The sequence below is a fragment of the Adiantum capillus-veneris genome, chromosome 7 (assembly GCF_014529385.1).
Source record: "Adiantum capillus-veneris isolate H3 chromosome 7, ASM1452938v2, whole genome shotgun sequence".
Classification (NCBI taxonomy): Eukaryota; Viridiplantae; Streptophyta; class Polypodiopsida; order Polypodiales; family Pteridaceae; genus Adiantum; species Adiantum capillus-veneris.
Genome location: NC_140937.1, coordinates 22,449,866 through 22,521,954, shown reverse-complemented (window position 1 = coordinate 22,521,954; position 72,089 = coordinate 22,449,866).

Sequence of the window (72,089 nt, the reverse complement as noted above, 5' to 3'; positions counted from 1 at the left end):
GCTTACCTCAAACGCACCAAGCCACCATATGTTAGATTCTGATTGAACACTAAAATATAAAGGATCATCACTGGGACACTTTGAGAGGGCTCTATTCATTAAAGTAATAGTAACACGCTCTAGCTTTTTCTCTTTAACAAGCTCACACTCATCCAGTTTTAACACAAAATGTAATAGTCCACGTGACTCTTCAAATGTGATGTTGTAAAACTCCACCATTCTCTTCTGTAGTATCCGCAGGTCCATAAAAATATTGTTGAACTCATCATATGCCACAGTGTTGGCTCCATGGCCACTGTAAGTTGCTTTAATATGAAAGGGCTGTCCAAGATAGTCTCCCTGTGCCTCGTTAAGCTGAAGCCTCTCTTTCCAAACACTTGAGGCTGATGGTAGAAGTTTGGATTTTATACCCTTCCTAACAAAGATGGATGAGACAGACTTTTGGATAGCCGAATATCCTCTTTTGCTTACACCAAGTGAATCAAGTGTGCCTTGTATCTCTTTTGCAGGCACTGAGTTCTCTGAAATAAAGCGGTCCACTACATTTCTTTGTAGAACCTTAAACTTCTTGTCATGTACTATATCTGCTGCCAGGCTTCTACTTATAAGTGGCTTCAATCTCTTTCCTATATTGGCTTTGGGGTCAATGTTTTCCTTGTCAGGATAGATTGAGTCTCTACATGAAGACAATGCATAAGTAAATAACAGAAAATTTGCTTCACTAACACTATTTAGGCACATGAAAACAATGCATAACAAGAAAAAACAAAGAGATTACTTAACTAAGACAATGTAGCCAACCAAGAAGCATCACCTTAATGCTCGGATTCTTTTCTTGAGACCTCCTGATGCAACCTGCAATGTTTCAAGATTGCGCAATTTCTTCTTTCGGATACGACCACCCAAGATGGTGTCCTTCATTTGACAACTTCGCACCTTTTCTTTCAGTTCTTGTACCTCTGTTTTATGTTGCAAAATGGTAACCTGATCTGTAGAATGTAAATGTGAAAGGCGAACAATCTCACATTGTTGAGATTGGAAAATGCTCTTGTAAGTTCCAGCTTCTCTTGTAAGTGATTTACAATAACCCAGAAGGCCGTTTTCTCCATCACCAGCAAAGGTCAATAAGCTTGTAGGATTGACAAACGGTGGAGACGCATTAGTTATTGGATTCTTAGGGTAGAGAGAGCCTCTCGTCCAGATATCTATGTGTTTAGCTCCTTGAGCTCTGAGCGTGTCTATGGAGGTGGGAGGTATATGTGTGTTTGTTTTACTGCGCTTAATCAATGGTTGGTACTCATTGTCCAAATCAATGTGAAGGTGATATTTGGTTCGTTTGTGGGTAACATTTGTGCCATTTGAGGAGTGCGCCATTAGCCAAATGTGCAGGTTTAATGGAAAGTGAATAGCGGCTGCGGATTTGTCCCTCCATGTTAGCCTCATTCCCTCCATATTGACGTTGTTCATTCAATACAACTAAAAAGAGTATTATCCCTCAATCACTACGAACGAATGTTCAGAGGGGTAAGGAATCTACTTAAAGTACACTTTTTGAAGTTTTACTATGAAAGACCCAGCTCTTTTATTTGTCATTTTTTCTAGAGAGAGAGTGCAAAAAATACATTTTCTTAGAAGGCCCTCCAAATGACCTCCGAAATTTCCTAATGACCCATGGCATGCATGTCTTCGCTTGAGCTATCATGATTAGGCATTGGGAAACCCTCCATGACGTCGTAGTCAGAGGAAGAGTCACTAGCCGCTATGTTCGGGTCTTGGTTTGTACTACCTTGGGTCCCCGCCGAGGGCTCGAAACCTAAGGTAGGTGGATAATGAGAACTCGCGTAAGTCGAAATTCTCTCTAGTTGCTCCGTCTTTAGCACACGAACAGAGCACAGATGCATGTGCCTTTGGCACCCTACAAGCGTCGGTGAATAACCTCGAAGGTTAACTTCTTACTTTTTTAGGCGTCCGATTTCACTCGTTTTTTAATATTTTTGAATGATCGGTTTTTTGATTAAAGTGTGTGATAGCTCAAAACAAGCGTATCACTCAGAGGGTTGTGGTGTGCTTTACAGTGTTACCATATACATGTGGTAGTGATGTGTGTGAACACACTAGGACCGCCGGGGCATTTTTCCCCTCTTTAAGAGGATTTTTCCCCCGAGCATTGTATATAGGCCCATCACTCTAGGGCTATCTATCTTTCCATTGCACACTAAGTAACACACTCTCTATTGTGTGCCTTGAGCTTCCTTCGTCTTCTCCAAGCTGTGTGCGTTTCTCTGCAACCCTAATTCCAACAATTGGTATCAGAGTAGGTTATGTCCTCCTTGGCTTAGTCGCCAGCTGCTCCAGCACATGCCTGCTCACTTTCTCCGATTACAGTGAGGTTTGGCGAGCGTTCGCAGGTCAACAAATATTTTGGGTTAGCTCGGAGAGCTTAGTTAACTCAGATTTTTTATTCGGGCTCATTTCGGCCTCCGTTTCCACTACAGGCAGGTCTGCACAGGCAATTTCGTCATTTTGTGCAGAATTTTTGTCAGTGCCATTTTTTGCATAACAAGTGCCTTACAGTCTTCTACGATTTGTGTTATATAGCACGTGTTGTTCGTGCTTCGTTTCTCCTATTTTGGAGCAGTTTTCACATCAGGAAAAGCATTTACCATGGCTGACAACAACAACACAGATGTGTTCAAGATGTTTGCTACTGAGGACAGGTTGGATGGGGACAATTACCCTATGTGGGCTTATATGATGCAACATGTTCTTGTGTCAAAGGGCGTCTGGAATATTGAGCAGGGCATTGATGTACGTCCTGGTTCTGAGGATGTAGGCGATGTTGAGGATGTTGCAGGTCTTGCTGCAAGGATTGCTGCTGTTAGAGTTGTTTTGCCTACGGCAGAAGAAGCTCGTTGGGATGTAAAGGATGCACAGGCTCATGATTGTTATGCTTTGGCTGTGTCTAGCTTACATGATGTTGAGGAGCCTGTGTCTTTTGATGAAACACAAAATTCAAAAAATTGGATGGCTGCCATGCAATCAGAATATGATGCACTTATAGAAAATGACACATGGACTTTATGTGATTTGCCTCCTGGCAAAAAGGCCATTGGTACGAAGTGGGTTTACAAGTTGAAACGCAAGCCAGATGGTGAGATCGATCGCCATAAGGCTCGACTTGTTGCAAAGGGTTATGCACAACAAAAAGGCATAGATTATGAAGAGACTTTTGCTCCCACTTGTCGTATGACTACTGTGCGTTTTCTATGTGCATTGGCAGCTCATTTTGGTTGAGATGTACATCAATCAGACATTGTTACTACTTTTTTGAATGGTGACATATTTGAGGAAGTTTATGTAACGCAGCATTGGCAGGCCGTCAAAAGGATTTTCTGCTACCTTAGTCGCACTTTACATCTTGGCTTGTTTTATCCCAAGTGGGGATCATTGCCACCAGACTTACATGCTTTTTTGAACTCAGATTGGGTTGGTTGTTTTGACATGCGAGTGTCCACAAGTGGTTTTTGTTTCATGCTTGGCAGTTCATGTATATCATGGTTGAGCAAGAAGGAACCTATTGTGCCACTTCGAGTTGTGAGGCTGAGTACAGGGCAGTCTTCACAGCTACGGCTGAGTGTGTATGGCTCAGACGCCTTATGGCTGATTTGGGTGTTGGACAGGACACTGCCAACACTATCTACACTGACAGTCAGAGCACATTGGCAGTTGGGAGGAACCCAGTTTTTCATGCTCGCACAAAGCACATTGAGGTGCATTACCACTATGTTAGGGAGAGGCTCTCAACAGGAGAGATCAGCTTGGCGTATGTGCCAACACAGGACAACCTTGCAGATCTTTTCACAAAGGCATTGTCTCGTGAGAAGATTGAAGCTTTCCGCAAAGCTTTGGGCTTACTCCCCTTTGTGGACTGATCATGTCATCAGGGCATGGCACTTCCCTTTACTCATGTGCCAGCTCTCGTTCACCGCATCACTCCAGGGGGGATTTGTTACCATATACATGTGGTAGTGATGTGTGTGAACACATCACTACCACACTAGGACAGTCGGGGCATTTTTTTCCTCTTTAGGAGGTTTTTCCCCCCGAGCATTGTATATACGCCCATCACTCTAGGGCTATCTATCTGTCCATTGCACACTAAGTAACACACTCTCTATTGTGTGCCTTGAGCTTCCTTCGTCTTCTCCAGGCTGTGTGCGTTTCTCTTTAACCCTAATTCCAACATACATCACAACGTTTGGTCACTTGAAGCTCCGTTGGTTCTCAAAAAAGCCGATTTTTAGCTACATGTGAAGTTAAAATACGTAATTTTAACAGACGAGTGAGGCCTAATCCTGAGCGTGAGGGTCTGGGAGATATTCCCGATCCCGGTCCTACCTTTAAAATTTTAATTTTTTTAAAAATTATATATATATATATATATATACATATATATATACATATAGATATACATATATATATATATATACATATAGATATACATATATATATATATATACATATAGATATACATATATATATCTATATATATATATATATATATATATATATATATATATATATATATATATTATAAAGGATAAGGTCGTCGCGGCCTGCACACACACTCTACCTACCTACTTACAACTAATACACCTACTATTACACACTAACACACTTCATTAGCTCTCACAGATCTACTTCCTACTTACTGTACTTTGCATTACACAGAACTAACAACCTTAATACTAATTCCTTATGACAGAGAAAACACAATAACCTTTGAAAACTTCATTAACAAAGAAATACACAGTAGCAACACAAATCCTTCTTCTCAACACACACACCTTCCTTCCCTACCTTTCCTACAGTTGAAATTGCACCACAAAAGAAGCAGAGAGTGCCATTCAAGCTTAGTGTATGGCATTCCCCGATAGCGGCGCCACAAATATGCGCATATGTCACACGTGTCAATGCAAGGAACTTGCCGATACATTGTGTGCGAGCCACAAATGGCTCCAAGCACACAACAAGCCTAAACTAGTAAGCTCAAAGAAGGCGATGGTGTGTCACTCACCGCTCTACGCTTGCTGTTGTGGAGGATTCCTCACCGCGAAGAAGAGGGAGACGCCGCTACCCCGCGCTCAACCCCCTTGCCGTCGTCGTGCCGCCGCAATGCTCGATCGCACTCTCTCTCTCTCTCTCTCTCTCTCTCTCTCTCTCTCTCTCTCTCTCTCACGCATACAGACACACACAAGGAGATGAAGAAGAAGAAGATGGAGATGGACCAAGAGCACTCTTCAATTGCACAAATGAGAGAATGAGTGAATTTTTAGGTTTAGTTGAATTTTATATGAGCTCGCCCCATTCACACTTGGGCACCCATGCTTAGCCAACTAATCCCTTGAATGTTCCAGTTAGAGTGCGCCTCTCATCGGCGATCACTCTTATCCTTTTCCTATTGGACCGACAAGCCCGATACCTGACTCTACCAAGTAAATACTACAACGTCCGTCATAGGTGATATGGTGTCCGTGAGCCGTGAGGGTTAATAGTGAGCAGTCTTTGAGCATCAATAAAGCATAATGATAATAAAAAATAGCTTAGTGCATTAATTAGTTGTGCAGGATCTTTTTTGGCAAGGGCTAAGAGTTTTAACCAATCATTAAACAAAGCTGTTTTTAAAGCAGAAAGCTCTTGTTCTCGTATTGCCTTTTTCTCATAGTCGAGAAGACTTTTATGAAAGTCAATCCCTTTGAAGCAAGAGAGCAAGCATTGTGTACCAATCGGTGGGATATGAATCCTTTATCATGAGAGTATCCAAAACGTGTAAGAGATACAATCCAGCCAACATGAAGGATGTTTTTTTAAAAAAATTATACACAGTGTACAATGCATTCAAGTTCAATTTATGGTAGTTATTCGACCAAGGACCACTCGGGAAATAAAAAGAGAGAGATTAAATTTGATATATCCTCTTAGAGAACCATATATTGACACTTGACCAAAATATACTAGAAAAGACAGTAGAAAATAGACAAAAGAAAAAATTTCATTATTTTTTCTGGTACAATCGGTTCTGGTAGAGAACAATTGATCTTCAAAACCCATGAAAGAATAGACCTATACATGTCCCCATCCAACACAAGTAGCCAGTTAGAACATGGGCAACCTTGATGGAAAGACAGGTATCCAAACAGTCTATCTGCTTGTTATTGCTTTCCCATAGCCCTAAACCTTTTCACTCTCCTTATGTGCATTTCGAGGGAGTTTTTTCTTTGCTTCTCTATCGGGCATGATCCATATTTTAACGACGTTTTCTACAATGGGTTTGTTGGGTAGATTTTTCTCTACCACAGTTTGAAATGGTACAATAGTGTTTCTGGTTTGATGAGGAAGATCGTATTCGCATCCTTCTGGAAAATCACATATGGCGGAGGGACGTGGCTTTCCATTGGATAAGTAACATCTCTTGCGAGTTTTAGGGCTGGCATCCTCAAAGGATGGCATATCCCCCGGAGTTTGGCTTCCGATAGAAAGCATCATACCCTGTATTACAATTTCATAAACCAGATATTATCTATTAGTGGTCTATGCTCGATGATATCTTCTAAGAGTAGCTGTAGAACGCTAAGCCGCCTGAAAGCAACATTTTTTCGTATAGTGCTTATATGTGATTGTTTTTTATAAAACTTACCCCACAAGTGGATAGAGTGAGAGCCGGAGAGGATAAAGAGAGAGAGAGATAGAGATAAAAAGAGATTAAAAAACCCATTTTGGGGTTATGTCATTGATATAAGATATATACTACTTATAAATAAGAAGTAATGGATTTTGCCAAAATTTTGGCAGAGTTTCGTTTTGTAAGTAGACTCATTTTTCAAAAAGTAAGCCGGCCCTCCTTTATTAGGAGCCTCACATGAGGATTTTGTTTTCGATGATAATCCAGAATTACATGACAAAGTACGTACGCATTTTTAAGGACACGGTTATGTCAGACTTTTAACACCAAGAAACATCTTTTCTCTTTTGTCAAGATTTTGGCAGAGTTCTGTTTGCAATTAGAACTATTTTTCAAAATAAACATGCCCTTCTCTTTCAGGAGCCTCACATGAGGAAAAAACCATTTTGAAAAAATTTCCCAAAAGTTATATCAATAAGCCTAAAAACAACTTCCTTTCCAAGTAATTGGATCAAACTTTGAAGTATAAGGCCATCCCTTTTTTTTCCTTACCAATACCAATTACACATATTACTTTGCTTTATAAACTTAGTGTTTAAAAAACACCAATAAGATATTCTAAATTTTGGCTAGACATTCTCTCAGTAGACCAGAAGTCTACCTGAAAGCTTGAGGTTGTCATTTGCACAATTTGTGTTGACACTGCACCTTGTCTGTTACCCTGATGTATGGCTGCCAAAAAACATTCAATATGCCATTCCATGAGAGGATGTTCACCATTGTATGCCTTTCAAGTAAACAATGTTCTCTTTTGTGTCTACAAACATTTAAGAAAGCTACACGTTGTGTATATCCAATCGTTTAGAAGTTACCAATATAGTAGGTGCATGTTCCTAGACTCAATACATCGTATTACACATCGGTCTAGGTTATGCAAACAATTCTATATATATACTAAAAAAGCAGCATCTTTTTCTGATGCTATTATGAATAACCAACAAAAAAAAGCTTTGTATAACATGCTTATGCAAACCAAAAATCATACAATCTATCTCAAAGTATATGGATCAACAATAATGAAAAACAGTTAAGAATTCTTCTTACCATTTGTGTAGTATTGCCAACGCCGTAAAGGACAAAGTTTTTGGCTTGTGCATCGTCCGGATGATTACTGACCGTTTGTGTACTGGGGTAGCCTGCTGTAAAGGTTGTATGACTGTGTGTGTGTGTGTGTGTGTGTGTGTGTGTGTGTGTGTGTGTGTGTGTGTGTGTGTGTGTGTGTAGCTTGTGTATGAATGACCGGGGCAATACCTCCCTCAAGTGTGCGTGTGTGTGTATGAGACTAGATGCTTCTGTGCATAGTTGTTAATCAGGGAGACAACCGAGCAACGCTTCTCTCAAGTGTGTGTGTGTGTGTGTGTGTGTATGAGAATAACTGGACTCGTGTGCACTTGCAAAGTAGGGTACGCTACTCCAGGTTCTCATTGTTTTTTATACACGCGGCCCACCGCGTTTTTACGCTTACCATGTGTACAAGCCAACTGTTTGATCTATTTTAAGCTTTTTCCAAATCAGTGCAGTTACCGATTTTCAAAGAGTTAGGTTAAGTTACATGCAAGAGATAAAGAGAGAGAGAGAGAGAGAGAGAGAGAGAGAGAGAGAGAGAGAGAGAGAGAGAGAGAGAGAGAGAGAGAGAGAGAGAGAGAGAGAGAGAGAGAGAGAGAGAGAGAGAGAGAGAGAGAGAGAGAGAGAGAGACAGATACTCAAGAGGGCGGCAGCCTTACCATACAAGATTGTTTTTTTAGACATCTAGAATTGTTTTACCAGTTGCTTGAAACGGACCTCCTAGATAGAGAGATAGAATTTAGGAAAAAAGCGAGAGCGAGAACAATTTTATTAAAAAAACGGGTCACTAAACACATTGTCTTGTATATATATATATATATATATATATATATATATATATATATATATATAGAGAGAGAGAGAGAGAGAGAGAGAGAGAGAGAGAGAGAGAGAGAGAGAGTTTCGGCTAGAGAGAAATAGGTGGGTTAAAAAAGATGGTGCTGCTCTTAAAGCTAACTTGCGGGATTGAGAGAGAGAGAGAGAGAGAGAGAGAGAGAGAGAGAGAGAGAGAGAGAGAGAGAGAGAGAGAGAGAGAGAGAGAGAGAGAGAGAGAGAGTATACTTGTCAAGCAATACCACTCGATTTTTGGTCAGTAAGTTACAAATACTTGTGGATTTTTGGGCATACTTGCTCAACAAGGGTTGCAACATCCGGGATGGTGGATTAAATAAAGTTGGTGCTGCTCTTATTGCTAACATCCGGGATTCATAGAGATAGATAGATAGATAGATAGATAGATAGATAGATAGAGAGAGAGAGAGAGAGAGAGAGAGAGAGAGAGAGAGAGAGAGAGAGAGAGAGAGAGAGAGAGAGAGAGAAGCTCAGAGATTTCTACCGTGTTTCTGCCTGCTACGACCACTACAATAGCTTTTACTCCACCAGATTTGATATGTATGATCATTAACCCTACAAGAACATTTGTATATGCTCCACACTACACCAACAATCAGCAGATCATATTAAATCCAATACAAAAATTTTGCAAGTTGTTTGAGCTAACAGGGGAGTTCAAAACTTGTCCAAAACCAAAATCCTTTCTTCAATAGACACCTGACAGCTGCCAGAATCACCCCATGCAAAAACAGTTGCAAAAGGGGTTGGAACATGGATCGCAATCCATGTTCCCAAAACCCCAAAACCATTTCAAATTGGGCAGTGAGTTCCCCATAAGCCCAAGAGCAAACTCCACTACTTGGAATTGCGAAACCCTTCCCAACATGGATTGCGATCCATGTATCTTGATGGCAAAAACAAGGCAGAAGTTGATCACTAGCTGGAGGAGGCAAAAGGATAACTGACCATGCAAATTAGTCACAAAAAGGATCTTAAAACCATTAAAACCTAATAACCTAACGATTTGGTACTTTCAGTCTGCAAAGGGTCATTTTTTATTTAATCAAGGATAAAATGGTCGTATGTCCAAAAAAACACTATGGAACAGGGCTAGGAAAGGGAACCTAAAGCTAACCCACTGACCAGAGCAACATTTGTAGCTTCCAGTGGCTTTATTAAAAAGAAGTCCAAAACAAAAGGGAATCTCGAAGTGGGTAAAACCCAAAGATCAAGAAGAAGCAACACTAAAGGTCTAATTAGGGGCAAAGCAAAGCAAAGGGATACCTATAAAATAATGCAAATTGCCTTCATCAATTTCCCACTTTAGATGAATTCAAAAACTGATGAAATTTTGCGATGAGTTGGGCAAAACAGTGGTTTTCAGGCATAAATCATCCGGAGTCAATGAACTATCACATGTTAGTCAAGGGAAGTGCTCAAACTTGGATCCAAAAAACAGATATGGTCAAGACGGGACAAACATGACCATAAACTGGAAAATTGAGTAAACACAACAAAAACAAGTCCAGACTTGAAAAACTTCACCAGTGTGCTAGGGAGACCTATATGAACATGTGTGCAAAAGGGTGCCCCAATACCCTTCCAACATGGATCGCGATCCATGTACCTTTTTATCCAAACAGAGACAAAATCACATCATTTGACTCAAAACATCACACAAAGTCTAGCCATGAAGTATCAATTCATTTGGATCCCAAAATCCTAGTCGAAGTTTCCAAATTATCTAAGTTTGAAGAAATTACCAAGAATTGGCCTAAGTTCCTAAGTAGTGATCCAAATCTCAAATTTTTTGGACCAAGGCATCACTTGATGATCGTTACCAGATGGTATCATCAAACTTTCAAAATGTTTCCCAACATGGATCACAATCCATGTACCTCAAAGCCAAATTTCATATGTGACCTCATGCCTTTGTGACTATAGTAATACTAGATGCATTGGTGAAATTTGGTCAAATTTGGGGTAGTTTTGATAAAGTTATGCTCATTTTTCATTTTATGTCAAAGTTTGCATTTTTTCAACTTTGTGACAGTTTTTGGTCGTTGCTTAACCCTATTTTCAACCTGAAACTGGCCTCAAGATGCCCCGTAGAAAAGCACAAAAGGAGTGGGAGGTGGCTCCGTACGAGATCACTGATATCTCCTCAAATGAGAAAGATCACATCATAGAACAAGTATTAGAAACAAACTTGCAAAACATATTCATCGAGAAGTTCCAAGTAGCGGATGGAGTGATAGTAAAGGCGACCCTTTTTCCAAGGGAACTGTGGACATTACACCAAAGGTCCAAAGTGCTAGAAGCTACAATTGGACAATTTCTTAAGACTACCTCCATAGGGACAAATTTCAGAAGAGCCCATGAACTTATTAGCTCCATTCAGTAGTACAATGGGGAAGCCACTCTCACTGACAAACACGGAGCTACTGTCAAGGTCAAAATCACTGCAGAGATAATCAACGAAGCTCTTCACCTACAGCAAGAAAATCCAAAATTTACTGCAAAAAACCAAGGCAATAGATAATGACAAGGCATTTCTAAAGTAAAGAGGACACGAGTTAACCTATTAAGACCTGATCTACTCTGAGAGAGAGATGCCACTACAGCTAATATCGCAACACTTCAAAGTGCAAAAGCCACCGCGCTACACGCAACCAATTTTTCACATGGCAGTGGTGATGGCAATGGGGTTGGCAAAAAGAAGGGTGGTCAGCTATGATTTTGGCAACTACCTCATTGACAATATAGTGCAAGCAAACATCAAAGGAAGCCACAAGAGCAAGTCATATATGAATGTGGACCAAGGCTGACCAAAATTGCCTACCAAGCGTTAGGCATGATTGATGAATTACCACTACTGAAGCACAATTGGATTTGTGGATTTAATCCACAAATCCAAGAGAGCAATGAATTGAGTAGCAGGAACATCTACGAGGCCCCAACCAGAGATAAAACAAACAAGGCAAAGCTCAAGGAGTCAGGACACTGATAGCGAAGAGACATAATCATATGTGTCAAACAACGAAGAAGCTAAGTCAAAGGACAGAGAGACTCCCTCCAAGTATTAGTCTTTGGATGAGGGACAAGAAAGTGAATTTGCAACTAGATACACAAGACTAAAAAGGAGGTCAACCAGGGGGAAGAGGCAATTCCCATCACACAAGCATGAAGGACGATGGAAAAAGCACAAGCACAAAGGGAAAGACTTTGCCAACAAAATAATGATGAAAAGAGAAGTCTTGGAATGAAGGTAGACAATGAAAGAGAGGACGAGGAAGATATGCCCCTGCAACAGTGAAAATTTGAAGCTTTGGAAAGAATCAAATAGTGTAAGAGAAAGAGGCAGCGGAAAATTTGAACATTGCCAGCGAAATGCGGTAACGGATTCAAAATGAACTTAAATGAAAGATGGAACAAAGGGAACGAGATGAATAAAAATTCCCATCGTCGATGATCTTGAATCATCTGGACAAATCTACCAAGGCAAAGGAGAAGGACAACAGTAACAAAGCAAAAAGCCAAGAAGAGGAAGGTGATTTAGACAACATCAAAAATCAAATAGAAAACTTTCCATCACTGAAAGAGGAAAAAATACCTTTAGAGGCTGAGAAAGAAAGAAGAGAATGCACCATGGATCCTCCTAAACAAACAACAAACAAAGTGCTATCACCAAGCCAGACAGTTCAAGAAGAAGAGACAACCATACCAAACATCACCATAATTTTAGTTGCTCATGACGCACAACTAACAGAAGAAAAAATGACGATTGAGGCTGGTACTTCTGACCAAGGATGAAGAAGTCAAAAACAACCAAGGTCACCTCATTTGCAGACTATAGTTGATGAAGGAGCACAAATGATCAGGTCCTTTGACATCGATGCACATTTAGACCAGATCAAGCTCCAATTTCAATGCCAAAGAGCACTCTACAACCTACGTGAATTGGAGCTGGAGGACACAAAGGAGGAAGAAAAAGTGGCTGAAAACAAACTAGAACTACAAAACTAAAAAGAGGAGTTACAAAGAGTACAACTCCAACTCCAGTCCAGAGAGAACAAGAAAATGCTGCTTATTACTACAAAGAAGTCCAAGCATTCAATGAATCCAACACAAATCTATAGGTCAAGCACCAGAGACTAGAAGAAGAGCTAACCAAGGAGAAGGAACATAATGAAAAACTTCAAGAGTCTTATGCAGTGGTGAGCTAGACTCTTACACAGCTTTTAGCCTTGCAAGAAATGACAAGTTCAACAAGCACGTTAGGTAAACCAGCCCCGCTGACAAAAGAGATCTAGGATCTAAAGAATGCCCTTGCTCAAGAGCAGTACGACATGAAAATCATGACAGCCGGGCACAAAACTTTGCAAAAAGCTAAAGATGAAGAGATTGAAGAGCTGAAGAAGAAATTGGCCAAGGCAAAGGAAGAGCTGATTGCTCAGAGTGCGCAAATGACGCAAGCCCAAATAGTCCCTGTAGAAGTTACACAAACAGAAGGATCGGGACAGTTCACATTCAAAAGTCACCATGTAGATATGCCAAGTACAAGCACAAAAACAACAATGCACAAATTTGAAGATCTGACCACTACGTCAATCTCTGACACTGCAAAAGATGAAATTCAGTGGTGGATCTCAGAGGTCAAAGATCCTTCACACAAAGAGTATCTGGAATTCAAGCTCAAGGTGTTGGATTTAGATGCTCTCCTCATGATCACTTTTGACAAAGTGGTGAAGAATCTCGGGCATGAAATGATTGCACTCCCACTAATGAGCAAGAGGCTCTCTTATGGAAAATAAAGATGCTACCTACCCTCAAGCCCAACCAAAAAGGACATTACAGGGATGTTCCTATCACTATTATACAGGTCCAGACGATCATCAAGAATCAACCAACCTGGAAAAGGAAATGGTTTGAGCAACACCCAACCGATGAAACCCCTTTATAGAAATGCTCCTCAGCATCTCCAAATCAACCCAACCTATTGTCCCATTAATAGACAATGATCCTGGGATAGCTTTTATTCATGGCAAAGTAGGAGACCAGCAGTTTTAACTACCCAGTCATAACCAAGCCATACAATAACCTTCTCCCCTCAGAAAAGTATATGCTTCACACGCTCAAAGGAGTCATCAACATGATGAAGGAAATACTAGATCTTTCATGCTAGATGCTTGTAAAAATTGCAAAGATGTTAATCACTTGCATAACAACCTTCAATGATATAGAAGTAGCGGAGCATCCTTGACAGGTATTTGTGGAAGGCACAAGAGGACTATGCTAGAATATGGAAACATAGATTCCCAGCAAAAACATCATCATGGGATTGTATGCAAGATTCATGTTTTTGCCCTCACACTACATGCAAACCTTTGAGGAGGCATTCATGGCAAGATTATTTGAAGTTGACTCCTCCATCTTTAATCCCATGACCAAAGATTTACCAGCTCGGCATATCGCATACTAGAGCACTCTTATCAATAATTCTTTCAAAGAGCTAGAAACAAAGATGGAAATTGAGTCAAGGAATAGAAATTCAGGCGACACACAAGGACGCTGGAAAAGAGACTGATCAACTACTAAAGGCAACAGTCAAATGCAGATTGCATGAGGACGTGCAATGAATAGGATGGGAGAAATGTTTGGTGGATACATCGGAATGTCACCTAAAATCATGATACACACCAAACTTTGTTGTATTCAATCATTTTTTCAAAAGCTGTTGTGTAATTCTGCTGTTGATGATTTTCAAATTGTAATATAGTCTATCGTTCCCTATTATTCTCTCCAAGCCTACAAACCTTGTAAGTGGCCAATGGACGTGGGAAAGGGCCCCAAGTTTTAAATGCAAAACCCTTAGTTTTGAAAAGAACATTATCATTATCTTTGGGATTTATTGGACGTCACTGAGAGCTGCATTATGGCTACAAGTTGTAATCAATCTTTCTCCTTGTCTGGTAATCAGAATTCGATTCTGAATAGCACATTGTGCTCATTGTCTCTGGCTATTTAATTTAAGTGTAATCATTCTCAATTATGTTGTGATTCACAATATCTTGTCTGTGAGCTAAATGAATTGTCTTAAATGGTTATTGTGTGATGTTTTGACCTTGGAAGAGTGTTTCTAAGCTTGAAGGGAACCTTTCCGTGTAGTTCTTTTTCAGTTTTCTATACAATTTTTTGGATGGATCGTGATTTATGTACCTTCCTAGATGACTGCATAACTTGGTAGGAATATTCCCTAAGGTGTTGTAACACCTCTCCTTAAGTTTGTTGCATTTCAAATTTGTTTAGATGCCAAAAAGGCGTGATGACCTAGAGCGGTGAGATTGGACATAGAATGATTTTCTAACTAGCAAGTGGTTGATTTGCTATTGTAGATGTATGAACAGTCCTTTAGGTTCACTTCTTTGAGATTGACAATCTCATTGAGTCTTGCCCCATCTCGATTCACTTTCTTGCGTATTGACATTATGTTAGTACAAAATAGCTATGCTGTAGACTTCCGTCAGTCGCGACAACCCGCTAACAGGTGCCATTACCAAAGGGAAAAAATGGATGTAAGTGTGTCTATAAGGTAAAGCACAATTATGATAGTAGTGTGAGTAGGTGCAAAGCAAGGCTTGTGGCCAAGGGTTATGCATAGACATATGGGATTGATTATGAGGAGATGTTCATCCTTGTAGACAAGATGGCTACCGTTCATGTGTTTATTGCAGTGGCTTCAACTTGAGGATGGGTGTTGAAAAAAATGGATGTAAAAAATGCTTTCTTGAATGGCGACGTGGATGAGATTGTATTTATGGAGTAGCCACAAGGTTATGTGAATATGAGGCTATGTGACCTTATAAGAAAGTTAAAGAAAGCATTATATAGGCTAAGCAATAACCTATATGAGAGGATTCTGCCATTTCTTATCTCTTTAGGCTTTTGGACGTCTGATATTGATCTCTCTTTGCATGTGCAAAAGAATGATATAGGAATTATGATTATTTGAATCTGTGTGGATGGCTTGGAGATGGCTTGATTATTGGTGATATTAACGTGGTTTGATTAGAGGGTGTAAAAGCTCTACTTATGTTGAAATTTGAGATGAAAGATTTGGGAGATTTGCATTACTTTTTGGGCATTGAGATTATTCACACACAAGAGTGTGCATGGCTATCACACAGGCAATATGCTTTACAAAAGTTGAGAAAGTATGGTATGGCTTATTATAAGCCTATTGCAATGCACTTGGATCAAAATTTGAAGCTAGGGAATGGTGTAGGTCAGGTACTTGAGAATGCTACTATATTTTGGGTAGTTCGATATACCTGACTATCTCACCTCCAGACTTGAGTTACACAGTTGGATTGGTGAATCAATTTATGAAGTCTCTTAGGAAGTCACACTTGGATGCAGTGAGGTTCATATTGCACTACTACGTAAGTGCTACTTTGGATCATGCACTCTTTTATAGGTTTGATGTTGAGTTGCAACTCTATCGTTACACAGATGTGAGTTGGACTGGTAGCACATATACTTGTAGGTCTACCAATGGACTCATGTTTTCACTTGTGAGTGGTGCTATCGCATGGAGCAGCAAAAGGAAAATTCTGTTTTTTCTCTATTGAGCACAAATGCAAAATATAGGGGCTTTGCATTGGCAGCATGTGAGGTAGCATGGTTGGGAATGCTACTTTGAGACTTTGGAGTACATGAATAGATGCCAATTGTAATCTATTGTGACTACCTTAGAAACATACAGTTGGATCTTGGAGCCCAATGCTTCATGCAAGGATAAAGCACATTAAGATGCATTATCACTTCATCAAAGAGAGGATATTGGTAGGGGAAATCGGCCTTGAGTATGTGCCAACGTATGAGCAAGTTGCAGCTATCTATATGAAAGTCATTGGAGCATAGAAGTTGGGATGGTTTCAAGTGATGCTTGGCATACTATAGATGGTGTTGAGCATGAGGGAGAGTGTTGAGATGTCAACTACTCTTGGATGACTATCATGGGTAGTCATCATTATTGGCGTGCCTTGGTGGATGTGCATAACTTTGTCAGTGATATTACAACTAGACTACATCAACTTAGTCTACCTACCATAGTGATGACACACTTATCCATCAAGCTTACTCACTAGTAGGTCACACTAGACATTGTCCTAGTTTCTTGGGGGGGTCACTATGTGTAAAATCTTTATATTGTGTGCATTCAAGGACTATTTATAATACCTCTTAACTTTGAATTTTTCACCAAGAAAAGGGACCCTTTTCCTATTCTGTAATTTTTTTTCAAGACCATTTTTTAAAACACCCTTTTGTATACAAAAATTTGAAAACATATAGGAAAAAAATTCCCTACTAGTGAACCCATGTGATAGGCATTTATTTTATTGTAGTGACCCATTGATAATAGTTTCCCCTTATGTTGTATTTTTTCCTTTTATGCATTGTAGACTTCTTATCTTTAGTTAGTGAAGAAGAAGAAGAAAATAGGTTTGCCTCCATACGTGTGTGTGTGTATGATTGCAAGAGCTCAAGCTCTCTCCTCTATCTCTTAGCATAATTGCACCAAAATTCGACCTAAATTTATCAATTTAATTGTTTAGTCTTGATTTTCATTAATGGAATTAAAAAGAAATTGACTTTTGTGAAATTTGTGATTGTAGTTGGTTTCAACATTTATCTAAGTGTGTAAAATTTAAAAATATTTGGAAATGTTTTGTAAATCTTTTGGCAATGCTTCGCTAAGTATTGTAGTAGTGAGTCTTACCATACACAAAGCAAACTTTACGAAGCAAATGGTAAAACCGAGTGAGACCCACCACAAAGACTAAACACTTAAAGAATTGGACCCTAGTTTTAGAAAGGATATCCTCCCCTTTGTCCATGTTGAGGGTGTGGACCCATGTTTGTCACACATACATCCCTTATAGGTGCTTGATAGGTACATTTTTTAAATTGGATGACTTATTTTCAAACTCTACCATATGAGTTGATAATAGGTCATTCTAGATGGAGCATCTAAATCCTCTTAGCCCAAGTGTAGGCACACCACTTACCACCACTCCCTTGTCTTGATTTTTCAAAGAGCCCTCAAATCACTCCTATATTGGACAACCCTCCAAACAATGCTATCTATACAAAGATTCAAGAGAAGAAGTTATTGCTCAAACAAATGCAACCACCTTCTTTTAAGGAGAGGGTGTTGATATTGAGAAGGATACAGAAGTATGGATCAAAGCTATGGATGATTATTTCTTGACTGCAAAGACCGCACCTGCAAACCAAGCGATGTTAGGGATGTTTTGCCTCTCTGGTGAAGCAAAATTATTGTGGAAACAACATTGCCGTGACATGGGAGTATTGGACAACTCCCAAAGTTGGAGGGAGATTATCAATAAAAGAAATATACTTACCTGCTGCCCCCACAAAGCATTGAAGATGAATGGGTTCTTTAGCTTGAAACAATACAACTTATCCTAAGAGTACTACTCAAAGTTTGCAAGGCTTAGGTGTTATGCTCCATCAATGACTATAGAGCAACAGGTAGCCCATTTTTTTCAAGGTTTAAGAGAACCAATCAGCTCGTGATTGGAAGCCATGAAACCTACTACTGCGCAAGATGCTTTACTACGAGCTAAGCCCTTAATGAAGGAGCAAGGTATTAGGAGAAGAGTTGAACAAAATCAAAGTTTTAACAATGTCAGACAACCAATAAGGCTTCCCAATAATAGTGGACAACCACAAAGAGCTTATGATGCTAATGCTCAAAATCCTTCACACTTCGGCGTTTGATGCTTTGAATGTGGAGAGTTGGGACATTATTGGAAGAGATATCCACGTCTGACTAATAGAGAAGTAGCAACAATTGAAGAAAATCAAAGACACCGACCTTTTGGACATAACAGTGGACGAGGTAGAGGGCGAGGAAAAGCAGTCAGAGCTTTTGGAAGAGGTCAAGGTAGGAATGCCCATGCACATGCAGTCATAGGAGAACCTACCCTTGGTAAAGAAGGAGAGAGAGCAACAATTTATGCAGCTATTGACAACCCTGGAGCTCAAAGACAATTCGCTGTTATTCAAACACCAGCCACCCATCAAGGTAAACCTTTTGATCTTCATCAATTGTGGCAATACTCATTCTTTTATATCCGCGAAATGCTTACAAAAGTTGAACTTGAATCAACAACAAGCTAAACCCATGACAGTAGAATTGGCTAATGGGAAAACCATGGTATCATGACATTCTATGGGAACCCTTGACTTTGAACTAGGAGGACATGCTACTTTAGCTTTCTTTAGAACCCTACCAGTTGGGATGTATGATGGAATTCTTGGGATGGATTGCTTATCTAGAAATCACACTAGCATCCACTGTGGCCAAGGTAGTTTGAGCTTTGGAGATAGTCAAGCAAGGCAAGTTGAAGTACACGGAAAGAATGGGATTCTAAGGATTCAAGTAGTTAAAGCCAACCGTCTACTCAAAGGTATGAGGGATGGACAACAAATATTTGTGGTCAAGATGAACAAGATTGATACAAAATCAAGTGCTACAAAAACCTCTTGGCTTCATCAATATTCAGATGTCTTTCTTGAAGATCTCACCTCTCTTCCTCCCAATCAAGAGATTGATCATGAGACAGAGATTCTTCGAGAAAATGAGCCAGTGTCAAAGAGACCTTATAAAATGGCACTACCAGAGACCATTGAATTGAAAGAACATCTTTGTCAACTTATAGAGCAAGGATTTATTAGACCAAGTAAATCAAGTTGGGTAGCACCATTACTTTTTCAAGAGAAGAAAGGTGGGACACTACGAATCTACATTGATTACAGAGGACTAAACTAGGTAACAGTTAAGAACAACTATCCTATCCCATGAATTGATGAATTTTTGGATAGCCTAAATGGCTCTAAGGTCTTCTCAAAGATAGATATTTGATCTGGTTATTATCAAATCATAATAAAAGAATAAAATATTCCAAAGATAGATTTCAACTCCCGATATGGACATTTTGAGTTTATACTAATGTCATTTTGTCTAACTAATGCTTCGGCTACATTCAATAGATTGATGCAGGATATTCTCAAGCCGTACCTAGATGACTTTTTTCTTGTCTTCTTTGATGATATTTCAATCTACTTAAAGAATGAAGAAGAACATGAAGGCCACTTGAGAAAGGTGTTGGATATTCTTCGAGAACACAAACTATATGCAAAGATGAACAAATGTTCATTTTTCACTCCAAGGATTGAGTATTTGAGAATTATTGTTTTGCATGAAGAAATCTCAGTGGACCGTGCTAAAGTTCAAGACATTTTTGAATGGCCTCAGTCATCAAATGCAAGTGAGCTTATAGGATTCTTGGGAATCATAAGATGGTATGGGAATTGGGGCTCAAAATTTTGAGGACTCTAAAGTGTACTTAAAAACCATAGCTTCATATTTGGGTGAGCACAAAGACCAGTCATCACTAGTTTGCAAGACCACAAAAATGAACAAAGAAAAATAATCAGTAGATTCTTTTAGCTTGTGTGCTAGAATGTCCACACCAATTTTGGTGCATGTGTTGATGCTTGGAGAATTGCTAAAGCTTAGACCTTGTATATGGAGTGACCTTCATAGTAGTCTAGATAAAATGAAGATGAAAGGTCTAGCATAAGAGACTATTAAGGAGATGAAAAATAAAAATTCTCTAGAGAAATGTGTCAAATTTTTTTCAAGGGGAAGAAGGAAATGTGACTCTACCAGTTGAGTATGATGGAATTAAATCTCTAGCTATACTACACATTGGAGGAATAATTGTCATGGAGACAAAAAAGTACTAAAATCCTTGGGAAAACCAGCGATACAAAAAATAATCTTGAATCAAACTTCAACTTTCTATTGGGCATGTTGAAAGACCGATATGACTGTTAGAGGGAATTTGGTCAATTCTTGTGTTATCATCTATCAACATACCATTGCAAGAGTAGATGTTGGAGAGAAGTCCAACCATGAGATTGTATTAGGGAGACCTTTCATGAGGCAATTAAAAATGATTTTCAAATGATTCAAGACTAGGGATATGAATGTATATACCTCATGCAAGTTGGATCTACTACACATATAAACTTGAAGGATACCATTCTTGTAGGAATGTGTCTAGAACTCCAATCAAAATAATTTGACTCAGTGTTTATAGCACATACAAAAGTTCCTTCATGGTTGAATGCAAAAGCACACGTTTGGATGTGTGGAGCTTTGGAAAATGATTTTCTATAGAGAGAATATTGCATCATAGAAGGAGTTTAGTAAGGGCAAGGCCAGTTAGGATCCACATGTATGGCATGCATGGCAAGGGTTCCCTATGTTTGAGCCAAGGAGTTGTACCTAAGGAAATTGGATGGGAGGAGATGAGTATGTTGGTACCCAATACGATAAAATACACATGATGTGAGGTCCCCAACCCCAAGAATATTGGGGCAACTTGATAAATGGCCTTTCTTTATGCTCAAGTTCCGTTGACGACACCCCACTCCATTTCCACGAATCAGAGATATGAGAAACAAAAGAGAGGAAGTCCTCTATCCATAGTGATTGTGGTTGTAAGGGTCATACGTCACAGGCTAGGTCAATAAATCAAGGATTCTAATGGAAGCTATCTCCTATAACATAGAGATGAAATCCCATTGACATATGTAGAATCCATAAACAACGCCTTTTTCCTCATGTTTAAGAGGCACGATCGCCATTCATAAACCCTAAATATGATACGAGATATAGTGTAAACTAACTAGCAATCTTGTGAAAAGTACCCGACTAATCGGGTCTACCCATTTGTAGACCTAGATCTGTTAGGATACTAGTCTCCCACTTTCCACACCATACTCACCCGTTCTTCTTGTTTTTTAATTACTACCACACTGTTTTACATATACAAACAATGCTCCTTAATTAATTCCAAACAACCAGCACCAAAAATTGATTTTGGCCCTGAAAGTGTCAAATTAACTTCTTCAAGCCTAGATAAAATGGCATCACAATCAGCAATATGCTAGGCAACAAATTGTTGACACCCCCTCTAGTATTTTACCTCATCTTTGAACCCTTCTTCACATCCCTTGATCGAAAAATCATCAATGAAAGGCATAGTAACATGAGGAATAAAATACCTTAGTATCTTATTCATGCCATTCATCATGTGGGCTACAGAGTTTGTAGCACCCTGTGGTAGAGTGCACATCCTCACCAAATTGAGAGGTGTACGATCCCTACTCTCCAAAGCAAGATAAATTGATCATATCCTAAGTAAAGATCACCCATAGAGTAGATATATGTTCCTGCAAAAGCTTCAACAAACTCGTCCACTATTGGACCTGTACCCACATTACGGATTGTTACTTTGTTGACTGGTTGTAACAGCCTCTCAACTCCAATACCCACTTCTTCAGCAATCTCCCTTGGTTGCCTAGTTGCTTCATCTTCACTTACTATTTGATGGACTTCAAAACCCCTTAGCACTTTGTAATCCACATCACTTATTTTCTTTTTCACATGCAAAATATCGTAGAAATCATACCTTGAAGATGTTGACCCCGTCTCCCAAGTATCGTCGATGTCCAAAGAATTGTTAGAGCTTGACACACTTCCCGCTTCCACTTCAAAACATGTCCATTCTGGCATTTCCACCACCTTCTTCACAGCCTACTCTCAAACGCATGTTTCCTTTTCACAGCCTTGCATCGCTTCCCTCTGCAACTTTTGAGGTCCCACAGACACGTGTGACATCTCTTCCAATCCAGCATCAGTTTTCCTGCTTGCACAAAATGCACACAAGAACATTCATCTCTTGGATCCCTCCCATCCACCTTGAACTAGGTACATAGACCCCTAGTGCACGATGCAGCAAACCTGCCTCCTTCACTTTGCGACTTCTCACTTTGGCCACTTTAACAGCTTCATCATAGCTCATTGGGTCCTCATCTTCCGCTTTATCTCAAATTCGCGAATGTAAACATGCTAGGAACCTCTCTACCTTAAAGAATTTTGCATTGGCCACTTGGGTGATAGCCACCAGTTTTCTCTAGCATGCTTCAAACTTATGCACAAAGCATCAAAATTTCCACCTACATCCTGTTGTTGGCCTTTGATCTTCACGTCTGCTTTAGTAACCGGCACCACCTTGTAAAACCTGTGTAGAAATTTCTCTCAAAAACCAATTCAATCATGCCTGCTTGCAACTTCCAAACCATCAAAACCAGCCCTTCACTTTACCTCATAGGACCAACGACACTGTCTGTAGCTTTTCTTCATCATTCCATAGTGAGAGGATAAATAGCTTTAAATCTGCCAACCATTTGTTCACATCTTCCTCACCATTTTAAATTGGATTGAGCTTTACCACATCTTTGATCACGGACACACGACCATGGAGCAATCAACGTGCTCCTCAATGGGGACACTAGAAGATGGAAAGGAGAAAGGGGCACACACCCAAAACACAAACAATTTGCCTCTCTATAGCTTAGAGTAAACACAACACCCCAATCCAATGGAATTAGCCTTCAAAATCCTCTTTCTTGCTAGAAAAATACCGCCTACACACCTCTCAACTCAACCACACTGTATCATATCACAATTCGACACACATGCACCACACGGCCCAACCCATAGCTTCCCACACACAGCAAGATCCTCTTTCAATCTCTTTGCCACAAGACACCACTGGTTCGATGGGGGGCATACTTGCCTACACACATACCCGACATCATGGACACAAGCACAAGAGAAGTGGAATAGAGGGGGGGGAAGGGGGAGATTGTGAGGGCATGGATGCTTGCATGCGCAGTGCGGTGTAGTAGGTGCGGGGAAGGGGAGAAGCACGAGAGTGTGTGGGTAGAACAACCTCTCAAAGTAGTGTATGAGTGAGGAGATCCTTATTCTTATGTATATAATGAATAAGGGTACGTAACACAGTGGACGGGAGGCCGGACACCGCGCATTCAACCTCGGGCAAAGGCGCTACCTCATCAGAGAGGGCAACTCTTTTAGCCTATAAAAGGAGGCCTTTTCTACACAAGGTGGTGAAGCTGATGCAACAAGGTGGGTTTGAGGTGGTGAGAGTGAAGCAAGGTGAAAGATCTACTAAGGGTATAATCCCTTTGTAACCTAGTTCTTGTTTGAAGTACTAAAGCCATTGAGTGGCTGCTTTCCCGTGGATGTAGCCCACATTGGGTGAACCACGTATAGCGTGCTCTCTCTCTCTCTCTCTACTCTATAATCTCTCGTGTGTGAAAATTTATCTCTCTCCATTAAGTAAGCTACTCTAATATCTATTTAGATGTGTCCTATTTCCTAACAAATATAGCTCATGTGGTGCCTATCCGCTGCGCCTTTGCCTAGGGCTAGACGCCTGGTGTCTATCCTCCCACCCACCATGTGTATGTACCCTTATTCATTATATACATATGAATAAGGAGCTCCTCACTCATACACTACTTCTAGAGGTTGCTCCACCTACACACTCTTGTGCTCCTCCCCTTCCCCGCATGCACCGCACTGCACCATGCACACACGCCCTCACAAGTGGTATCAGAGCTACAGTGACAAACTACACACACAACAGCTTCTCAATAATTGACCAGGAAGCACGTAGCTTGGCTATGGTAGCAGGATGGCAGCTTGAGCTTAGCGGTGGTAGTAGATCCATCAATGAGCTTTGGCTGCCCTTGGAGGAAATCGGCTAGATCTCGACACACTAGTGCACGCAGGCCCTCTCCGGCATGTGGGGAATATTGGAGTGAATCAAGGGATCACTGTAGAAATGAGATCTGCAAAGCAAGGAGCTCATGTGAAATAAGGAGACCTGCAGAGAAGAGCATAGCTTGGGAGAACTTCAAGTCAAGCAAGGTGAAGTCGGCAGCTCGTAGAAGCTTCTACTAAGACATTCAAAGGCAGGAAATTAGAAGGCAAGTGAAGATATTGGGAATCAAACACCAAGCTCAAGAGCAAAGCCTTGGAAAAGCAAGAAGGTCAACACAGAGTACAAGTTCAAAGGCTTTGCAAGGAAGCATTTGGGAAACAACTATCAAGCAAGACCGTCAAGCATGGGAGGTTCTATGTGTGCTCACACACACACACACACACACACACTTAGCAGTAGTAGGTCTCGGCAGAGCATAATTGAGGGGCAATTGTGAAGGAATTCAATTTTGGTATGCAGTGCTGATTAACAAAACAAGAAATCAAATTTTGCAAGCAGGCAAGTAGCAGGGAAATCGGTCGAGCAGGCCACGGGCAGAAACTTGCAATTGAGCAATTTGTTGAAACCGAACTGCAAACTTGGGTAGTGTTTGGCAAGTGTTGCATTGCAAGGGGTGTGGCGTGTGCACACACACATTGTTTAAATTGAACAGCCGATTGCAACCGCTCTTGGGTAACAACAGGTAGAAGAGAGTTAAATAGTCAAGCAGTAGGACAAGATTGAGGTAGCGTTCGTGAGCAGCAGCAAGGGCCGACCCCACTCCCACTACACACACATTTCGGAGTGGATTCAACTTCAATGGACCATTCTGGAGTGGGTTTTCCTCGAGCGTGCTCAACTCTTGGACTGTATTTTTGATCGACGGGTTTATCGATCCATGAGGCAGTGTGTGCCAGTTTCCCAACGGTTTTGCTCACAAGTTTCACGTCTTTCCAACATAGCTGATGCGGCACATGTAGTGCTCATGTATGATTGTGTGGAGCATTCTAGAGAGCTTTTGGCACGGTCTTGTGCAGTTTCATGCTATGTATGCATTATGTGGATATAGCTTGAGCTCGGTATAGCTTGTAGGTAGCAGGTTCACAGGTTTACAAGTGTTTTTGGATAAGTATATATCCATAGAGCCACTTGGTCAGGAGTGAGCTGTTTTGCTAGGGTTTTGGCAGTGCTATGTATGCCATATTGTGAATCTATATACTGAGACACTGAGTGTCTGTCTTTATGCAATTTGGTGAGATTTTTTAAGTTTTTGCTCAGTTTTCAGGGGAAACTCCACCGGATTTTTCCCAGATTCTCACCATGGTTTATGCGTATTAGCATATTTCTCTCTGATGGTTTAGTGGTCGAGTTTACTCCCACTCTCGTAGTTCTCTGTAATTTTTTGGCTTGCAATTTGCATTGAGTTTTGGCTCAATTCGCAAAGGAAAATCTGTTCATTTTTGCCTATCTTCTCACCATAGAGGTTTGCATTGTTATGCCATCTTGTACAGTGGTTGATATATTCCCACTTTGATAGTGATCAAGTGTTCACTCTCACTTTGATAGGTTTTGTTAGTGTGGACACAATTTGATGTTCTTGTACCCACTCTCACAGGAATGAGGATTAGCATATGCTTGTGTGGCTACAGATAGACATTCACACGTTTCATAGGTTTTTACACATTTTTGCAGGCAGTTTCTCTTGTGGGATGCATCTTGAGCTAGTTTGCTCTCTACTTGCGTATATGGTTATGCGCTTTACGCTCGTTTGTGCTGTTTGTCTCAGGTTATGCTTACAAAAAGCAGATTGTGGAACTGTTTTATGTATATGCAAGCATCGGTTTTGGTGCGATTGGTCATGGTTTTTCATGATTGTGTAGTGGTCAAGTGATCTCCCACTTTGTTGCCATTTTGGCATTCACTTATGGCAGCAGATATGTGTGATAGTGAGAGACAGGGTCTCATTCTTGTCGATACCTACGATGTTGGCATTGTGGTCACAAAAGTCACAGTAGGCACCATTGTTTTAGATGTATGAGATAGCAACAAAGATGTAGCGTGATGCAAATACAACTTTGACACATGTTAGAGAGGCAGTTACAGTGGCAATCTATGCCAGTGACGGTGATGTCATGCTTGCCTTGAGTGTACCTCTTGTAGATATGTCTATGGATAGCACACTTTCTCCACAAATAGGGATGTTGCTTTCCAAGTCACACCACATCGTGACTAGTTTAGCACCTTTTCTAGTGGGAGTTTTGGATGTGTCACTTGGCAGATGGTTCGGCGTTTGACATAGAGGGTGCAGGAGATGTTGATTTGTTTTTGCCCAGTGGTGCATCATATACGCTATGACATGTGTGCTATGTTCCTTAGCTAAGATAGAGCTTGATCTCAGTGAGACAGCTAGCAGCTTCTAGTTGTCAGACACTTCTGAGAGAGGAGTCTTTCCAGGTGCATTGTGGTTCATTAGTGATTGCTAGAGGATTCCGTAGTGGCTTGGTATATCCTATGAATGTGTTTGAGGTTCGAGACGGCATAGTCTTGATTTTGTTGTTGGCATGCTTTGAGCAAGAGACCAGACGTGTCTCCTTCGCAGGTGAGCTCCACATGCTCACAAGATAGAGCATTTAGTTGTGCAAGTAGACTCTGTAGAAAGATAGAGGTAGAGCGGCAGCGCTCTAGTGAGACATAGCAGGTGTTGTTAGAGTTTGTGCAGGTACAAAAGCAAGTATCCTCCCTAAAGATATAAACAGAGATGACAGACATGGAGTTCTTTGATATGCTCATGCTAGAGGCTGATAAGTTTATACCAAGGAACATAATTCCACCTATAGGTGAGAGGGACGTAGCCATCCCAGTGTCGGCAGTGACACACCCATATGCGATGAGTAGTCATGATGATGTAGTACATGCAGATAGCATAGGGGAGGCAAGTACAACCATATCTGTGTAGATTTTGTCAGCGCTAGGGTGTCTCATGTACGACCTACTAGTATCGAGGCCCAACCTAGCAGTTACAGTGGGAGCCTTTGCAGCAGGGATTGTCAGTTGTACGGTGATGAAACTGGCACTAGAGCGAGATTTACATGTAGGCTCTAGAGTGGATACGTACGCTCGCCTACCACTAGAGTTGATACAACTGCGTGTAGATTGTTAGAGTGAGCCAGTGGGTGTAGGGTGAGAGCGTCTCTCACCTAGTTTCTTGTACATGCTAGTAGTTTAGCTAGTAGGTCTCACTTATCAGCGCATCGCCTTTAAGTGGGAGTTTGTTGGGATAAAGGCGCTACACCTTTTCTCGGAGCCGGACGTTTGATATTTGACCACCTGCCCACCGTGTGTACGTACCCTTATTCCTTATATACATATGAATGAGGAGCTCCTCACTCATACACTACTTCCAGAGGTTTCTCCACCCACACACTCTTGTGCTCCTTCCCTTCCTCGCACGCACCGGACCACATGCGCACGCATGCATCCACGCATACGCGGCCTCAATAGTGCACAAATCACTCACAATGATGAAGCTCTCTTGCCAATAACCAATCAACTCTCATACCATTTGTCAAGATTGTGAATGCGGATGTGTGCATGCTCGGCATGTTATGTGAGGAAGGAGAATGCAAAGAGTTTTGGGTGGAGCTCTCACTAAGGATTAGAATCCCTCACTACATTTTATTGATTAATATTCCCAATGAATAGAGATAAGGTTAGTATGAGTCAGTAAGATGGGTGTCCGAACAGTTGACTTGAACCCTAATTGTTAGCCTTGCATATTCTTTTAGTAAAGTGTTATTGAACCTTAGTAGTTTACTTTTCAGTTTGTAATTAGGGAAGAGCTTTGTTCCTCTTCATTCTTCCCAGTAGTTGGCCTCGCACCTGGTGGTAGCACATTGTATGAGAGAAGGATGATGAATGCAACGCTATGGCTATGAAGATTCTATGTTCATGTGTGTATTCTGTCTTTAGTTTCCATTCAGTACCCTGATTTTGTTCTGAACCTGTTCAAGTATTGAAAGTGTTCTGATTCTGTGAGATGATGATGTAATGCTTTAATGGTTGATTTAGTCGTAATTTCCACTCACTGTATGCCTCAATAACACTTGGCGATCCTGCTGATTGTGGAGAAAACTTTGATCAAAGCCTTAATGGGCAATGGGGTCTAGTTGGGGCATATGGGGTTGTGAACCTGAAGATTTCCTGCCAGCATTCTCTAATTAAAAGTCAGAGGAGGAGGAACAAGAAGATTACAACCTGATTTTCCTTTAGGACTGTTTTCCCAAATTGCCTGGTGATTTAAAGCTTCAGGTTGTTTCCAAGGTTTTTCAGTTTCACAAAGCACAGTTTTTTCCTTTTGGATTAGTGAATGGTCCAATCAGTTTGGTTAACTGCACTAGTAGACAACTCAAAATTTTTCTCAAGATCACAAGTAGAAGGAGACATGTATAAGTGATTCAGGGGATGAACCACCAAAACTCTCCTATGGCACCAAGTTTCCGAGAAGGAGATATGAATCATGGCTGGAATCTCAACTTCAGAGATCAGGGGGTCATGTAGGGGAAGAAATTCCTGAAGTAGGAGCAGTTACAGGTTTGTCACCAATTCCTGAAGGAACAGGACCTGGAGAGACCAGCAACACAAGTGGAGACCAACAATAGGAGGAAGGGGAAACATCTTCACCTCGGCCAACAGTCCAGGGAAGCAACCCAACTCCTGAAAGAGTCATCCATCAGTTAGTTGGCATTCAGGCAGTCCAACAGTTTTTGAGGGCAAGGAGGCAACTACAATTTCCTAAACCACCACTTTTACCATTGTTGAACTTCAACCCTTTGGGGGGTCCACAAAATTCAACAAGTACCCCTTATGGCACAACCACCACTCACAACCCCAAAGTAGGGGCAGCCAAATTTAGTGGGAAAGACTCCAAGGATGCTGACAGTCATGTGGGAATTTTGACACAAGATGGTCTGCTAGTGGATATGATGTACTTTATAATGATACTATCAAGAAGGAGCATTTTGCAGCAACACTACAAGGAAAATCCATGTCTTGGTTCATGCAATATGGTACTGTTGCATTCCCTGATTATGATAACTTAAACATCAGATTTTTGGCCAGGTTCAGAGTAGAGAAAACCCCTGAAGATGTTCTAAAGAAAATAAAAAATGTAAAGAAAAAGGATTTGTTGGTGGAAAACTATGCCCAAGAATTTAGGAACTTGATGAACAGGTTGCAAGCCAATCAAAGACCCTCTTGGGAACAATTGAGTGACTATTTTTGTAGAGGTTTGAGGGAACAATTGAAGAGTGCCATTACAGGTCATGCTCCTCTTACAGAATCTCAAGATTTTGGGAACATTGTGGATGCAGCTATGAGAGGTGAAAGAAGATATGGCACCGGTGAACAAAAGAAGAGTAAGAAGAAGAAGTCCCAATAGGACTCCGATTCAAAAAATGAGGATTCAAATTCAGATTCAGATGGTGATGAGGAAATAGATTCAGATTCTGATCAGGACACAAATTCTAAGGATGAGGAAAAGGACACATGAAGTGCCAAGAAGAAGAAGTCCAAGAAGAAAGGATCAAAGTCAAAGAAACACAAAAGCAAAGGCAAAGACAAGAATGGTAAGTCTAAATCTAAGGAACCAAACGATATCAGTAAACAGATTTTGGATAAATTGAAGGAGATGCAACCATAATCATTTTCTAGTCCTGCCAGATCACCATTTTGTCAGGTATGCCAAAGACCTGGACATGAGTATGATAATTGCTATTATAACCCCAATTTTAGAGGAAAAAGACCATCACACATTTTAGCAAAGACGAAATCAGGTGCTAATGTGGTTGCACCACAACCCTTTAGGGGTAGATTTCAGAATTCAAATCAACAAAGGCCATTCCAGCAAGGGAGTTGGCAGAATGGGCCAAGGTTTCAGCAAACCAACAATCCAATGCAACCATGTAACTATTGTGGTGCGATGGGACACAGGCAAGGACCTGCATGTGAGCTGTGGTATAAGCATAGGAATGAGAGAGGTATTCCAATTGTGAGTTTCAATTCCCCAAATGCAGGTGCTAGTTTTTCCAATGATGGTAGAATGAAATCACCAACTCAGGGAATGCAGTGTTTTTGGAGGAGATTGACACTTCAGATGAAAAACAGGGCAATCAACCATCAGAACCTGACAACAGACTGTTTACTAAGGAAAGTTATCCAAACCATACACTGATTCTGTACACACTTCTCAGTGTGATTGCTCTCATTATATTCAAATTGAGGAAGTGTTTCACAAACCAAAGGAAGTGCAAACTTTAGCCATCACAATATCCAAGGGAAAGTTGCCACCACAGGAAAAGGAGCAATGAAAAGATGTTGAGGACCCTATTGATTGGAAAGATCAGGAGAAGATCAGGAGAGGAGTCTTACAAGAGATCCAATCTAATAAAAAACCTGACAAAGCAACAGATTTTTGGCCCACAGATTCATTTCAAAAAAATTGGGAGAAGATGGGCAGTAAGTAGTCAAAGATTCTGCATCACTGCTGCATTCCTTGAAGCCAGATAATTCAGTGCGATCTTCTACCAAGGGGTTATCTGATGACCTTTTTGAAGCCCTTATGGATGCTCCAATTTCAGTCAAAGTGGGATAGCTCTTGAAACTGGTCCCTGACTTCAGTCATGTGTTCCTTAGGAAACTGACAGATGAAGCTAAAGCAAAGAAATTACCACAAGAAGAAATGGGACATATCCATCCAGCACATATTGCTTCTGTAGATGGAGCACCAATGGATGTAGACTACAAAGTTCCAGTGATCAACATTTCCATTGGGAAGGTGTACTTGTCAGATGTGTTAGTGGATGGAGGTTTAGGAGTTAACATTCTTCCTAAATCAGTGTGTAAGAAACTGAAATTAACCAATTGGGCACCTGCACCATAGTTGAGAATCAAGAACAGTCACCTGATCCAATACTGACAAACAACAGAAATGTTTCAGGTATTTCAGCTTCCATCAAAAAGTCACAAGAGGAGCAAGAAGCATTGGAAGCAATTAAACATGCAGAGCAGATCTTTGATGAGAAAATGGTAAAGAGCTCAAGAGTTAGGGAAGATGATTTGGAAGACATGAATTTGGGAGAGGACAGAGACTCCAGGATAGTTAAAGTGTCCATTGAATTGGACCTGAACTTCAAAGAGTCATTGAAAACCTTGTTAAAGGAGTTTAAAGATGTTTTTGCTTGGTCTTATAATGATATGAAGGGAGCAGACCCAGCAGTGTGTCAACATAGGATCAATTTGAAAACTGATGCAGTTCCAGTCAAGCAACAGAGGTATAGGATGAACCCCAATCATGCAAAACAGGTGAAGGAGGAGATTGATAAACTTCTAGAAGTAGGTTTCATTTATCCAATAGATAAAGTAACCTGGTTGTCACCCATTGTGGTGGTGCCAAAGAAGAATGGCAAGATCAAAATATGTGTGGATTACAGGAAACTGAATGCTGCCACCATTACCGATCCATTCCCATTACCTTACTGTGACACAATGCTAGATGCAGTTGCATGGAAGGAGATGTACAGCTTCTTGGATGGATTTAGTGGATACAATCAGGTCGGTATGGCTTTGGAAGACAGGGATAAAACAACATTCATAATAGAATGGGGAGTCTATGCTTCCACAATTATGAACTTTGGCCTAAAAAATGCACCACCAACATTTCAGAAATGGGTGATGGAGGTTTTTGCTCCTTACCTAACAACATATATGAAGGTTTTTCTGGATGATTTCAGTGTGTCAGGAAGTAAAACTGAACATTTGCATCATTTAAGATTATGTTTTCAAAAATGCAGGGAGGCCAGGATGTCACTCAACCTTGCAAAAATGTGCATTTGTAGTGAAAAGGGGTATTTTGTGGGGACACGTCATCAGTAAAGAGGGCATTGCCATTGATCCCAAGAAAGTGGAAGCTATTTTGAAAGCACAGGTTCCTAAAATTGTTAAGCAACTGATGAGGTTCATTGGACAGGTTAAATGGCACACCAGGTTTCCCAAATATTTGGTTCATGTGTGTTTACCCTTGACATACTTAACAAAAAAGAATGTGGAGTTTGCATGGAAAGAAGAGCAAGAAAGGGCTTTTATATTGTTGAATAAAATGCTAGTAATTGCACCTATCTTGATTCCTCCTGATTGGAAAAAACCATTCCACTTGTTTGTGGATGCCTCTGATTCAGTTAATGGTGCAATCTTGATGCAGGAAGCTGAGAAGGGCTGGTTTAAACCAATCTAATATACAAGCAGGGTGTTATCTTCTTCAGAGAGGAACTATTCAGTAACTAAAAGGGAATGCCTCGGGAAGATCGTTGGGCTTAAGAAGTTTAGGCATTATTTGCTAGCCAATCAGGTGACAACTCGTGTAGATCATCAAGCTTTGGTCTATGTGGTAAATAAACCTGATTTGTCAGGGAGACTAGCTAAATGGGTATTGTTGATGCAAGAGTTTGATTATTCAGTCATTCATAAACCAGGCCAAGAATAGGTTATTGCTGATTACTTGAGCAGATTGTCTACAGGTGAAGTTCCCAATTAGGAAATTGATGAATTACCTGATGCAAACCTGTTTCCAGTTCATGTCATTCAAGACAAAGATTCATGGTATGCAGATATGTTATACTTTCTTCTTGATGGTGTTTTACCCAGACAGATGGTGGTTATCCAGAGGAAGAAACTTGCTTGGAAAAGCAAGTCCTTCACAGTGATTATGGGAGTTTTGTACAAAAAGGGAATTGATCACATACTCAGGAGATGTGTGGAGCAGTTTGAACAACATTGAATGTTAAATGAAGCCCATTCAGGTAATGCAGGTGGTCACTTTTTAGGAGAGATTACTGCAAAGAAAATATTACAAGCAGGTTTGTGGTGGCCATTAGTTTCCAAGGATTCCCATGAGTTTGTAAAGTCCTGTTTAACTTGTCAGAGGGATGATAGACCTCTCAATGCTGATAGGATGCCTTTATAGCCTATTCTACCACTTGAACCTTTTCAGAAGTGGGGATTAGACTTTGTGGGCCCTGTGAAGCCAACATCAAAATTTACAGGCAATAAGAATATTCTTGTGGCAAGAGATTACTGTACCAAGTGGGTAGAAGCACATGCAATGAAGGATAACAAGGCAGAAAGTCTGGCCAAGTTCCTTTACAGAAACATAATGACCAGGTTTGGATGTCTAGTTGAATTAATTTCAGATCAGGGTGGACATTTGATCAATAAAGTGATCAGGAAGCTTATTGAATATCACCTGATTATCCACAAGAATTCCACGGTTTACTATCCACAAGCTAATGGTCAAGCAGAGTCTACCAACAAAACTCTAGTGAGGATCCTGAGGAGAATTGTTTTAGAAAACAAGAAGGATTGGGATACCAAACTAGATTCAGCATTGTGGGCATTCAGGATAGCATTTAAAGTTAGCACAGGGATGACACCATTTAAGGTGGTGTATGGTTTGGAAGCCATTGTCCCTATGGAATTTGTTCTTCCAAGTTTGAGGATTGCACTTCAGTATAAATTGTCAGGAGATGAGTCTTCAGTTTGCATGCAGGAACAATTACTGAAATTCAAGGAGAGCGAAATTCAGGCAGAATATATCACTGAAGCAATTCAGAGAAGAAGACAAGCTTGGGTGGATAGGAACTGTCATAAAAACTAATATCTAACCAACCCAAATTATTTTCTCATATTAAACTGATCACTTAATGTGGGAGAATAAAAGGAAACAAGGGTTAAGATATAGACATGTGCTTATAGATCTATCTCAACACGGGGCCAATGGTAAAGGAGCCCAAATGAGAGATGGTCTATCAAAGAGCAAGGCTAACCAATGGAGCATAAGACCTTAGGGTTAGCTTCATTGAAGACCTCCAATAATGTGTGTAAAAGTCCTTTGACCTTAGGTAAGCTAGGGCTGAGCTTGAGGCGCGGGAACCCGACCCAGCTCGAGGTGTTTGTCCTTCTTGTCATGCTTGATGACTAAGGTGCTTGAGGTGCTTGATGATTGAGGTGCTTGAGATGATTGAGGTGCTTAATGATTGAGATGCTTGAGGTGCTTGACATGCTTGAGATGTTAGGGTTGCACTTGAGGTGAGAACCCAGCCCAAGCTTAAAGTGCTTAAGGGCCAAGCTTGTGGTGGGAACTGGGCCCATGCATGAGGGGTTGAGGTGTCAAAAAGTCAAAGATTCAATCCCTACAAGGAGGGGGAGAGCCCTACATGAGGGGGGATGAGAGAGAACATCCACACACTCACACAAGGCATGCATGGTACAAAGAAAGCAAAAGGGACACTTGTCAAGTTCCTCCTCATGTTGCCCTCATGGTGTGCCTAAAGCCTATTGGTTGGCCACCCAAGGGGTCCAATGATAATTTAGGGGATTTAATTAATTCATTTTGCATTTATCAAGTCCTCTCTCTCAAAGGGGAAAGGGGGACACTTGTCTCAAGGCTACCCTTGCTGCTTGTAATGCCTCCTGCTTATGATTGGCTAGGCTTGGAGGGGTCCAATGAGATTCAAGCATGAGCTACAAGGGGGAGTCAACCCAAGCAAGCGAGGGGGTTGCTTAGGGGGTATACTCACCCACATACACTCAAAAACACTCTCATTGTGTGCTAGGAAAGGTGCAAGAGCTCCATCTCCTTCTCCAAGCTCCTTGAGAAGTTGAGAGCCTACACCAACACTCTTGGCTATGGAATGCAATCCAGCCAAGAGCTATGCTTCAATGCTTAAGCTTTCCATCTTCTCCGTCTTCATTACTATGCTATTATGTATGCTAAGCAAGAAGAGTGATGATAAGTGAGGAATTATTTCTTTCTCCTATGGAATACTTCTTCTTCCTCTTCCCTACCCTCATTCCCTGCTAGCTCTCTCCACCTTCGAAGGTGTTTGAGGTCTTGGGACTGAGGCTTGGGATGGTTAATGCTTTCCACAAAGTGCATGTTATGCTTATCGCAAGAAGGCTAATGGTTTATTTCAAGTAGACTAGTTACTTAATGCAAGTAGATTAATTGTATTGCAAGGTAGATTAATTGTTGCTTTAGGCACAAGTTGATGCATAAAAGTATACATCCTCATGCACTCAAATGATTTAGGGAACACAAAGACTAATGATGTTCACGAGTTCTTGATTGTTTTCAAGCTAAGATTGATTGTTGATATTATGCAAAAGCTTGGTGTATGAAGCTTCCATCTCCATACTGCCAAAGAGGTCTCAAGGAACACAAAGATTGTATTGTATCAAGTCTCTCTTAATGAGAGAATCTTAATACAAATGCCTTTTGGAGGGGGGGCCGGCTCCACATAAATCCGGTCCTCAACTGTTGTCATATTCTCTAAAATCTCTCTCTCTCTCTCTCTCTCTCTCTCTCTCTCTCTCTCTCTCTCTCTCTCTCTCTCTCTCTCTCTCTCTCTCGCTCTCTCGCAAAGGTATTGCTCATGCCTAGTTAATTAAGTGTTATGATTAAGTTGCTACTAACAATTAAGTTCACCATCTATGCTCTCAAAGTTGCTCACTCTAATTCTCTTAATTCTGCTATTCTCTAAGTTCATAGGCCATTTCCATTACAGGAACATTAAGTACAATTCCTTTGCAGAAGGTGATTGGGTACTTATGTACAATAGCAGACTTGACAAAAGACCTGGTAAGCTCAAGTTAAGGTACTTGGGGCCTTTTCAGATAGCAGAAGAGATAGGAGATTCAACATTTTTGTTGGCTGATGAGCAGGGCAGAATTTTCCCAAAGGCAATTAATGGCTTTAGGCTAAAACCCTTTGTGGGTGTGAATCATCTCCTAGAGAGTAAAAATAATCATGGTTTAGCACATGGAATATTTTCCGTAGAGAGTTGTGCGGTGGATGTCGGAATGTCACTTCGGGTGACTTCCAAATTTACTTTTAAACGTTACCTTGACATTTATCCTTGTCAATACACCAAAGCTTTCGCCTATACGCATTTTCTGCACCTCTTCTACTGTGTAGTATTAAGCTTCTTAGCCATGTCGAAGAAGCCACTCACTGTTGACTTCTCCTCCGCTATCCCTACTCAAGAATCTAAAGAGTACACTGGTCTAGGGACACAGCATTTAGCAAGGAAGGCTTTGCACAGAGCTTAGGCTATTGCGGCTGAGGATGTTGTGATTGATAAAGAACTCTCAACACCATTGGACACATCTCCATTGGCATTGGACACTGGTCCAGTTGAATACACTTTCTTAAAGATGAGACAAGAGCTTGACTTGTTTGTGTTAGCACATCAAGAGTGGTTGCAGAAGATTAACATTCTTTAATTTTCCAGACTTCCATGGAAGCACTGGAAGAACAATGATTCTCTTATGACCTTGCTCAGTCATGTACAGGACACAAAGGGGAATATCTTTGGTAATTATTGGCTAAGCCCCGAACTGATCTCTACTGTTTTTTATCTTCACTTGGAGGAAGACAATTCAGTTGGCAGAGCTTCTGAGGCACTAATGAACAAAGAATTTGGTTCGCCAGGTCAGGGTGAGAGAGGATATTATCCCTCAATAAACTTCAGAATCCTTTTAGATTTCAACAAGTGAAATGGTTTTTAGAGAAGGTATGTGTCCTTGTAAAGCTGGAGTATATCTCAAAGGAGAATTTTGCACTCTTGCATGCTGTAGAGTGTGGAAGGAAAATTGGTGGGGCAAATTTACTTTTTCGAAGGCTTCGTTCAAAAATATTTCAGAAGAAAAAGAGCAAGGATAGGTCTACCAAGATTGGAGCATTCTTGATTGCTTTACAAATCCATGCAATGAGTATGACAACCCTAGGTGCATTATCTCCAAAAGATTCTGTATTTGGCGGTCATCTTGAGGGAAACAAGGACAATGAAGCAGGCAGTTCTCAGGCAGAGAACAGAAAGAAGAAGGTAGCAGATCCTCAGGAGCAAGACAGGAAGTTTACCCCAACAGAACAAGAGGAGGAAGATCTATGGAGAAATTTGGGTGATCAGTTTGAAACTGATGTGGATTCTTTCATTGAAACTCCTAAACCTGCATTGAAAGCTGATGCTGCTACAATGTTTTCCCCTAAGTCTTCTTTGAAACTCAAAATAAAGAAGCTTAGTACCCCAGTAGTAGAGGTGAAACCAGACTTGCAAGAAGGAGTACAATTCGGTAAATTTGGTGAACAAATGGGAATTTTTGATGGTTATAAAGCTCTTGATCTTGTGAGAAAATTTGCATCCCAGTCACAACCCAACAGTTCAGTACTGCAAAGGGAAAATTTTCAGTTGCAAACTCAGGTAGTTTAGCTACAAAGTGTTTCAAAGAGGAGTGAAGAAAGATAGCAGGTTGATTGAGGAGCAAGAGGGAATAATTCATGAACTCAAAGATGATCTAGATGCTGCTAAAAACTCTATTGACTTCTACAAATCACAGTTGGAGCAAGAGGGAATAATTCATGAACTCAAAGATGATTTAGATGCTGCTAAAAACTCTGTTGACTTCTACATATCACAGCTGGAGAGAAAAAAAAATCTTCAAAATAGATTCAGATTTGGAAACAGCAATGGATGTCCAATTTGAATACTCATTTGGAAGTCTTAGCTCATGATTATTCCAAACTGCAGTCAGAGAATAGTGTACTCTTGAGTAGAGTTCAAGCCTGTCAAGAGCTAGAAGCAAAGATCGGGGATATGTCTAAGGAGGACCTAGAATTGAATGGATGGTACCTCTTACCACATGATGTAGAAATTTTGAAGAATGAAGTCAAAAAGCAGGGTGACCAACTGTGGTTAGAATTGAGAAGAAAAATGTTTTCCCTGGTGAATATTCCCTATCAAAGTTATGCAAAGGAGGAGCAGAATGAAGATTATGTTCTTTTGCAAAAACAATTTGATGACTTGAAGAAAGATTTTGTGCAGATGAAGATGCAGCAAAGTTTAGAATTTACTTAGGGATGTAAAACTTGTTAAGTATGGAGCCTGATTTACCCTTGTAATTTTTTGTGGTAAAAGCGCACATTTGTAAGGCCCCCATTATGAGGAGAAGCCATCGTGCGTGAAGGAAAATCACTCACCAGAAACCAAAATTTTCACGGACAAGAATCAGGGGCAACTTTAAAGGCCTCGAGAATGGAGGCCCCAGAGACTTTTTTTTTGCCGGAATATTCTTTTTCGCCGGAATATTATGGCCGGACGGCGGCCGGAAAGTGGTCGGAAAACAACCGATCGGTTGGCTAGTGGCCGGTAGTCAATGGCCGATGGCCAGTGGTCGGAAGTCAATGGCCGGTGGTCGGTGGCCGAATTCAAAAGCGGACTTGTCTTCTCAAGGGCGGCCACACATGGGCGGATTGGAGGGTCCGATTTGGACTTATTCGCACAAGGACGGCTACACATGGCTGTCTCTCATAAGAGAGGGCAGCGCTTTTGGCCTATAAAAGGAGGCCATTTCTACACACATTTCATAGTGTGAAGTTGATGCAACAAGGTGAGTGTGAGGTGGTGAGAGTGAAGCAAGGCGGGAGCTCTATTAAGGGTTTAATCCCTTTGTAAACTACTTCTTCTTTTGAAGTGCTAAAGCCATTGAGTGGCTGCTTTCCCGTGGATGTAGCCCACATTGGGTAAACCACGTATATCGTGTGTACTCTCTCTCTCTCTCTCTCTCTCTCTCTCTCTCTCTCTACTCTATAATCTCTTGTGTGTGAAATCTATCTCTCTCCATTAAGTAATCTACTCAATTATCTATTTAGCTACGTCTTATTTCCTAACAATTGGTATCAGAGCAAGGTTTGCTCGTAGCTAAATTATCTCAAGGAAAGGATTCCTTGAATTGAGTGGGAGTTATGGCGGAGGAAGGGAAGCTCAAGATTGAGAAGTTCAACGGCAAAAACTACCAACATTGGAAGATGCAGATTGAAGACTATCTCTACCAGAAGGACCTCTATTTGCCACTAGGTGGTCTTGCGAAGAAGCCCGCAACAATGGCAGATGAAGCATGGATTGTCCTTGATCGAAAGGCACTGGGAACAATCCGGTTAAGCTTGGCATCAACGGTGGCCTTCAATGTTTCGGAGATGAAGACCACGGAGGACTTGATGAAGTCACTTGACGACTTCTACGAGAAACCATCGGCATCCAATAAGGTATTTCTTATGAAGCGCTTGTTCAATCTAAAGATGGCAGAGAATGGTTCAGTTGCAGAACACCTAAATGACTTTAACACAAACATAAGTCAACTTCAATCAGTGAAAATCAATTTCGATGACGAAGTGCGAGCTCTCCTTATACTATCATCTCTACCGGATAGTTGGGACAGCCTTGTGATGGCTGTAAGTAATTCTATCTCTGGCACAAATACTCTTAAGTTTGATGATGTTGTGGGTGTTCTCCTAAGCGAGGAAATACGAAGGAGAAGCACAGGAGAATCATCAAGTGTTGCACTATCAGTGGAAACAAGAGGAAGGCCTAAGGAGAGGTTCAAAAACCAAAAGGGTCGTGATCACTCAAGGCGGAGCAAGTCACTCACATAGTCAGTTCTTGAATGTTGCAACTGTGGCAAGAAGGGCCACGTCAAGAAGGATTGCTGGTCCAAGAAGAAGAAGGAGACAGAGTCTCAAGACAACAAGCCAACATCGGAGGCCAATGTGGCAGGTAAAGTAGAGCAAGATGCTCTAATTCTCTCATTAGACAATGTGTCTAATTCTTGGATAGCAGATTCCAGGGCTTCATTCCATGCGACACCACACAAGCAACATTTCCAAGACTACACCAAAGGTAATTTTGGGTATGTATACTTGGGCGATGATGAAGCTTGTGAGATTGTCGGCAAAGGTACAGTTTCTATCAAAACTGCTAACGGAAATGAATGGAAGCTTAAAGATGTTAGGCATGTTCCTTCTCTTTGAAAAAGTTTAATCTCTACAGGACAATTGGACGATGAAGGTCACAACATTGCATTCGGAAATAAACGGTGGAAGATCTCAAAGGGATCTTTGGTGGTTTCCAAGCGAGAAAAGGTCGGTACACTTTACTTGTGTACTGTTAGCACGCAACCTTCAGCTTGTGCAGCAACTACAGAAGTTGATAGTGCAGTGTGGCACTATCGACTTGGGCATATGAGTGCCAAAGGAATGCAAATCCTTCAAACAAAAAAGCTTCTACCAGGTTTGAAAGAAGTGGACTTAGAGTTCTATGAAGATTGTGTTTATGGTAAACAAAAGAGGGTAAAATTTCAAAAATCAGGAAATAAAAGAAAAAATAAAAAACTTGAGTTGGTTCATTCTGATGTTTGGGGTCCTGCAAGTACACCATCACTTGGTGGCTCATTATACTATGTAACATTCATAGACGATGCGACTAGAAAAACATGGGTTTATGTCATGAAGAATAAATCCGATGTATTTTCCATATTTCAAAGGTGGAAAGCCTTTGTGGAGAATGAAACAGGTACCAAGTTTAAATGCATCAGATCCGACAATGGAGGCGAATATTGCAGCCAAGCTTTTGAAATATTTTGTGCTAGCAATGGCATTCGGAGGCAAAGGACAACCCCAAGGACACCTCAACAAAATGGGATTTCGAAAAGGATGAACAGGACAATCATGGAACGAGCACGAAGCATGCGGCTACATGCAGGCCTACCGCTTGAGCTTTGGGCGGAAGCTGTAAGTACGTCTGTGTACTTAATCAATCGGTCACCCTCAATGGCATTGGATGGGGGAGTTCCAGAAGAGGCATGGATAGGTAAACCGGTGAATTATGCATTTCTCAAAGTGTTTGGGTGTGAGGCTTTCATGCACATAGATAGAAGCCTAAGATCAAAGTTAGATGCAAAGTCCAAAAAGTGTTTCTTCATTGGCTATGGAGAAGGAGACTTTGGGTATCGCCTATGGAATCCTGAAGATGGTAAAATATTAAGGAGTAGGGATGTAATTTTTAACGAACAAAATATGTACAAAGATTACTTGGAAAGAAAACAAACAAAAGAAACAGGTGATGAGTACATGGAGCTTGAGGACGGTGAAGACTCAAGGACTGCAAACGGTGACAATGTGCAACAACGTCAACCAAATGAGGAGCCTCAACCTATTCCCTGAAGATCTACAAGAGCAAGTAGACCTCCAGAAAGGTTTGTTCCTTCCTTCAACCATCTCTTGATCTCAGATTCTAGAGAGCCGGAATCATATGAAGAAGCTATGCAACATGAATCCAAAGAAGAATGGACGAAGAGCATGCAAGTGGAGATGGAATCACTACATCTCAACCAAACATGGGAGTTGGTTGAGTTGCCTAAAGGTAAGCGGGGACTTCAAAACAAATGGGTGTACAAGCTAAAGGAAGAAGAAGGTGGGAAGAAAAGGTACAAGTCTAGGCTTGTGGTAAAAGGTTTTTCTCAAAAGAAAGGTATTGACTTCAATGAAATATTTTCTCCTGTTGTAAAAATGAACTCAATTAGGCTTGTCTTAAGCCTTGTGGCTGCTCATGATCTAAATCTCGAGCAAATGGATGTAAATACGGCATTCCCTCACGGTGACTTAGAGGAGGAAATCTACATGCTTCAACCAAAGGGGTATGAAGTAAAAGGTAAGGAGAAAATGGTTTGCAGATTAAAGAAGAGCTTGTATGGTTTAAAGCAAGCATCAAGACAATGGTACTTGAAGTTTGATCGATGGATGTTGGATCATGGATTCACAAGATGCAACTCGGATCACTGCGTCTACACGGAGAATTTGGGAGATGGGAAATTCATCATCCTAATGTTGTATGTTGATGACATGTTGATTGCAAGTGCTAACATGCAGGACATCAAAGACCTAAAAGAGGAGCTGTCCAAATCTTTTTCAATGAAAGATTTAGGTGCTGCAAAGAGGATACTTGGTATGAAAATATCAAGGGACAGGATGAAGAAGACAATAAAGCTATCTCAAGAAGATTACATCAAGAAGGTACTACAAAGGTTTGCAATGCAAAATGCAAAACCAGTTTCTACACCTTTGGCTGGTCATTTTAAACTAACGAAGGATATGTGTCCAAAGACACAAGAGGAGATAGCCTATATGTCTAAAGTTCCATATGCTGCAGCGGTAGGTTCTCTAATGTATGCTATGGTCTGGACAAGGCCAGACATTGCACATGCAGTGGGAGTTGTGAGTAGGTTCATGGACAATCCAGATATGGCAGCTGACAAAGATACTCGAAGGAGCACTACTGGCTATGTGTTCATGGTTGGAGGCACAGCAGTAAGCTAGGCTTCAAAGCTGCAGAAAGTGGTTTCACTTTCTACCACAAAAGCAGAGTATGTAGCAATGACGGAGGCAAGCAAAGAAATTCTGTGGCTTCACAGATTCTTAGAAGATCTTGGATTCAAACAAGACAATTGTGTCTTGTACAGTGATAGCCAAAGCGCTATCCATCTTGCGAAGAACTCAGCCTTTCATTCAAGGACAAAGCATATTGAGGTGAGATATCACTTCATACGCACTCTTTTGGAAGAGGGACATCTAAAGCTAGGAAAGGTGCATACAAGTGAAAATCCTGCAGACATGTTTACAAAGGTGGTCAACAAGGAGAAGTTGAGCTTTTGCTCATCTTCAATCGGCATTCAAGGATAAGAAGCCAGAATGGAAAGCAGTCACAGGTTTGGTTTGGAGATCAGTCTCCAAGTGGGAGATTGTTAAGTATGGAGCTGATTTACCCTTGTAATTTTCTGTGGTAAAAGCGCACATTTGTAAGGCCCCCATTATGAGGAGAAGCCATCGTGCGTGAAGGAAAATCACTCATCGGAAACAAAAATTTTCACGGACAAGAATCAGGGGCAACTTTAAAGGCCTCGGGGGTGGAGGCCCCCGAGACTTTTTTTTTGCCGGAATATTCTTTTTCGCCGGAATATTATGGTCGGGCGGCGGCCGGAAAGTGGTCGGAAAACAACCGGTGGGTTGGCCGGTGGCCGGTAGTCAATGGCCGATGGCCGGTGGTCGGAAGTCAATGGCCGGTGGCCGGTGGCCGAATTCAAAAGCGGACTTGTCTTCTTAAGGGCGGCCACACATGGGCGGATTGGAGGGTCCGATTTGGACTTATTCGCACAAGGGCGGCTACACATGGCTGTCTCTCATAAGAGAGGGCAGCCCTTTTGGCCTATAAAAGGAGGCCATTTCTACACACATTTCATAGTGTGAAGTTGATGCAACAAGGTGAGTGTGAGGTGGTGAGAGTGAAGCAAGGCGGGAGCTCTATTAAGGGTTTAATCCCTTTGTAAACTACTTCTTCTTTTGAAGTGCTAAAGCCATTGAGTGGCTGCTTTCCCGTGGACGTAGCCCACATTGGGTGAACCACGTATATCGTGTGTACTCTCTCTCTCTCTCTACTCTATAATCTCTTGTGTGTGAAATCTATCTCTCTCCATTAAGTAATCTACTCAATTATCTATTTAGCTACGTCTTATTTCCTAACAAAACTGAACAAGGCAGTAGTGAAAAGATGGTCACAGGTCACGCAGTTGATCCTGAATCTAGTACTGATTTTCATACCTTGATTAGTGTTGTGGAAAGTCATGAGGCAATGGATGTAGGAGATGCTGTACCTGTAAGTGAAAATGACTCATTTCAGAATTTGCAATCTGAACAAACTGAGACAGGTGCAGTGAAAGAAATTGTGGAGGTACTAACATTGTGAAAAAAATTGTCAGATGTGTAATTGGAAAGGTGTACTAACATTAGCCGGTCTTGTAATGATCATTGTGTGATTTCCTAAAACATTCACCCTTTAATGCACAATCAATTATTATAAGTCACTATAGATATTAGCCCATGGTCTAGCTGAGTCTCCAAATAGTCTAGCTATTGAACCACAAGTCTAATAGGTTCCACACTATCAAACTCTGGTCACCTTTGTTCATATCAAATCTTATAAAAAATAAATCCAATGTCTAAGTTTTAGAATTTTACATATCCACAATAATTCAGTAAGTTGTGCTAGGGATTTCCCTAGAGCTTAATAATATAGTTTAGTCTTTGGCCCATTATAAACACCAGGTAGCATCAATCTAGAAAAATCTTTCAATTTAATTGTATCATTCAAAAGTACCCAATCAATCTCATAAGTTCTAGACCATGCAATCTTCAAATTGGGTCTCTTAGGTCCTAACATAGACTAATAAAATAGACCTCAATCCCCCTTTTGAGGCTCTTGTACTTTTAATTTTCTATAATGTCAATGTGTCCTCCTTTCTTGCACTACCTCTCCTACTCCAACATTTCCATTTTTTTAATCTCATCAAGCTTTGATAAGTCATCTAGTCTCCTTTTTAGATTAATGTTAAAATCCATATCATGTTTAGTTGCGTCACAGTGGTTATTTTATAGGTTGTTTGGTATGCTCATAGTGTAGTCTGAATCTTTTCATCCCAGTTGTGGGGTTCGTTCTACAAGATCTTATTCAAAATGTTCTTTATAGGTTTGTTAGTGCTCTCAGCCTATCCATTGCATCTAAGATAATATGGTGTTGACTTTTGATGCTTGATGGAGAATATCTCAATCAATATCTGAATAGTTTCATTAATGAAATGAGATCTGCGGTCTGTGACTATTTCTAGAGTACAACCATACCGTATATGATGAGGCTATGGAATTGACTATTTTGTTGTAAAGTGCCTTAGCTTTCACCCATTCACTAACATAGCAAGTTTCCATGAATATACACTTGTTCTTTCTAGGTGTGATCTTCTTAAAGGGTCCCATAAAATACATTCCCCACTTCATGAATATTTCTAGAGGTTGAATGGTGGTTAGTGGAATCATGTCTATTGTAGTGGTTCTACCCATTCTCTAGAAAATATAACATGTCTTACAGAAAGCTCAAACACATCATACTCTAACACCATAACCCAGCATGTAGAATCTCCTTGTGAGTGATAATAGTAGAAAAGTTTCCTCCTGAACTTCCAGTGTGGGCCTTAGTAATAATCTGCATTCTTGCTTGCATGGTTACACACCTCCTTAAACCCCATCAATGCCCAGAGTATACAAAGATCCATCAATTATATTGAATTTCAAACTTTTGAGGATGAGAAACTTCTTATGAGATCGCGACAAGCTTTGTTGTAGACCCCCTAACTGCAAGAAGTCATAATCTTCCTCCCATTCAAGATCTGGATCTTCAACTATCAAAGTCTGAAATAACTCAACATCTACTAGCTCATCACTTAATGATGTTAGTGAGGTGCCTTCAATACTTTTGGATAGAAATTCTACACCACATTGAGTCTTGGAAGGCTTATGAAAGATCTCAAAATCACACTCTAGAAGAAACACCATCCATCTAATCAATCTTCCATGGATGATTACTTTATTGATGAAAAGGGCTTTCTAATCTACTTGAAAGTGGAATAACTTTCCCAACAAATAGTGTTTTAATTTTGTAGCACTAAACACCATTTCTAGTTCTTCTCTCTCTATAGTTAAATATCCTTACTCTACCTTGACAAATTGTCAACTTGTACAGAAATGGAAAAGCATCCAGCCGGCAACCTACTGCCATGAAGCTTGGCCAAATTTGAAGTCTTGTCTATTTTTCCAATGCCATTAGCTTTTCCATTGTAAATTAATTCGGCAATAGCATCGGCACCACTTTTGTTGGCCATCTTCTGCCTTAGACGTTAATGCAAAGATAGAAAACTCTGCAATTTCAACCAAAAGAAAAACATTGATTATCTCTAGTATATCTTGGGCTCTCTCACTCTCTTCCTTCCTCAAGCTTAGCCTTAATGTAGAGCTTTAGGAAGGAAGAGGACGGGAAAGCTAAGAAAAGGAAAAGAGAGATATAAAAGGACATCTAGACTGGAGCTAGCTTTTTTCTCTCTACACAAATCCATATTTTTCCATTCCATCAAAAAAATCTAAGGCAAAGACATACTCATTGTACTTAGTAGAGCCTAAGATCATTGTACTCCAAGTTATAAGGTCTTGTGCCAGCAATCTGTGAAAGCCAATATTTACATCTTCAAGGCTTTCACAATTGGCATACACATCAATAAGCGTATTTCCAATGCTTGTTTCCATGTCATAGCCATTCTCTACAATTAGGTCCTTCTTGGCATGTCTATTGTTAAACTAAATTGCTATTAGTGACTCCCTGATTCACTACCACTCCCTCCCTCTTTCACCCGGTTCTCTCTCTCTCTCTCTCTCTCTCTCTCTCTCTCTCTCTCTCTCTCTCTCTCTCTCTCTCTCTCTCTCTCTCTCTCTCTCTCTCTCTCTCTCTCTTACTTTCAGACTATCGCACTCAAGCTCATCATGTATAGCGCTCACCATACATGACAGGCTTGATGACGATAGTCTAAAAATAAGAGAGAGAGAGAGAGAGAGAGAGAGAGAGAGAGAGAGAGAGAGAGAGAGAGAGAGAGAAGGTAGAGAACCTGGTGAGACAAGGAGAGAGGGACACTTTCAAAAGCTAGCAATAGATCATTACCTTAGTATGCAATAGTCTTGTTTTACCTTCTCTTTCAACTCTTAGAAACCTTATGGTTATCCCCTATTTATAAGAAATTTTGCTAGACAAAGATCAAATCTACACATATTCCCTTCACTCACTCTCTCTCTCTCTTGCTTTCCCTCTATCTCCCTCATGCAAGACATGTATGGTGAGTGCTAGACTCCCTTCACTCCCTCTCTCTCTCCCGCTTTCCCTCTATCTCCCTCATGCAAGACATGTATGGTGAGCGCTCACCATACATGTCTTGCATGAGAGAGAGAGAGAGAGAGAGAGAGAGAGAGAGAGAGAGAGAGAGAGAGAGGGAGAGGGAGTGAAGGGATAAGCTAGGTGAAAGAAGGAGGGAGATGGGATGAATTCAAAGGGTTTGTTTGAAAACTTACCTTGGAATCAGTCCGATCTCCAAAAATCCCAAAAGCTAGCGCTCAGCAGCTTGGAGTGTATTCTAGATTGATGCACTTAATATGCAATTGTTTTTCCTTCTCTTGCAACTCTTAGAAACCTTTATGTCATTCCCTATTTACAAGAAATTTTTCTAGCCTCCCTTCCACTCCCCATCTCTTCCCGCTTTCCCTCTATCTCCCTCATGCAAGACATGTATGGTGAGCGCTCACCATACATGTCTTGCATGAGGGAGTTAGAGGGAAAGCAGGAGAGACATGTCTAGTTGCGATGATAAGTCGGTTAACATTTGACAATGACACTTTTTCTTGCATGTTTTTGGGACTATGACATCTAAATGCTTTTGTGGCTATCAGTGCATTCTCTCTTTATCTTAGCTCCGTCTGCTTCACAACTACGAACTCAATGTTTACAACCCTCCTCAATCACATCCTATTCTCTACTTTCTATTAACATGCAAAAAGCATCAACACATGTAGGTTACACTGGCATTCACATAGCAACGGAAATTTTCATTATTAACGGCAAGCAAATTGTGAGCTCTGTGAATCCTTAGGCATGTTACTTGGAAAAAAACATTCAAAGACCAAGTGTGCATAAGCATAAACCTACCGACACGTTAGCAACACTAGCTTTTCTTTTATTTTCTTTTGGAGTTTCCATAAGCAAAAATAAGTGGGACGATGCAAATAGATCGCACAACAAAAACAAACATGGTTGTCTTAGAGATAGACAAGGTACCTTATGCTAATCACTGATCCAAATGGCTGGTGGACATATATCTACTGTTATAATCCACATCTTCCTTGTCATTGTGATTGCTTCATGTGTCGACGAAGAGAATAAAGGTGGAACAATCCTTCCCAGCAACAACTAAAAGGCAAGAGAGCTCTAATGGAAGCCTCTACAAAGGGTTTGAAAAGGCCTGCTTTTTGGCCTTCTTCGGCAATTAACATCTCTGGATGAGCGTTCCCAAGCTCCAAGAATCCTAAGTGCCAGCAGTTTGTTCCCAAGCTCCAAGAATCCTAAGCGCTAGTGCTCAGGTACTAGTAGAGACCTGCTAGGCAAGCAAGCGTATGAGAGAGATAATGAGAGGCACCAATAGAATCTCTCTCTTCTCGCATGGCACCCATATAACCAAGTGCTAGCGTCTCAAATCGGACACTCATTCATGGCATGAACTGCAGAATTGGACACACATGCTAGATTGGCTTGAGCGCTAGTGCCTCAAATTGAACACACACACACACATGCATGGCATGAACTATAGAATCTGCTCCTACAAATTTAGAGCATGCTCTCTTGTAACCCTAGCGTAGAGCAAAGCCTAACATTGTTCTCCCTCAGCCCCCCTTGGGCGAAGGGCTGCCCTGGGGGAGGCGTTAAGCCTTAGCTTAGCCCCCCTCAACAGCGAGATTTTTCCCTGCAAGGCTACAGCCCTGGCTCAGCCCTTTGGTGCTTCAACCCTGCGTAGTACGGCCCTGGTTTTGCTATCCCTGCGAAGCTCTACCCTGCAAGGTTACGGCCCTGGTTCGGCCCTACGGTGTTTTAGCTCTGCGAAGTACAACACTGGTTTTGGCTCTATGCAGGTCGCGGTGCTCTTCAGGCAATACTCGACACAGGCTCTTCACAGGGTTGCACGACTGTAGTAGTCCGTCTGCTTTGAGCATTTTCAAAGGTTGAAGTCTTGATCAATCTCAAAGGTTTTTCCTTTGGAATTTTCAAATCAGTGGTTGGTTCCTTTCTGCCTCCTCAAGCACAGGGATGACTACCCCAAAGACCCCCGCCAAAACAAGACCGAGTTTTGCAACAGTGCTGGCAGACCCTAGAAAACTTGATTGCATCACGCAGTTGCAAGCAACTCTTGATCGAGTCTTGGAAGAAAACTTTGAACTCAAATCTCGCCTCAGCAAATGAGAAGAACAATTCAATTCTATGGTTGACCTCACCACCGACAAGGTAAAGGAGGTTGAGGCTAAGGTTAGCCAAGCTCACTCAACAACCATCACCCAAGTGAAGACGTGTGTAACAAAGGAAATATCCGAACAAAAATTTCAAGAAGATAATGCCCTCAAGGTACACATCAGTGGGCTCCCCTTGCAGTGGTGCACTCTTGAGGACACCCTTGAAGAGACAATCATCAAACTCAACAACATTATTGAGCCAGTCAACATCAAGTCAAATAATGTCGCTTAGATCAATGATACACATTTCCATGTGCGTCCCGAGCATTGTGTTCTTACTTTTAAGAACAAAGAGGAGCGGGTGAAGCTTCTACATCAATCACGCCTTCTCAAAGAAACCAAGCTTTGGATTCCAGAAGAACTGACCATGAATCAACTCAAGAGTAAAGCGAGCGATCTTAAGAAGGTGCATGAAGCACGTAAGCAAGGCAAATGGGCAGTCTACCGAGGTGGCAAAGCAATCATCCAGGAATTTTGAAATCCCAAACCAGCTCTCCCCCAACCGACCCTTAGTTTTTTGTTTTCTCTTTTTTCCTATTCTACCCTCTTGATGGAACCTCAGTCCTTAACTGATATGTATCAGCCCACACTGAGAATGAATCGTTGTAATATTGTGTTTTTGGTCCCATAGGTCATATATGACCTCCATGGACAATAATCTAATCTCTCTCTCTCTCTCTCTCTCTCTCTCTCTCTCTCTCTCTCTCTCTCTCTCTCTCTCTCTCTCTCTCTCTCTCTCTCTCTCTCTCTCTCTCTCTATGTGTGTGTGTGTGTGTGTGTGTGTGCGTGTGCGCACGCGCTTGTGTTTTGCTTCTGCATTTTTTAGCCATATAAAGTGGAAACTTACCAACAAACTCCTGTAATTTGTGGAAATTCCCGAATTACCCCTCATATTTTAAAAATTTCCATATTGCCCCCCATATTTTGTCATTGATTCCAAAAATGCCCTTCAAATTTTCCAAAATATAAAAAATACCCCTAGTTGTGAGAGTAAATTTCTCAAAATATAAAACAAATTGTATGTTTTCATAAGAAGACCGATTGTCTATCAACACAAGATACTAAAACTAGAATTTGAGCTATTTATGTAGGCTTTGGAGATGAATTGCTTCATTATTTGTATCAATAATTTGCCCTTTCAGGAGGTGATTTGTGACAAGTAACATGCTAAGCTCTCAAAAAAAAAAACAATTGTCAAGTATGGATAAAGATTATGAAAACTAATCAGAAAACCCCTCTGATTTGTGGAAATACCCCTCTAATTTCAAAAATCTACAAAATACCCCCCATATTTTTCATTTATTCCCAAAATACCCTTGGTTGTGAAAGTAAATTTATTAAAAGATAAAAAAATTTGTTGGTTTTCATAAGAAGATTGATTGTCTATCAATACAAGATACTAAAACTAGAATATGAGTTGTTTATGTAGGCTTTGGAGATGAATTGCTTCATTATTTTTATCAATAATTGCCTTTTTGGGAGGTGATTTGTGACAAGTAACATGCTAAGCTCTCAAAAAAAAATCGCAATTGTCAAGTATGGATAAAGATTAGGAAAAATAACAAAAAACCCCCTCGAATTTGTGGAAATTCCAAGAATACTCCTCTAATTTTAAAAATTTACAAAATACCCCCCATATATTGTCGTTTATTACCAAAATGCCCGTCAGAATTTTCCATAACATACAAAATACCCCTAATTGTGAGAGTAAATTTTTTAAAAGATAAAACAAATTGTTGGTTTTCATAAGAAGACTGATTGTATATCAATACAAGATACTAAAACTAGAATTTGAGCTATTTATGTAGGCTTTGAAGATGAATTGCTTCGCATTTTTTGGGAGGTGATTTGTGACAAATATCATGCTAAGCTCTCAAAAAAAGGATCTCAATTGTCAAGAAAGGATAAAGATTTGGAAAATCACAAGAAAACCCCTCTAATTTGTAGAAATTCCCAAAATACACCTCAGATTTTAAAAGAATCAAATCACCACCCATATTTTGTCATTAATTCCCAAAATGCCTTTCAAATATTCTAAACAAACAAAAATACCCCTGGTTGTGAGAGTAAATTTCCAAAAAGATGACAAAATTTGTATGTTTTCATAAGAAGATTGATTGCCTATCAATACAAGATTCTAAAACTAGAATTTGAGTTGTTTATGTAGGTTTTGGAGATGAATTGCTTCATTATTTTTAGAAATGATTGCCTTTTTGGGGAGGTTATTTGTGACAAATAACATGCTAAGCTCTCAAAAAAAGGATCTCAATTGTCAAGAAATTATAAAAATTGGGAAAATTTACCAAAAAACAACTCTAATTTGTGGAAATTCCAAGAATACCCCTCAAATTTCATAAATTTACAAATTACCCCCCATATTTTGTCATTGATTGTGGCGAGAAATAGATTTGTAATGATAGACAAACAGTCTTCTTATCAAAAGAATCAACTTTTTGTCTTTTTTTTAAGAAAAATCTAGTCTAGAGTTGTTTTGGGAGTTGTGGAAAATTGGCAAAATTTTAGGATATGGCCAAATTACATGGTATATTTTGCAAAAAGAATAGATTGGGTTCAAGAAGAAGGAGTGTTATATATAGAGTGTGAGGTAGAATAAATGATAGACATGGTGAGGGAGATAGTATATAAAGTGTCTCGAATGCCTATAAATATATGACATGGAGTTAGCTTGGAAATTCACATATATGCAATTGCTTCCGCTTGATTTGTTGGGCAATGGCTTCATCATCATTGAGCAAGGTGAGTTTATTTTTAAATACTATTGGCAATTTCCCCTTGTTGATTGATTGCTCAACAAGATATTCGATGGTGAATCCTGTGGACTATGGAGGTTGTGGTGATAATAAGATGTTTGCCATCATTTCAACTTTGGATGGTGACATTCAAATGCAGGTGGAAGATGGTGTGCAAGTAAATCAACAGTTTCACTTTGTGATGGATTCAACCTTGTCTTCAAGGTTTCTGTTGGTCACGCACGACGGTGTGAAATTAGCCTCAACATCGAAGGTGGCAATTGTAGAATTGTCGACAGTTCCATTGAAGAACAAGGAGAAAGGCCTACCAAAACTTCATCTGGTAAGACTGATGATTCCTTTCATGCCTATGTAGAAAAAAGAGTAAAATTTCAGCGATTGGAAAAAACACAAAGTACATTAGAGTATATTGCATTAAATAGTCACAAGTACCCCAAATTAAGCCGAACGATCTCTAGATGTTCAATTAAGAAGCATGTTGATGAAGTTCCTCAAATATACAATGGGGACTACGTTTATAAGCTAGACGCGGTGCCAGATGGCATTCCAAAAATGATGGGAATGGATCAGAAGTATGATGGCCATTGTTGGGTTAAGTCTGTTCAGTTTAGAATGAGGTATCCATCATTGATCAAGAGAAGTAAATGTGGTGGGCACCTCATTTGTAAGAATAGCTCATGCTCGATAAATGCAATAAACGGGTTGCCAAACGAGGCCTCTTGGAATGGGAAACTACTAACATCAATTTCTTTTGTTTGTATGTTTAGCTCCGAAAATGGAACACTTAGTTGCTTTCTTTGTGGCAATTGTCCAATTCTTCTTCGGGAGTGTCCATGCACTGTCTATTACTTATTAGCTCATTACAATTGGACCCATTTACTTATACATCTCGAACGACATAATCATCCCGTGACCAAGGGAGTTTTGCGATCAGCAATCAGACAAACTAGAGAGCTTGTGTCACGTGTGTTGTCTAAAATCCCAGTGACTGGACCTAGGCACTTGCAATTAAATCTTTCAAGGTAGATGGTTATGGGATCAATGGTGCATGAGATTTGGGAAGCAATTGAATAATAATGTGAGATCCCCAACCCGCCAATACCAAGATCGGGATGGGATCCTTGACAGGTCTCTAGGTGTGATAAAAATCAGAGTCTCTAAACACGAAAAATCAAAGGAATAGACCTTTACCATTGACAATGGCTTGGGTCTATAGCCTTAGAAGAAGACCTAGTCCTGTCTCCAAGCGAAAACGGGACAACATATTAAAAGTCCAAAAAACTATTTTGGCCCTATAACTGCCACGATTGGGCTAAGGTATCCTCAACCAACGCTTTTTTCCCCCCAACAGATGTGAGGGCACAAACATTGGTGGACTCCTCTTCCAAGTGAAGAAGTTTTCTAAACGTTTTAGTGCGCAGGGATAGTTACCTGACTAATCAGGTCCACCCGTCCATGATTGACAACGTTAGTCATCCCCACTTACCACCCCGCACTCACACGTGATTTCTGTGTTGTTTAATTACTACCACATTTTTTTCACAATTAAAACAATGATTCCTTTTAACTTTCATAACTGAATTTCATTAAAACAGCCCTTGAAAACAGTATTGAAAACATTCTTTTTACAAACAGACATCTTTAAACTTAAGACATGGTACTGCCAATCAAAACATTGTCCATAATAACCATGACCAATAATCTTCTTGTCTCAAGATCACCTAAGGGTGAAAAGCGGCACCCATTCCTTATTCACAATCTGGAGTGGATAAACCCCCACCCAAGGTTCCGGGTGCCCATACAACCGGGCGGCTCCACTAGGATAAAAAATGGTATCCTAACTTATATAGAAACATCAAGACATGACACGGAGTAGAAACTCAACGTTCATGGGGGTAACCAACTTATCCGTGGCTAGAAAGCCATCATTATCATCAATTTATACCAAGGAGTCGGAGGTGTCTTGAGACAAGTTGTCTTAAGGATGATCAATCATATCTTTCCTAATTCAACCAGTACCCAAACAATTCTTTCCTACTTTATAAACAAATGCACGTTGGTTTCTTGGAAGTTACCTTTCGTTTTTCACCAACTATTTCCTTTCTGATTCTTACTCACTCCTTACGTATGCAATGTTAACTTATAAAAGAACTTAAACTATTTAAAGACTTAATTGAATAATGGGAAACCCACCTGGGATTGATTGGCCATCTGTTGTTGCACTGGCGTCTGAAGACTCTCCTCCGTAGGCCTACTATTAGGCCCGGCTTCGTTGTCGTGCGACGTTCTAGTTCGTTTTGGAGCTACGTCCTCATCATCAGATGTAGGATTTTCTCGGGTCCTTTTAGGTGCCATAACTTCTTATCCATTTAGAATGGATGTCTAACCATTAGGTAAATAATTCGAAATCTAAACTTAACCTTTGTATTCAGCCGTAACCCACTCAAGGTTAAATTTATAGTCTTAATGGGTAAATTCTTGACCTAGTAATTTCTTATTTGTCTATATAGGCATGATAACTTTTTCCACCGCTTCCCTGAGGGTTTTCTAAGCTCTCCTAATTTTCTTATAATTGTCTATATCTTTTTCCTAATTTTCCCATCGACTTTTAAGCTTAGAATCTACTTATTTTGAGCTTAATATTTATTCTATTTATTTTCTCTCAAAATTTTTATTTCTTCAATTTTATATCATAGTTTTACACTTACTATAATTTTGCTACAACTTTTGACCGCAAAGTCTATTTCTTTTAATTAATCTTTGACCAAAAATAGGACTTTTAGTCAATTATAATTTTCTAAACTTACTAATAAATTATGGCATACTTATCACAAGTAGATAGAGATATTTTTTACCTCTGGTAATTATCTTATTATTTTCCAACTCAATTTAATAATTTCCATCTTTAAATTTAAGCTAAAATCAGGATAATTTGACTTAAATAAATATTTATACTACTTCTCTAACCTTGACATAATTATCATGGCCTCTTTATTATGTAATCTAACTCTCATAAATAGAATGTAATCATATAACATGATTAGCTAATTTCCCCCTTTAAATTTCAGCCACAATTAGTATATTTTGACTTAAATAAATATCTATACTAAGTTTCTAACCTTGACATATTTTTTGCGGACTTTTTATCATGTAATATAGCTCTGGAAAATAGCATGTAATCATATAGCATGATTTACTAATTTCCCCCTTTAGTTTTTAGTTATAATTAGTATAATTTTACTTAGATAAATATATATACTACTTTTCTAACCTTGACATAATTATCATAGCCTCTTTATCCTATAATATAGCTCTGATAAATAGCATGTAATCATAGTACATGATTTACTAATTTCCCCGTTTAATTTATCCTAAAAATAGTGGTTTTCTACTAGGATAATTATCTAAAATAATTATCTATGGTTAATATAATTATAATGGATTACTTAAGATGTAATTTACCTCTAATAATTATCTCAAATCTTTTTGGGTTAATTTACTAATTTTCCCCTTTTATTTTTCCTAAAAAAAGTGTAATTCTGCTAAGATAATTAGGTAAACTATATATCTGAGTTTAACATAATTATCATGGGTTTCGTAAGATGTAACTACCTTTGGTAAATAACTCAAAGCGTTTTGAATCAATTTGCTATTTTTTCCCTTTTAATTTGTCTTAAAAACAAGTTAATTCGGCTAAAATAATTAGGTAAACTATTTATCTGAGATCATCATAATTATCACGGGTTTCCTAAGATGTATTTAACCTTTGATAAATAACTCAAAGCATTTTGAATCAATTTGCTATCTTTTTCCTTTTAAATTGTCCTAAAAATAGTGTAATTCTACTAAGATAATTAGATAAACTAATTACCTAAGGTTAAAATAATTATCAAAGGGTTTACTAACATGTAATTCACCTCTGATAAATAACTCAAAGCATTTTGAATCAATTTGTTAATTTCTCCCTTTTAATTTGTCTTAGAAAACAGTGTAATTCTGCTAAGATAATTAGGAAAATCACTTATCTGAAATTACCATAATTATCACAAGTTTCCTAACATGTAATTAACCTCTGATAAATAACTCAAAGCATTTTGAATCAATTTGCTAATTTTCCCGTTTTAATTTGTTCTAAAAATAGTATAATTCTGCTAAGATAATTAGGTAAATTAATTATCTGAGATTAATATGATTATCATAGGTTTTCTAATATGTAATTAACCTCTCATAAATAACTCAAAGCATTTTGAATCAATTTGCTAATTTCCTCCTTTTAATTTGTCCTAAGAATAGTGTAATTATGCTAAGATAATTAGATAAATTACTTATCTGAGGTTAACATAATTATCACAGTTTTTCTATTATGTAATTAACCTTTTAAAAATAACTCAAAGAATTTTGAATCAATTTGCTAATTTCTCTCTTTTAATTTGTCCTAAAAACAATATAATTCTGCTAAGATAATTAGGTAAATTAAGTATCTGAGGCTAAAATAATTATCACGGGTTTCCTAACATGTAATTAACCTCTGATAAATAACTCAAAGTATTTTGAATCAATTTGCTAATTTCCCCTTTTAATTTGTCCTAAAAATAGTGTAATTTTGCTAAAAGAATTAGTTAAATTAATTATCTGAGGTTAATATTATTATCACGGGTTCCCTAAGATGTGATTAACCTCTAATAAATAGCTCAAAGCATTTTGAATCAATTTGATTATTTTCCCTTTTATTTTTCTCTAAAAAACAGTGTAATTCTGCTTAATTAATTATAAAAATTACTCAAAAAATTATCTTAGCTTGATGACAGTCTTTTGCAGCTCTGATAATTATCTCAACTTAATCTAAACTTAATTAATATATTTTCAATTTAATTTATGATTAATATGGATAATTTCAGCCCTAATATGATGTGATAATTAATTAGCTTAATATCCCTAAGGTTAATTACAATAATCAGCAGAGAATATTTAATTAAGAGAGTATTTTTTAGTATACATAGGATTAATCTTTAATTTGTTAAGAAAATAGGTTAACCTAGCTTTGCTAATTAAGAAGGATTAGGCTAAGTAGCGTTTAATTAACCAACTACAGCTTGATCTTGCGTAGCGGTCTCTCTAGATGAGAGAGAGTATGCCAAGGCTCCGAGTCTATCTGAAATTGTGAAGCAAGGGTCATATTTATAGGTTTTTGGGCACTCACAGGCTGGAAAATGGCAATAACTTGCATCCCAAGCATCCCTATAGGTCAAAAAACGCCCCCTACTGCTAAATCTAGTCTGGGAGAGTTCATCGTTACCCCACACAGCCCCCCAGATACACAGAATCGATTTTTACTAATTTCTCTGATTTTTAATGATGAAATATGGAAATATTAGTAATTTCTAGAACCTTAGGATAAGAAAGTCTTTATTAATAATAATTACTGAAACCGTCCGATTTTACTTAACTAATTAAATTCCTAGTGTAACCTTTCAGAGCCCGTAACTTTTCCAGATTTTATCGAAATTCTGTTCTGAAAATTTCTAGCCCGGGGTTTGTTGTGCTTAAGATTCCAAAAATACCAATATTTGCCACAGTCGGACAATTCTACATTGCTTTTTCAATAATTATATCAGTTTGATTAAGCTTTAATCTTTAAGGTTTCAGAAACTGGAAACCTTACAAGTAATGAGCTGCTCTCTGTGCTAGAGGAGATGCGGCCACTAATTCATACACAAAGGTAAAGTTGTTTCATGTGTGCTCCCTCTATATGTTCTTACCTGCATATTTGTGGTTTGTAACTCAGATTCAAACATTGGATGCGAGAAGCTACAACGACATGTATTGGTGTTGGTGCAAAGTCCAACAGTTGCGGCTACAAGTTTTTTCACGGTTTGCTTTTTCCAAGACAATCCACAGATCAAAGCAAAAGATGTCATGTGTTCAAAATGTCAGTCAATGGCCCAGGATTTAGTGTTGAGCTTGTAAATAGAAGGCGGCAAGACGGTAGTGGAGACCTCCAAAAAAGCTAGGTTTTCTTTGATCACGTCCGTACAGTAGAGCAAGATGGACAACAATGGCAGCTCGTGTCTACGACCCTGCATAAGACCTACTGATATATCGACCCTATTCTTTTTCTTTTGTTTGTAACAAAGATTAATCAATGCACTCTTTAGGATCTAATAAATGTAAAGAATGAGGATGCAAGAGAGCTACACAAGACAAGCAAAAAGCACACAGAGATGGAAAGCTTCTTCTTCTTCTTCACAGAAAAGAGAGTACAAAATGACTAAGTGCTAAAGCTGAAAAGTAGCACATATGTACATGCGGTCACTAAGTGTGAACTCGCTAGAAGCGTACTAGGCTGGCACTATAAGTGTAGTCCAGCTGTAGAATCACTGGCAGAGATCCTCCGTGTCGGTCACCTAACGCGCCAGTGAGTAAATGCCGTAAGCGGCCAAGACCCGTAGTGGATGCCAGCTCAAGGTGTAGAGCTCGACATCTCAACAATAAATGCAAACAATAGCCATTTGCGAGATGAAAGAAGAAGACACACATGCCCAAACCATGTTTTGGGAAATGATGAATTCAGTGCTTTTGGAAAGTGGGCACCTTCCATCAAATTTTAGAGGATTCATGGTAGATGAGGCTGGGGCAAATGGAGAGTTGTTCAATCTGTATTTAATGGAGGGCCTGACAATATTATGGAGGGAAGAGAACGTTCTTGCTTGTTTCATTGGGAGCAAAATTTGCAAATTCACACCATGCAATACGTGCATAAAAGTTTCCAGGACAAGCACAAGCGTGTGTGTGAACTTTGGCAATGTGCAAGGAGCAAGGATGAGGCAACAAGCTTCAATAGGACTATTCGAGCTTGGTGGGAAATTGGTAAAGTAGTCGACAGTAACTTGTCCCAGATGGATTGTTGGCTCAGTTGGGGGCACGTGCGTTACCCTCACTCTGGAGAAAGCACTTTGTTGGGGTAAAACTATGTAGAATGTGTATTAGTGGCATGTAAAATTATTTACTTCAATGCATTAACTTGAATTTTTTTTATTTTGCAGGAAGTAGATAATCTGTCATACATTCCAACTACAAACTTTGCAGTAACAAAGCATGCCAGTTGGCTGGCTAGCCGGCAAGGGAAACAAAGAATTGTTGAGCTTGTACGATGCATGCATTTCCGATCTATCAAATTCATAGTTGCAAAGTGTGAAGATGCTTGCTTTTGTCGAAGGTAGATATCATGGAGCAGGTCCATCAACAAAAAAACTTGGTCGGCGCGCACAACAAGGAAAAGCACTAGGTCCGATAGCCATTGCTAAAGACATTGAAGATGGTCTGGGAGGTACGCCCTATATCAAAGACCAGTAATGGATGGAGATAATATTACAGTAGCCAGAAGGTGCAAAAATGCTAGTACATTGTGAGGAGGAGGATGCGCCGCATCGGCCTGGATATATTACACAGAATGTTCCTCTCAATCGTCAAGGAACAAAACCAACATTCACAATGGCAGCTCAGGAGTCCAAAGATAACGCGAGTGATTAGGTAGTAGAAGAGATAGAGGCACTGCGTCATATACCAAAGGGTAGTAGAGTTCAATGTCAAGGGTGGTTGGGTTCCAGAGTTGGTAAATGCAAGAAAAACATAAAGAACATTGGTCCAAGTGCGGCTGCACCATCCTTTTGGGGTGATATATGTCATGACTCACATGTCATAAAAGTGTGGATTGTACCATATTGTCCTTCAAATATGGTTCTAGCATAATTTTTATCAAAGACAACCATAATTTGAAAATTCTAAGGGATTGATAAATGACAAAGCTCTCTCCAGCAACAGAGGAGGGAACTTTTTGCTAGAAAATATTACCCAAGTAAAAGAAAATGAAAAGGATTCCTTCAAAAGATTTTATACCTATATGAAAATTTCCTTTGAATTCATTCTTTCTTAGGAAAGAATTAATCTCATTGGAGGAGCCACCATTTGACCTCAAACACTTTACATGTTTCCTAGTCTGTTTTTCAACCATAGACTTGAAAGTTAACTTTTTTGCTTCATGAAGTAGAATCATTCCTTCCTCATATGGTCAAGATCACATAGTAGCTGCATCCACCCATAGATGTAGCTACTCTTTGTCAAACCCCATAAATTTGTATCTAGTAATTCCAATACATGCTTATCATGAGGAAAGAATGGTTTTGCCTGATTTCCAAACTGATAAACGTCACAAAAAATTTCATGTCAACAACTTTAAATGTTGGAAAACCTGCAATCATCTCTTTAGTTTGCATCGTCTTCAAAATTTGCATATTTACATGACCAACACATTTGTGCTGAATCTCAATATTTTCAACAAATCTTGCACCTTGTGCAAATATGGCAGCATTCACCTCGGGCACATTTACATCCAAAGTAAACATTCTACCAACTTTCTTTCCATGTGCAACCAACCTTCCATTCTTCTTATGCTCTTTGATAGAGAGACCATCTAAATTGAACCACTATTGCAAACCCTGCTCAATAGAAACCAAATTCTTTGTGATACTAGGTACATATAGTACATCAGCCAAGTACTTTACTTTACCATTTATCATAGACAATGATACATTTTCTATATGCATAATGGGATGTGCAGTATCATCCCCCCAATCTTTACATAGCTAGGACTCTACAAAGTCTGTAGTTCCTTGAACCACTCACCATGACTGGTATGTGATTTGATGCACTTCAATCCACATACCATACATTATCTCCAGACTTTGCCACATTTACAGACATAGTATTTAACATGTTTTGTACCACAAAGAGCCTCTCAAGCTCATCTATACCCTTGCTAGTGATTGCATTATTATTTTGATGTCTGCTACCTAGACAATCACATTCCAAGTGATCATGTCTCCCACAAGCCCACTATACATCATTGCCATGTTGACCAATATTGTTACACTGTGCATTTTCACAACCTCTCGGACTCCCCCTACCTCAAAAATTTCATTGACCACTTATCTTCGATCTCTAGAATTATTTTACTATTGCACTTGGTGGTTGCCTCTTCCATGACCACCTTACCTATTGTTAAAGAGGACATGTTCACAATTGTTTCTACCCTATGTAGATGAATCTTCCTCAAGTCCTTCTCTTTCACAATCAACACACAAGGGTTAACCTCATTAAACTTGCACATTAAGCACACTATCGATTAATTAGCAATGTCTATACCACAAATCATCAATCAAGATTGTCAATTTCACAAGTACACATTGGTTAACTGGAACACGCACACACTTAAGTTTAAAATTAGGGATACACACACTCACTTAGAGTGCACACACACTTAAGTTTATTTGGAACACGCACAAACTTAAGTTTAAAATTAGGGATACACACACTCACTTAGAGTGCACACGCACTTAAGTTTAATGTTGTGCGCGTCTGTTGCACGTGTCAATGCAAGGAACTTGCCAATACACTGTGTGCAAGCTAGAGATGGCTCCAAGCACGCAACTAGCCTAAACTAGTAATCTCAAAGAAGACGATGGTGCCTCACTCACCGCTCTACGCTTGCTGTCATGGAGGATTCCTCGCCACGAAGAAGAGGGAGATGCTGCTACACCGCCCTCAAGAGCCTCGCCGCTGTCGTGCCGCCGCAATGCTTGATCTCTCTCTCTCTCTCTCTCTCTCTCTCTCTCTCTCTCTCTCTCTCTCTCTCTCTCTCTCTCTCTCTCTCTCTCTCTCTCTCTCTCTCTCTCTCACACGCATACACACACACACACAAGGAGATGAAGAAGAAGAAGATGGAGATGGAGCAAGAGCACTCTTCAATTGCACAAATGAGAGAATAAGTGAATTTTAGGTTTAATTGACTTTTATATGAGTTCGCCCCATTCACACTTGGGCACCCATGCTTAGCCAACTAATCCCTTGAATGTTCCAGTTAGAGTGCACCTCTCATCGGCGATCACTCTTACCCTTTTCTTATTGGACCGACAAGCCCGGTACCTGACTCTACCAAATAAATAATACAGCACCCATTGTAGGTGACAGGAATGTGCGTGAGGGTTAACATGCTCCCCTTCCTGATGTAGATTCCATCCTTGGAAGCTATTGAGTTGAAGCTCGTTGTTGAGGTGGAAGAGCATTTGAGATGAATGTCCTTAGCCTTCTTCAGTCACTGCAAAATCAAACAACATTGGCACAGTAATTGCATTCTCATATACAATTAAAGAGCATATACTGTTTTAGGCAGACAACTTGATTGGTAGCACAATTCCAAACCATTTGTCAGCAATAAACATTAAATTGCAATATAATCAAACGCATGAACAATTGTAAAGGTAAAAAATTAAACAAGTTTGGGGTCGCTAATTTAACGGTCAAAAGGCACTAAAGATCGACTATTAATACCATGGGCAAGCTTCTCAATTTTCTCTGGTCAATTAAGTTGTTTAATCGCGAGAGCCAAGTATTTCATGTCCGAGGGCTGACTAGAGGCTATACCTAGAAGACCTTGTAGTTAAGCTACGATAAAAGGAATTTCTCATAAAATCATCGCGTGACTGATTACCTTTTCTTTGACCCCCCAAAGTCTTTTCACATTGTTTCAATTTTGATGTGTGTGCTTATTTTGTATGCCTTGGGTTTTTTGCTTTTCAAAGAAAAGCGCCCACATTGGGAACCTCTAGGGCTCTAGTACCATAGGCGATACATGTGAGTGGAGTACCAAATCAAGCTGAGATTTCTCTTCCAGCTTAAGATTTTACATTGTGGCACTTTGATTTTTTTTATTTGTATGTTTTCAGCATTTTAATTTTGTAAATTTGGGGGGTCATATAACATTGTTACCCTCCCCAGGCTCATCACATTAGTAAACTCCCTTTATAATACTTAAGCTAAAGGTCAATAGGGACAAAGCCCACTAGAAAGCCCTAGTACATTTCACACAATGCTGCCTAAATTGGATTAAGAACCTAAGTAACCATTGATTATTAGGAAGGCATTCCCCATGGTATTAAGAGAAGATCTATAACACATAACTTGGTCAAACTAGCTTAGTTAGACTGCTTGATTTTTAAACCTAGACAAGTGATTAGGACAAAAAATTACATTGAATTTAACGTTTGATACTAAGCAAATGTACTGGTTATTATGCTATCAATCATAATTAAAGCAGACAAACATGGATGTAAAAAGATAAGGGGCAATGCTAATGGACAAAAAACACTTGTTTGTGTTGATGATTGTGCTTGATTTGAAAAGTGGATGAGAGAAAGATTCCATGAAGGTCCAAATCCTAGCCACAGCAACACGTTCATGTACACACGAGGAAACACAGAGAATACCACTAGGAGGCACATTAGTGGGAAGAAAGAACTTTGCTAATTACTAAACTCTAAAACAAAAACACTCCTATCGTACTAATCCTACCTACCCTCCATCACTTGAGTGATGATGATCAAAGGTGTTTTATGACATAGCTTTCTGTTTCAGTGTACCAGATGTGAATGTGTAGGTCTGGTCAATATTTTGACTTTTATTGTGCATACTCGTTTGCTAATTGCTCTTGCTCTTTATTATTTTTGTTTTTTGTGAGTATAAGGCTTTATATATACATTCCCTAAGATTGAGAGATTGAAAGGTCAGGGAGGAAGGTTGAGAGGGGAGTGAGTGAATGATGACTGTCAGCAAACACTCGCCCCTTCCTTGGGAAGATCATACCATTTGAAATGTGCTCGTCACCCTTTGAAACCAATTGGTCCAGTTGGTAATAGGTGAGAATTTTTGCCATTAGTTTTCTATTACCGTAGGTGCCTCGTCGAGTTGCAAGGGTGGTAAGGTACTCTCCCAGGATTGAACTTGACGTGGTTCATCATGTGATTCTTGAACACTGGGAGGTGTGGATCCCTTTGTAGCTTTATGGAGGTCCACTATTGTAGGTGGAGGCTGTGGAGAAGCTTTTATTTCCATATAGGAACTACATGAAGAGCAAGAAGCTTCATTTGACTTTCCTGTTCTTGAGCTAGGTGGAACAAATCGTTCTTTCTTTGGTACCCAAACTAGCTCTGGAGCGGATGTGTAGCATTCTGTGAGTTTTTTCTCTCCATGATCGTTGATTTGTTTTGGAGCTACGGGATTGGGCTCACATGGGTCAGGTGACAAGCAAGAACACAATCTATGTTTTGGCACCCATATTTGATCATTTCCTTGATAGTAGCCTTGGGCTTCCAATAGTCGTTTAGGAATACAACGCCACATTTCCTTACATTTCTTGGAGCGAGTGGGACGTTTTTTACAAGGCTTCTATTTTTTAGCACTAGCTATGGTTGCTAAAGAAGCTTTAGGGACCCACTTGTATGTTTTCTTTGTTATATGAGGATGAGTCTTGTCAGAAGCTATATGCATTGCTTCTAGCATATTAAGGGTACGAGTGGTGGCATTTCATCCCCCTCAGGTGTTACCCAGGTTGTCCCCCTATTTCCCCAAGTGTCTATGGTTGCTACTAGGTGGACCCAATCCACATTGTCCGACTAAGTCATCCCAAGTAGTACATCCATATAAGGAGAATCTTCCCCAGCATCAGTGTCAGCTTTACACGTGTAACAATACTGCAATGAGGCCGAGTGAACTGTGGTGTCAGATCTATGATCAATTATAAACCTGTTTCCTAGAGGATGTGCTCGACCAGTTACAAGATCCACTCGAATGATTGAATCTTGGAACTGCAAGTAGACATGGTTTTCAGACCAGTCATGCACCATTTTCGCTTCCCTCATGAAAGGACGTCCTAAGATCATCTCCGATGCCATAGTGTGTTTGGAGAAATCCATAACAATGAAGGTAATCCTTATTTTATGTCCAAAGACCTTGATCTTGAGATCTTCTAGCATCCCAATAGGTTTAACAATAGACCCATTGGCCATCTTCACTACTATGGTTGTGGTCGCAAGGTGAGTCTTCCCATAGTTTCCCAGCAATTGTTAGTCACAATGCTAACCCCAGTGCCACCATCAAGGATTCCCTTCACAATTAATCCCTTGGTAGTGATTGGTATGGTCACATTGGATTCATCACCCTCAAAGTATTGTCCCAACTTGTTAACAGGTATTTCTATAATAAGGTTCTCATCTAGGTTGGGTTGTGGATCTAAGTGTTCCTCCTCTATTGGCATCTCCCCAACTCCATCCATCTGTGCAAATTGTGGTAGCCCAAACTTTAGTTCTCCATTGAGGAAGGCTCGAAGAGCTGAGACTAGCTCAAGGTCTTTATATAGTTTGGACATGATGGTGGTTCTAACTTCTAAAGACATGAAATCCATCAATTTGGCAATTTTTAACGGCACCTTTTGGGCTTCAATCCCTTGACGTGGGGAAGATGGGATCTCCATTTCTTCGATAGGATCAGGTAGTCCCTCTGTAAACATTCTTTCCATCAAGAAGTGAGTACGCCCACTTTCCCATGACTTTAAATCACTTTCTTCTTGTATGACACTAGGTATGTCTAAGGGTCTATGGACTTGGTGAGCTTGTTGTTGCGTAGGGAACACTGTGTCTGTAATTTGGATCTGCCTAGGTGCTAGTTCTAGATCCCTTTGGGTATCTTCTACCAAACTCCTTAATTGTTTGACTCGCTCAATCTCCTCTGTAGGGTTTGGATAAGTTCCTATCTTCTTCTTGGATCATGGCCATTGTGGCTCATGAAGGTATTCCTTGTTGGTTTCTATCTTAGTGGTCGTTTTGGTCTCCATGGTTTTATCTGAATCAGAATCCTCTTCAGCGTCGTTCATATATACGGGGTTGTCACAAATCCCTATGTTGGTCTTTGAACTGGGGTCTGACTTCACTTCTTTTTGCGATCTCTTCCTTCGTGTTTTCTTCTTTTTCTGAGATTGGGCAATTCATGTCGTGTCTCTTTCCTCAAGAATATTTTTTTGTTTTTGGAGAATCGATCGTGTGAGTATGTTTATTGGTACCACAGGTTTACTTTGTGATGGCTCCTCGATAACCTCAATCAAGTTTAATGGCGCGATCTTCGGTGCATTTGGATTATTTGGACATTGGGCAATCAAATGATCTATGCCACATTGATTACACACGAGTATCGGCATTGCAAACGTGCTCACTTGATTGGTTTGCATTAGTATGGCGTTCTTTTGTAGCCTAATAGGACACTCGGCTACACGATGTGGACCTCCACACTCATAGCATTGAAGAGGTGGTCTCTTAGCAGTGTAATTGATATTTTGGCCTCTTGCAGCAAGAGCAGCTACTTGATAAACATGTTTGACTTGTCCCCAATAGGCCTCCATGTAGTATTGTGGACTTTCTTCGAGCACATCCATCCCATAGACAATATTAGGGTCTATATCTTCCTCACAGCCTTCCAAACAAGCAATAGATGATTCACAACCCACTTGATTCACATAAGTGATTCTCGGATGTGGTGGTTGTAGTCCTAGCACTGGAGGTGGTAAGGGTGTTTTTTGAACAACATTTTGGGCCCTAGGGACCATGTGTCGTGACGTTTGTTCAAGAGGTGGGGCCGGAATCAATGCAGACACTTGAGGTGTGTTTGTCCATGCTAAGGTTGGTCTATTGGCCAATAAGGTTGGTCTATTGGCCATCGTGCGCTTAAATACTATGCAATCCTTAGCTTGATGACCATACCTCCCACAGGCATTGCAGTTCCCATTGAATTTTACTCTAAAAGTAGGGCATTCACTGGTACTATGCAGTCCATAGCATACTGAGCACCATTGTTGCTCCCTTCTCAGATACATATGATTGTTTTGCGGAGCACGATTATCTCTAAGACTCTCTTGAATAGCCTTGGTGAGATCTGCTAAAGTCATCCTTGGCTCCTTAGCAATAGGCTTTAGCAATAGGCTGATGCCCCGATGCTTGCGAGCTAATAGATTTAGGCTCAATAGACACTCTTTTTCCTTGAATCATTAAATTATCCTCCAATTGGATCGCATTGGTGGTGACTGCTTCCCAAGTGGTGATACCTCTAATGACTAGGCCATTGTAGATATCCTCATGTCGTAATCCCCTAATGATCTATCAAGCAATTGATTATTATTGAAGTGCTCATTTGGATTACAACGAGAATTCAAATGCTTCAAGCGACTAATAAAGTCCCTCACCGACTCTCCTTCCTCTTGTTGGGCTTTCTAGAGTTGAGAGGCTACACCCCAAAGCACTCCCTCTTGTATGTAGTCTTTCAAGAACAGTCTCCTAAGAGTAGGGTAAATCAGTTTTTCTTCCACCCTTAGGGTTCTATACCAATCCCCTGCCTTCCCACTTAAGGGTAGGCTCAAAGCATTACTCTTATGCAGGTCATTGTGTTCTCCTAGAGAATCACATATTTATTCAAACACTTCGATATGCTTTCTCACATCCCCGTCTCCACTAAATTTTTATGTGAGCTTGGCTATTTGTACTGCTTTACTTCTAGGTTCTCTATCAGGCATGTTACGCATATTCTCAGCAATAGATCGACAAATAGCTTGAGCAAATGTTGCCAAGTCACCTAAGTGAGCAGGAAATGTGGGTGGAGGTGCTCCAGAGACTACATGTGGAGTAGGTATTGGCATTGGGCTTGGCACATAGGAAGCCCTTGGGTTCCACGTTGGGTACGGTGTTGTGCCATGTGGTGGCCCAAAGTTCATATGTGTGGCCCTAGGCATAGCAGACGTCGGATGTGACATGCTAATGCTAGCCGGTATAGTCCCATGGAAATAAGAACTTGGGTGTTGTGGTTGTGGAGCATAGGTTGTTGCAACAATGGGAGGGGTAGGGACTACGTGAGTACGAGGACCCATGGGTGTATACGATTGGTACACACTTGTAGGTACTATTGCAGGCATTGAGCTACCATGTAGCGGTGCTTTACTAACAAATGAAGTCCATGGCGTGTTTCTTGGCATGCCCATCATTGGGGTAGGCATGGTAGCCGTGGTGTCATCAAGGGAAAGATGAGCTAGACTTGGAAAGGCAAAGCTATCACTTGTGGGCTCAGATTGCACTAAGACCCCTGGTGAAACAACATATGGAGGATCCATCGGACATACCGAGGGAGTCTCCATTTGCAATAAGGTCAGTTGTTTAGCCTTTCTTGTATCCAAGAATCTCATGAGACCCGTTGAAGGTATGTTGATCCCCTTGTTCTGTCTCTCTAACTCGATGACCCTATGGATGACCTCACAAACTCTTTGTTGTTGATCCTCCACACTAGTAACACCCATTGTGGATTGTAGGACATCTAACCAACCCACATGATAGGTGTGACCTGTGTATAGGTCGGTTAGAGTTTCCGTTTGTAGCTCGTACTCCCAGTTCTCATTTAAGAACGCTCCATCTAAGCTTGAGGTGTTAGGGGTGTTCTTTGAACTAGATGCAATGTTGCTTTCTAGGGGTTGGCCCTTAGCGGTTGCTAAGTCAGGAGCACTCGATTGCTCTCCTAGCAAGGATATTGACATGGGGGGTTTCGATTTTAACTCTCTTCATTGCTCCCCCTTGCGTAAGCTTTCGAATTCCTTTTCCCTAGCTGCAAGGATATATCGCGCAACCTCTTGCACTTCGGCAAGGCTTCTACCATCGGGTAATATGACCTCGGAGGAGAATAGCTCGGAAGAGTCAAGAGGTGCAGTGAATGAAGTATTCATGTGCACATTCTCTAAGGGCATAGGGTCTACGTTGGTCATGAATGGAGAATTTACTTCCCCACCCCGCTCATTTACATCATTAGCTCCATATTCGGAGCAAGTGGCTCTACTAAAGGTTTCCTTCAAGCGGCTAAGCACGCTCGGCCCAGACCGCGGGCCCATGGCATGCATGTCTTGGCTTGAGCTATCGGGATTAGGCATTAGAAAACCCTCCATGACGTCGTAGTCAGAGGAAGAGTCACTAGCAGCTACTTGGTTTGTACTACCTTGGGTCCCGTCGAGGGCCCGGAACCTAACGTAGGTGGATAATGAGAACACGCGTAAGTCGAAATTCTCTCTAGTTGCTCCGTCTCTAGCACACGACCAGAGCGTAGATGCATGTGCCTTTGACACCCTACAAGCGTCGGCGAATAACCTCGAAGGTTAATCGCTTACTTTTTTAGGCGTTTGTTTTCACTCTTTTTTTTATGTTTTTTAATGATCAGTTTTTTTATTAAAATGTGTCATAGCTCAAAACGAAAGTATCACTCAAAGAGTCGCGGTGTGCTTTACAGTACAACATTCGGTCACCTGAAGCTCCGTTGGTCCTCAAAAAGGTCGATTTTTAGCTACGTGTGAAGCTAAAATTACGTAATTTTAAAGGGCGACTGAGGCCTGAGCCTGAGCGTGAGTTTGGGGGGCTTGGGTCTGGGAGATATTCCCGATCCCGGTCCTACCTTTAAAAAATTTATTTTTAATTTTAATTTTTTTTATAAAAAATTTGGGATAAGGTTGCCACGGCCTGCACGCGAGCACACACACACTCTACCTACCTACTTACAACTAATGAACCTACTGTTACACACTAACATGCTTCATTAGCTCTAACAAATCTACTTCCTACTTATTGTACTATACATTACACAGAACTAACAACCTTAATACTAACACCTTATCACAGAGAAAACAAAACACAGTACCTTTCAGTTCCTCATGAACAAAGAAATACACAGCAAGAAAACAAAATCCTTCTTCTCAACACACACACCTTCCTTCCCTACCTTTCCTACAATTGAAATTGCACCACAAAGAAGCACAGAGTGCCACTCAAGCTTAGTGTTTGGCATTTCCCCAGCAGCGGCGCCAAAAATGTGCGCGTCTGTCGCACGTGTCAATGCAAGGAACTTTCCAATACACTGTGTGCGAGCCAGAGATGGCTCCAAGCACGCAACTAGCCTAAACTAGTGAGCTCAAAGAAGACGATGGTGTGTCACTCACCGCTCTACGCTTGCTGTCGTGGAGGATTCCTCGCCGCGAAGAAGAGGGAGACGCCGCTACGCCGCGCTCGCCGTCGTCGTGCCGCCACAATGCTTGATCGCTCTCTCTCTCTCTCTCTCTCTCTCTCTCTCTCTCTCTCTCTCTCTCTCTCTCTCTCTCTCTCTCTCTCTCTCTCTCTCTCTTTGTAGCACAAATTTATGGACACCAATTATTTAGCTATCTTTAAGGCAATATATCACACTGCTTGCCAGTCTTCAATATTCAAATTTTGAGAGAATGTGTTTTGCATTCTTGACAAGGTTTTTGCTCCTACATCAATTTTGACCCACCAAATACCGTGTTATATACAAGTTGTTGGGCTCGTGGAACAACCTTTGCTATCCGAGCACGTCACATTGAGCACTTGGAGATTGACCTACATCGAATCAAGTGGGCTGAAGACTTGAAGCTGGTTTCATACTTTCAATTTTACAAAGCACCACTGATTGTCATGGCCCCTGATGGAGTCACAATTCGTAATCGATGGATTTACGAGAGAGTGACATCAATTATCCTGCCAATCGAGTTGTTATCGACAATCACACCCGACCGACCTTCAAGGAAAAAGTTTTTATTGGCTACCCCGAGCTTCCTCTTGTGTTTCGCTTCTTACACCCATGTCATCAACCCCCAATCTTTTACGACATATCAACTGATGTGTATTACAGCTATGGTTGAAACCTCTATTATATATTCTCATGGAGAGATCTTTTGTAGACCCCTATATGGCTTTTTGATGAATTTATGAATAGTAATGTTTTGCTTCAAAAGAATTGTTGACTAGGTAAGTCATTTGATTAAGTCTTAGTAGATGGAATAAGTGGTGACTGGTTAAGTCATGTGATTGGCAAAAGCTATTACTGGTTAAGTCATATGGTTAAGTTTTAAATAGACTGGGTAAAAAGTCATGTGGTTGAACCTTTAGTGGACTGGATAAGTCTAAGTCTAGAAAATACCTAGGTGTTATTATGATATTAACGTTAATATATGCATACACTCAGGAGAACCCTCAAATCACTTCTATAATGAAAAACTCTCAGAACAATGCTATCTATACGGAGATTCAAGAGAAGAAGTTATCGCTCAAACAAATGCAACCACCTTCTTTTAAAGGAGAGGGTGTTGATATTGAGAAGGACGCAGAAGTATGGATTGAAGCTATGGATGATAACCTCTTGGCTACAAAGACTGCACCTGCAAACCAAGCAATGCTAGGGATGTTTTGCCTCTCTGGTGAACCAAATTTATGGTGGAAACAACATTGCCATGCCATGACATGGGAGTATTGGAGAACTCTGAGAGTTGTTGGGAATTTAAAAAGCAGTAAAGGAAAGATACTTACCTCCTCCTACCCATGAAGCATTGAAGATGATTGAGTTCTTTAGCTTGAAACAATACAACTTATCCTTGGAAGAGTACTACTCAAACTTTGTAAGGCTTAGGCTTATGCTCCACCAATGACCATAGAGCAACAGGTAGCCCGTTTCTGTCAAGGTTTAAGAGAACTAATTAGCTCGCAATTAGAAGCCATGAAACCTACGACTGAGCAAGATGCTTTACTATGAGCTAAGCCCTTAATGAAGGAACAAGGGATTAGAGGAGAGTTGAACAAAGTCAAAGTTTTAATGGTGTCAGACGTGCAATAAGGTTTTCCAATAATAATGGACAACTGCAAAGAGCTTATGCTGCTAATGCTCAAAATCCGTCACGCTTGGATGTTCGATGCTTTGAATGTGGAGAGTTGGGACATTATCAAAAGAGATGTCCACGTTTGACGAATAGAGCAGCAGTAACAAGTGAAGTAGATCAAAGCCACCATCCATTTGGACATAATAGTGGACGAGGTGGTGGACGAGGTAGAGGGCAAGGAAAAGCAACCAGAGCCTTTGGAAGAGGTCAAGGTAGAAACACCCATGCACATGCAGTCATAGGAGAGCCTATCCTTGGTGGTGAAGAAGAGAGAGCACGAATTTAAGCAGCTATTGATAACCTCGGAGTCCAAAGACAATTCAATGTTATTCAAACACTAGCCACCCATCAAGATAAACCTTTTAACCTCCTCATCAATTGTGGCAGTACTCATTCTTTTCTATCCTCGAAATGCTTGCAAAAGTTGAACCTGAATAAAAAACAAGCTAAACTC